Source organism: Scyliorhinus torazame, chromosome 29 (assembly GCF_047496885.1).
Source record: "Scyliorhinus torazame isolate Kashiwa2021f chromosome 29, sScyTor2.1, whole genome shotgun sequence".
In the NCBI taxonomy this organism is placed as follows: Eukaryota; Metazoa; Chordata; class Chondrichthyes; order Carcharhiniformes; family Scyliorhinidae; genus Scyliorhinus; species Scyliorhinus torazame.
In genome coordinates this window covers 25,138,964-25,211,052 of record NC_092735.1, presented here as the reverse complement: position 1 = coordinate 25,211,052, position 72,089 = coordinate 25,138,964, and the positions used below count along the sequence as shown (strand labels likewise).

The following is a 72,089-nucleotide window of genomic DNA, read 5'->3' as shown; positions in this document are numbered from 1 at the left end:
TTGGACGCATACTTGGAGGCCTAATCGCATGGTAGCATAGTGGTTAGCACAGTGGATTCACAGCCCCAGGGTCCCAGGTTCGATTCTCGGCTTGAGTCACTGTCTGTGCGAAGTCTGTACGTTCTCCCCGTGTCTGCGTGGGTTTCCTCCGGATGCTCCAGTTTCCTCCCACAGTCCAAAGATGGATAGGTGGATTGGCCATGATAAATTGCCCTTAGTGTCCAAAAAAGGAAAGGTGGGGTTACGCCGATAGGGTGGAAGTGTGGGGATGGGGTGGAGGTGTGGGCTTAGGCGGGCTGCTCTTTCCAAGAGCCGGTGCAGACTCGATGGGCCGAATGGCCTCCTTCTGCACTGTGTATTCTGCATATTCTGTGAAATACCCACCATTAGCCTCCATTGTGGCTCCAACATGTCAATCATCGTGACACATTGTTGTTCCACACCCCCTTCCCTACCCCTCGTTAAGCCAATAACAATTTGCTTTTAGGCGGGGCATTGAACGCAGATAAATACCCCAAAGAGAAATGGGAAAAAAAGATCTGCCAACCCTGGAGATTTGCTGATGTGATATTTCGTCACAGGATGCCCACGTAATCTGTAAGTGATTGCCTGTATGGACGTACTCCCTGCCAAATACTCTGGAATTTACCTTCTGGACAAGAATATTGGTGATAGAATTATGATGCTATTTGATTCCAAAGTCCAAAGACCTTGGGCTGGATTCTCCGAATTGGCGTTTGGCGCGGCGGCGCAGAATCCACTTTTATGCCCGAATCGCGTGCGATTTACGGGGCGCGTCTGGGAGGGGGGGGGTGAGGGGGCATTGTCAGAGGCCCTCCCAGCGATGCTGCGGTGCTGACCGGCCGAATTCCCCACGGTGTGGTTCTAACCACGTCTGGCCGGTCGGGACACTCGCGCGGCGAATGCGGACTCGGTGGTGGGGGGGGCGGGGGATTCAAGCACGGGGGGGGGGGGGGCTTATGGACGGCCGGGGTGGCGGGTTACACGGAGCGGCGTGGGGCAGATTGTTGGGACCTTCTTTGTTGGTCCGCCAGCTGAGGCCGCCGCCATGCGCGGAAACGGAAGTGCGGGGGCTCGTATCGGCAGCGAAAGCTGCGAGAAGCACCCCGGGGCTCTGCCAGCCCCCTGCAGATAGGTGAATTGCTCTTAATTTTTTTAAGGAAAGTCAGGCGTGAAACGCCCGCGTTTTTATGCCGGCATTTTGTGGGAATCCAGCCCCTCACTTCCCTCCACAAAGTCACTCACAAATATTTAGATCTAAATGTTTCCAAATTATGCAAGCTGAGTTCACCAACCCACTCTTAGAAAAAACTTGCAAAACAGATGAATAACCACAAAGATTAGCTCAATGTTTACAATGATTATGTGAGTCAGTGGATTGGAGCATGTCTCGGAATCTCTGTTAAGGTTACATTTTTTTCAGAAACATTTTTAGACCATGGGACAGAAGGAGGCCATTCGGCCGCTCGAGCCTGTTCCAATCTTCAGTCGATCTCAGCTGATTTGTAACTTGACTCCATTTGTCCGCCTTGGGTTCCACACCCATTAATGCCCATTCCAAACCTGACTCCATAAGACCATAAGACATAGGAGCAGAATTAGTCCATTTGGCCCATCGAATCTGCTCCGCCATTCAATCATGGCTGATACGGGCAGCACGGCGGTAGCACAGTGGTTAGCACAGTTACTTCACAGCGTCAGGGACCCGGGTTCCATTGCCGGCTTAGGTCACTGTCTGTGCGGAGTCTGCACGTTCTCCCCGTGTCTGCGTGGGTTTCCTCCGGGTGCCCCGGTTTCCTCCCACAATTCCCGAAAGACGTGCTTGTTAGGTGAATTGGACATTCTGAATTCTCCCTCTGTGTACCCGAACAGGCGCCGGAATGTGGCGACTAGGGGATTTTCACAGTAACATCATTGCAGTGTTAATGTAAGCCTACTTGTGACAATAAAGATTATTATTATTATAATGGGGCTTTGTCTGAGCTGTACACCAGCTAGCCTGAGAGTTACAATATTGGTACCAGATGGGAGTGAATTGTCCCGTTATAACCAATGTGCACACCTAGTGGAGGGGGCACAGCTGTGCAATAATCGCTTCTATTTTCAACCTAGTCCATATGCAGGTAGGGCATTGGTTTAGCTCAGTGGGCTCGATGGCTGGTTCGTGATGTGGAGCGATGCCAACAGCACGGGTTCAATTCCCGTCCAGGCTGAGGTTATTCATGAAGGCCCCGTCTTCTCAACCTTGCCCCTTGCCTGAGGTGTGGTGATCCTCAGGTTAAATCGCAACCAGTCAGCTCTTCCCCCCCCCCCCCCCCCCGCCTCTGTGAAGGGGGGTCTATAGGTAGTGCGTGCTCCCATTCCAGAGACGTGAGCGTGTAACCTCAGCTCACACTCCCCGTGCAGTACCTAGGGGGTGCTGCACTGCCACAGATCCCACCTTGCGGATGAGATATCAAACTGAGGTTCCTCCTGCCCTCTTGTAAAAGTTCCCATGAGACTGGTGTCCTGGCCAATATTTATCCTTCAATCAACATCACTAAAAACAGATGATTTGGTCGTTATCACATTCCTGTTTATGGGATCTTGCTGTGTGTAAATGGCCTGCTGCGTTTCCAACATTGCAACAGTTTACTATGCTGCAAAAAGTGCTTCACTGGCTGTAAAGCACTTTCGGACACGTTGAGGACATGGCAGGTGCTATATAAATGCAAAGATGCCTATTTTTAGCAGTAAGGCATGTTCGGGCAGCACAAGTGGCTAGCACTGTGGCTTCACAGCGCCAGGGTCCCAGGTTCGATTCCCCGCTGGGTCACTGTCTGTGCGGAGTCTGCACGTTCTCCCCGTCTGTGCGTGGGTTTCCTCTGGGTGCCCCGGTTTCCTCCCACAGTCCAAAGACCTGCAGGTTAGGTGGATTGGCCATGCTAAATTGCCCTTAGTGACCAAAAAGATTAGGCGGAGTTATTGGGGATAGCGTGGTAGTGAGGGCTTAAGTGGGTCGGTGCAGACTCGATGGGCCGAATGGTCTCCTTCTGCACTGTATGTTCTATGTATGTACAGTAACAGATAGCAGGGAACTAAAATAGCTCTTAGCTACTGAATAATATTCACAGACACACTCTCCCAGCAACTGACTGCTCCGTATTATTTCATAGATGAATCCAGATTCGCGGTTCCCAATTTTTGTGGAATATTTTCCCCTGCCGGCTGATCCCCCAGGGAGTGTCCGTTGAAGATAAGAATGACGGCAGCAATGGGCCATTTGGCAGCAGTTCAACGTGGGGCAGTCTGTAATGAGTGCAGGAATGTGGAGAATTTCTCGGAAAGTTCTGGAAAGGCCTTTCACACCGAGGAGGCGACGGGGGTGGCAGGTTTCGAGGCCAGGCGAGAGGTGGGAGCGCATGTTAGCTCTCCAGGTGGTCACAGCTCCACCCGCTCACTTCACCCCCCGACCCCCAAACCCCCCACAAACAAACTCCAAACCTTCCAAATCGTACAGCTATTAAAATAATTTGCAGTTCAGCGTCTAAAACTTCACTGATGGGATAACCAGATCCTCCATGTGGGCTAAACCATCGGTGGCACGGTGGTTAGCACTGTTTCCTCACAGCGCCAGGGTCCCAGGTTCGATTCTGACCTCAGGCGACTGTCAATGAGGAGTTTTGCACTTTCTCCCCGTGTCTGCGTGGGTTCCCTCCGGTTTCCCCCCACAGTCCAACGACGTGCAGGTTAGGTGAATTGGCCGTGCTAAATTGCCCAAAGGTTAGATGGGGTTACGGGGGATTGGGCCTAAGTAGAGTGTTCTATTGGTCAAGGATTGGTGCAGACTCGATATGCCGAAAGGCCTCCTTCTGCACTGTAGGGATTCTATGATTCCATGATTCATACTGCCCTACCAGACGTACGGTTGCCAACTCTGATTCGCTATATCCTTGGGGATTTCTCCTCATAACCTCTGACCCAGCTCCTGCCCCCCCCCCCCCCCCCCCCCCCCCCCCCCCCACCCCGCCATCTCCGATGGTTTTCCAGTTCGATTTCCGAGGAATTGCATGGACTTTTCCCTCACGATTTTGAGGTGAGGTCAATGCTTTAATTCCTGGAGACCCACGGACAATGTGGGATGGCTGACAACCCTGTCCAGACCTCCTGACAAGTTGCAGCTCTCCAACGTGACCAACATGGCTCTTACCGGATGAAGTGCTTTGCAGACATCAGTTTAAGCCATTTCCCTTCCCCAACCCATCCTCCCAACCCCCTCACCCTGCAGGAACCTTCAACCATTCCCCCTCACCTTCCTGCCTCCCTATCTCTACTCCATGTCCTATTCCTATCTCCATAGCGATGGGCGAGGCCGGAGGCCCTAAAGAAGCCTGGGAACATGGTTAAAGAATGGACACGCAATTCTACCGAACCTTTCCTGACCTCAGGACATCCCAAAGAGCTTTACAACCAATGACGTAAGTGTCGTCACTGGTGTAATGTCGGAAACATGGCAGCCAATGTTCACATGGTGTGGGTTTCAATGAGAGATATTTACCCTGGGTCTTAAGTTCAAAACTAGCCTAGAATGATATAATGGAAGAGTATTTTTTCCCCCTGCTGTGTTAGAATTCCACATGAGGGAACATAGCATGCTGCAGTTCCCATTCTGGATCTGGCTGACAGCATTCATGTGGTGCCAATCTAGCACAAAATGCATTTATTGAGATTACGCGTTTAGCACCAAATTATGGCTGCCCCCTCCCACCTCAGAGAGCCTCCCCGATGAAGCTGATGGGGGCTGATCACGGGTAGGAAGAACTCTTGAAGCAGAGAGCCAGGAACTTTCTTCCTCATCAAACCATTCCTTGGAGAAGTGGGATTGTTCTCCTCAGAGCAGAGATGCTGAAGATCACAAAGCTTTTCGACAGAATATAGAACATTACAGCGCAGTACAGGCCCTTCGGCCCTCGATGTTGCGCTGACCTGTGAAACCACTCTAAAGCCCATATACACTATTCCCTTATCGTCCACATGTCTATCCAATGACCATTTGAATGCCCTTAGTGTTGGTGAGTCCACTACTGTTGCAGGCAGGGCATTCCACGCCTTTACTACTCTCTGAGTAAAGAACCTACCTCTGACCTCTGTCTTATAGCTATCTCCCCTCAATTTAAAGTTATGTCCCCTCGTGCTAGACATCACCATCCGAGGAAAAAGGCTCTCACTGTCCACCCTATCCAATCCTCTGATCATCTTGTATGCCTCAATTAAGTCACCTCTTAACCTTCTTCTCTTTAACAAAAACAGCCTCAAGTCCCTCAGCCTTCCCTTATAAGATCTTCCCTCCATACCAGGCAACATTCTGGTAAATCTCCTCTGCACCCTTTCCAATGCTTCCACATCCTTCCTATAATGCAGCGACCAGAATTGCATGCAATATTCCAAATGCGGCCGCACCAGAGTTTTGTACAGCTGCAACATGACCTCATGGCTCCGAAACTCAATCCCTCTACCAATAAAAGCTAACACACCGTACGCCTTCTTAACAACCCTCTCAACCTGAGTGGCAACTTTCAGGGATCTATGTACATGGACACTGAGATCTCTCTGCTCATCCACACTGCCAAGAATCTTACCATTAGCCCAGTACTCTGTCTTCCTGTTATTCCTTCCAAAATGAATCACCTCACACTTTTCTGCATTAAACACCATTTGCCACCACTCAGCCCAGTGCTGCAGCTTATCTATGTCCCTCTGTAACTTGTAACATCCTTCCGCACTGTCCACAACTCCACCGACTTTAGTGTCATCTGCAAATTTACTCACCCATCCTTCTACGCCCTCCTCCAGGTCATTTATAAAAATGACAAACAGCAGTGGCCCCAAAACAGATCCTTGTGGTACACCACTAGTAACTGGACTCGTCTGAACACTTCCCATCAACCACCACCCTTTGTCTTCTTCCAGCTAGCCAATTTCTGATCCAAACTGCTAAATCTCCCTGAATCCCATGCTTCCGTATTTTCTGCAGTAGCCTACCGTGGGGAACCTTGTCAAACGCTTTGCTGAAATCCATATACACCACATCAACTGCTTTACCCTCATCCACCTGTTTGGTCACCTTCTCAAAGAACTCAATAAGGTTTGTGAGGCACGACCTACCCTTCACGAAACCGTGTTGACTATGTCTAATCAAATCATTCCTTTCCAGATGATTATACACCCTATCTCTTATAAACCTTTCCAAGATTTTGCCCACAACAGAAGTAAGGCTCACTGGTCTATAGTTACCGGGGTTGCCTCTACTCCCCTTCTTGAACAAGGGGACAACATTTGCTATCCTCCAGTCTTCTGGCACTATTCCTGTTGACAAAGATGACTTAAAGATCAAAGCCAAAGGCTCAACAATCTCCTCCCTAGCTTCCCAGAGAATCCTAGGATAAATCCCATCCGGTCCTTGGGACTTATCTATTTTCACCCTTTCCAGAATTGTTAACACCTCCTCCTCATGAACCTCAAGCCCTTCTAGTCTAGTAGCCTGAATCTCAGTATTCTCCTCGACAACATTGTCTTTTCCTGTGTGAATACTGACGAAAAATATTCATTTAGCACCTCTCCTACCTCCTCGGACTCCAAGCACAACTTCCCACCACTGTCCTTGACTGGCCCTACTCTTACCCTAGTCATTCTTTTATTCCTGACATATCTATAGAAAGCTTTAGGGTTATCCTTGATCCTACCTGCCAAAGACTTCTCATGTCCCCTCCTGGCTTTTCTTGTACCTCTCGAGCGCCCTTACTGAACCTTCATGCCTCATCTTTACATAAGCCTCCTTCTTCCTCTTGACAAGTGTTTCGACTGCCTTAGTAAACCACGGTTCCCTTGCTCGACCACTTCCTGCCTGCCTGACAGGTACATACTTATCAAGGACACGCAGGAGCTGTACCTTGACCAAGCTCCACATTTCCATTGTGCCCATCCCCTGCAATTTTCCTCTCCATCTGATGCATCCTAAGTCTTGCCTCATCGCATCATAATTGCCTTTCCCCCAGATATAACTCTTGCCCTGTGGTATATACCTATCCCTTTCCATCAGTAAAGTAAACTTAATCGAATTGTGGTCACTATCACCAAAGTGCTCACCTACCTCCAAATCTAACACCTGTCCTGGTTCATTACCCAGTACCAAATCCAATACGGCCTCGCCTCTCATTGGCCTATCTACATACTGTGTCAGGAAACCCTCCTGCACACATTGGACCAAAACGGACCCATCTGACGCACTCGAACTATAGCGTTTCCAGTCAATATTTGGAAAGTTAAAGCCCCCCATAACAAATACCGTGTTGTTTTTCGCTCCTATCCAGAATCATCTTTGCAATTCTTTCCTCTACATCTCTGGAACTTTTTGGAGGCCTATAGAAAACCCCTAACAGGGTGACCTCTCATTTCCTGTTTCTAACCTCAGCCCATACTACCTCAATCGACAAGTCCTCATCAAACGTCCTTTCTGCCACCGTAATACTGTCCTTGACTAACAATACCACCCCTCCCCCTCTTTTACCACCTTCCCTGAGCTTACTGAAATATCTAAACCCCGGCACCTGCAACTACCATTCCTGTCCCTGCTCTATCCATGTCTCCGAAATGGCCACAACATCGAAGTCCCAGGTACCAACCCATGCTGCAAGTTCACCCACCTTATTCCGGATGCTCCTGGCATTGAAGAAGACACACTTTAAACCACCTTCCTGCTTGCCGGTATACTCCTGCAACTTTAAAACATTACTCATGACCTCACTACTCTCAACCTCCTGTATACTGGAGCTACAATTCAGGAATAAATAAGGAGAAAGCTCCTCCCGTTGGTGGTAGGTTTGGGAACTGTTTGGATTTAGAAATGCACTCGGCCTGCATGTCACATAGGGCTTTCCGTAGTCAGGTGATCGCTGCCATGAGGCGGACTCTGTAAGCCGACATCGCAACAGTCAGTTCAATAAAGTCTCTCACTGGGATACACTGATAATAATAATCTTTATTAGTGTCACAAGTAGGCTTACATTAACACTGTAATGAAGTTACTGAGAAAAGCCCCTGGTCGCCACATTCCGGCGCCTGTTCGGGTACACAGAGAGAGAATTCAGAATGTCCAATTCACCCAACAAGCACGTCTTTCGGGACTTGTAGGAGGAAACCGGAGCACCCGGAGGAAACCCACGCAGACACGGGGAGAACGTGCAGACTCCGCACAGTCACCCAAGCCGGGAATCGAACCTGGGACCCTGGCGCTGTGAAGCAACAGTGCTAACCACTGTGCTACCGGGCCGCCCAATTGAAGGTCAATCTCCGTGATAATGAAGCGGTGCTGTCTTTTTAAATGATAGAGTAATTAGAGAACACAGGTTTAAAATAATCGTCCAACGGGGAGATGAGAACTTTGTTTAACACGAGTCGTTATCTGAAACATGCTTCTGAAGAAGTGGTGAAAGCGGATCGACTATGAAATAGAGTCAGCATTCGTGCGTAATATTTGAATGATTAAGAATCGAGGTATATGAAAAATGAAGGTTATTTCTGGCCAACGTTGGGGGTTGTTGACCTTTACCCTCATTCGACTATTACTGCAGCATATACAGTAAATAATCCAGAATTTAACTGACTCGGTCCAACGACATGTGACCGGTGGCCTTCAATACAAAATGCAGACTGTAACAGACCTTTCAGGTTAAACCTGTAAATTAAAAAATTTAGCATTTTGCAACATATTATAATTATTTTTACAGTGAAATATTCATAATTGTTCAATTATTAATACATACTTTATTTTAATGATTTCCGATCAGTGTGTTATGAATGATGGTTCTATTTGTAGCCTCGTCACAGTTTAGTATCTGTTGCCAGGATGAGTTTTCAATTAACCAATTACCTATCTATCAGTATGTCTGTCAGTATGTCTATCTCCCTCATTCACTCATACCACCTTCCTCCCGCCCTCACTCACTCACTCACTCACCCACTGACTCACATTATTTCCCTCACTCCCTCTCACTCACTCAGTCACTCTTTCACTTACTCTCCCTCCCTCCCTCTCTCCCTATCACTCATACACTCTCACTCCCTCCCTCTCTCCCTATCACTCATACACTCTCACTCCCTCCCTCTCACTTACTCATTCACTCACTCTCCCCCTCCCACTCATTCACTCATACTCCCTCTCTCTCTCACTCAGTCCACTCAGTAACACACTCTCCCTCCCACTCACTCACTCTCTCATTCAGTCACTCACTCACATTCCCTCTCTCTCTCACTCACTCAATCCACTCACTCACTCTCCCTCTCACTCACTCACTCATTCACTGACTCCCTCCCTCCCACTCACTCACTCACATTCCCTCTCTCTCTCACTCACTCAGTCCACTCACTCCCTCTCCCTCTCTCTCACTCATTCACTGACTCTCCCACCCACTCACTTACTCACTCACTCACATTCCCTCTCTCTCTCACTCACTCAGTCCACTCACTCACTCTCTCTCCCACTCACTCACTCACACTCCGTCTCTCTCTCTCACTCACTCTCCCTCACTCCCACTCACTCACTCACTCACTCATTCCCTGACTCTCCCTCCCACCCACTCACTTACTCACTCACTCACTCACACTCCCTCTCTCTCTCACTCCCTCCCTCACACTGTCTCTCACTTACTCACTCTCCCTCCGTCCCTCTCACTCACTCTCCCTCCCTCCCTCTCACTCACTCTCCCTCCCTCCCTCTCACTCTCCCTCCCTCCTTCCCACTCACTCACTCACTCCATCTCTCCAACCTACTCACTCACTCGCTCATACTCTCACTCACTCACTCCCTCTCTCCCCCCCCTCTCTCTCTATCTTTCCCTCTCTCCCTCCTGTCTTAGCGGGATGATAAATACTTGAAGGGGACCAATCTGAGGGACAGACAGATACCAGGGAAATCTGGCCAATTAATTCCTCCTCCTCCAGGTACCAGGCCTGAAGAGGGCATTGGCAACCATGAATTTCCATTATTTTGGTCCATGATGATCCTTGGCAAAATACCTCAGAGGTTTCCATTGCCATCTGTGGTGTGGCTGAGCAGGAAACTCTCCCGATCTTACTCCCTGCCGTCAGGCGTATTGGAAGGATTTACAGGCTAATTCTCAACCCATTTGGGCCCCTTTACGAATACACTTTCTGTGGCCATCAAAGCAACCGGGTGGGACTTGAACCTGGAGCCTAGGCCCAGATGCAGGGACGCAGCCCAGGGGACCTCCTGATGAATTGGATAGCTCTTTCAAAGAGATGGGCAAGGTGGGTTGAATGGCCTCCGACATTGCTTCACCATTCGGTGATTCTGCCCTTGATAAGCAAGAGCTTGTTGGTGATACTGAGGACTTGTTGTTGCAAAATGTGACATTCTTCGGTGGCCACAGACCGTGATTAAACATTGAAATTGGCGTTGGAGCGTAGCTAGAACTTTATCCCTTAGCTAGAAGCAGAGATAGCGGGTTGGAGGACGAGATATGTCCTCCGTTTTCACACCTCAGTTACTGTGGATATCGAGATAGAGTGAAGATTAGATCTCCAGTTACCCACCTCTGGACTTTAATGTTGAAACACGGCAGCTCATGTGTTGATTCAGGATCTTGCTCAGGATCAAATGTACGAGGTGAGTTAATAGGCAAACGTACCTTTCATGATGCTGTTTAAAGGCAGGAATCTCAGTGAACACGAGCAGTGAGCGGAACAGAATTGTTAAAACCGGGCTCAGTGTCTGGGGGTTCGGGAGGTGGTTGGGGGGGGGGGGGGGGGGGGGGGGGGTGGGGCGGGGGGTGGGGGGGTGGAATTTCCAATAGTGCCACCCTTTATCCACACAGGGTATTTAAGATTCAAGAAAGTCCACCTCCAGCTTCAAGGGAGAAAAGACAGATGGGCAATAAATGGCAGACTTACCAGTAGCTGTGAGTGGCGCCAGATAAATGTAGGACTTTCTTTTTCTTTCCCAACATATCCGAGGGCAGAGAGTTCTGAAATATTTCATTTTTTGACTTTCAACCAGTCAGATGCTTGATATGTCTACGATTAATCGTTTGCTGCTTCACTGATGACCTGATTATGATCGAGGGGGATCTGGGGCGGCACGGTAGCACAGTGGTTGGCGCTGCCACCTCACAGCGCCAGGGACCCGGGTTCAATTCCGGCCTTGGGTGACTGTGTGGAGTTTGCACTTTCTCCCCGTATCTGCGAGGGTTTCCTCCGGGTGCTCCGGTTTCCTCCCACAGTCCAAAGATGTGCAGCTTAGGTGGATTGGCCGTGCTAAATTGCCCCTTAGTTCCCAAAGGTTAGGTGGGGTTACGGAGATAGGGTGGGGGTGTGGGCCTAGATCGGGTGCTCCTTCAGAGAGTTGGTGCAGACTCAATGGGCCGAATGGCCTCCTTCTGCACTGTGGGGATTCTCTAAACATTTTTAGAAGCACGGATTGAGGCCTGAGACTGAGACGATGAGATGCTGATGATCGCACAGTGTTCAGCACCATTCACCACTCTTCAAATACGGAGTCAGTCTGTGTCGAGCATGCAGATCTGGACAACATTCAGGCCTGGCCTGACAAGTGGCAAGTAACAACGGAAATGCCGTGGGAGTGCCAGGCATTCACCATCTCCAACAAAACAGAATGTAACCATCTTCTCTTGACATTCAATGGCATTACCATCACTGAATCCCCCCCCGTATCAACATCCTGGTGGCTACCATTAATCAGAACTTGAACTGGACCAGTCATGTATATAGAGTGTCATGAGAATGTCACTTTAAGAAATGTTTGTCTGCTCACGTTACTGCAGTGATGTCAGAGTGTGGGTAGAGCTGAGCTCTGGCTCTGCTTTTTAATTTCACTTTGAGAAAAGCTTGGGTGTGTCTGTGTTTTTTTTGGGTTTCGTTTCAGTGTTGGAGCTGAAGCCAGGCAGAGTGGGTGTACTGCTGTTCTCTCTGCCATGAGAAGACTACCTCTTGATCATTTGGTGAATTCAGAATTATAAATGTTCTCAATAGTGAATTTAAACCTGATGTGCTTCTGTTAAAAGGTGCTTATTTTTTCTTCTGGATGGTATTTGGGAAGTTATTAAGGATTACTTAGTGTTGTATTCTTTGGGGGTTGTATTTGAATTGATGGTTGCTAAATGTTCACTGTATGTTTTAAAAAGGTTAACTTGGGTACATTGTTTTGCCTTTAAAAAATACTTTTTCATTTCTGCTGTACCACACCTGTAGAGTGGGCCGTGTGCTCCCCGTACCACAATCTAGTAAAAGTTGTGGGTCAGGTGAACTCCATGATACACTTTGGGGTTCTCTAAACCCTGGCCCATAACAAGATCCATAGATACATAGAAGATAGGAGCAGGATGAGGCCTTTTGGCCCTTCGGGCCTGCTCCGCCATTCATCACGATCATGGCTGATCATCCAACTCAATAGCCTAATCCTGCTTTCTCCCCATAGCCTTTGATCCCATTCTCCCCAAGTGCTATATCCAGCCGCCTCCTGAATATATTCAATGTTTTAGCATGAACTACTTCCTGTGGTAATGAATTCCACAGGCTCACCACTCTTTGTGTGAAGAAATGTCTCCTCATCTCTGTCCGAAATGGTTTACCCTGAATCCTCAGACTGTGACCCCTGGTTCTGGACACACCCACCATCGGGAACATCTTCCCTGCATCTATGCTATCCAGTCCTGTTAGAATTTTATAAGTCTCTATGAGATCTCCCCTCCAGCGAGAAGAATACCAACCTAGTCAATCTCTCCTCATATGACTGTCCCACCATCCCTGGAATCAGTGGCTACTGTGGCTACAAGAACAGGTCAGAGGCTGGGAATCCCATCATGAGAAACTCACCTGATTTTCCAAAGCCTGTCCACCAGCTACAAGGAACAAGTCAGGAGTGTGATGGAATACTTGTCCGGATGAGCGCAGCTCCAACAACACTCAAGAAGCTCAACACCATCCAGGGCAAAGCAACCCCACTTGATCGGCACAACATCCACAAGCATTCATTCCCTCACACAGTAGCAGCCGTGTCCCATCCAGAAGATGCACTGCAGCAACTCACCAAGGTTCATAGATTTACATAGAATTTACAGTGCAGAAGGAGACCATTCGGCCCATCGAGTCTGCACCAGCTCTTGGTAAGAGCACCCTACCCAAGGTCAACACCTCCACCCGATCCCCATAACCCAGTAACACCACCCAACACTAAGGGCAATTTTGGACACTATGGGCAATTTATCATGGCTAATCCACCTAACCTGCACATCTTTGGACTATGGGCAGAAACCGGAGCACCCGGAGGAAACCCACGCACACACGGGGAGGATGTGCAGACTCCGCACAGACAGCGACCCAAGCCGGAATCGAACCTGGGACCCTGGAGCTGTGAAGCAATTGTGCTATCCACAATGCTACCGTGCTGCTCCTTGGCAACCTGCCACCTCTGCCACCCACGAGGACAAGGGCAGCAGAGGCTTAGGAACACCACCACCTGGATGTTCACCTCCAAGCCACTCACCAGCCTGATTTGGAAATATATTGACCGTTCCTTCACTGTCACTGGGTCAAAATCCTGGAACTCCCTCCTTTAAAAAAATAATTTAATTTAATTTTTTTTAAATTTTAGAGTACCCAATTCATTTTTTTTCCAATTAAGGGGCAATTTAGCGTGGCCAATCCACCTACCCTGCACATCTTTGGGTTGTGGGGGCGAAACCCACGCAGACACGGGGAGAATGTGCAAACTCCACACAGACCGTGACCCAGAGCCGGGATCGAACCTGGGACCTCGGCGCCGTGAGGCTGCAGGGTGAACCCACCGCGCCACCGTGCTGCCCCTCTGGAACTCCCTCCTTAACAGCACTGTGGGTGTACCTACACCTCATGAACTGTAACGGTCCACGGCAGCTCACTACTGCTGAGCAGGAAAGATGGCGAACATTGTGCCGTGAGGCATGATGGTAAAAGATGCTCCCCGCAGAATGAATTTCATGTGAACAGACAGAACGACAACTTTTCACTGATAACACTGTTTTGGAACAGGGAAAGCAAGGTTCTCTCAAGGGTGAATGAGACCTACAGGATTGTTCATATAAATGAACTAGAAACTAAGAACTAAAACCTTATAAAAAGGCAGGGACTTCCAGATTCAGCAGCGAGAACCCTGGGAACAATACTGGCGAGGCTTGAGTTTGTAAACTCCCAGTGCACCCTCCAGAGCGAGCCTGGCCGATTTCTCTCTATTGGGTAGTATTTTTAGTTCAAGTTGTGAGTCTTAAAACTTATGTCACTGTCTAAGTAGGTTTAGTGAGTGAAATAAAAAGGTGTATTAAATCAAAGCTTGTTGTGAGGACTGATTTGTCTGTTTCGTCGGTTGTCGCCTGCAGAGGGCAGCAACGCTACCACCTTCTCAAGGGCAATTAGGGATGGGCGATAGGTTCTGGCCAAGCCAGCGACGCCCACAAGCAATGAAAGAGAGAAAAAATAAATCGAGAAGACAAGCGCAGAATTGGGGGAATTTAAACAGTGCCTGGAGACTTGTTCACTCAAATCTCTGCGCATAATCTGCTTTCCAGCTGCCAATGGAGCCGCAATGGATGAGCAAAAGGGTCATCCAGACTCGAAACGTTGGTTCCCTTCCCTCCCCACAGACGCTGTCTGACCTCCTGAGATTGTCCAGCGTTTTCCAAGAAGGACTTTTCTGTGAAATAACGGGATGGAATTTATTCACGTCTTGGATGAATGGGTCGAACCTCAGTTTGACCTTGCAACCAGCAAGTGTGACGTTTCCTGCAGGCCAGTGCTCCCTCAACTCTGACCCTAAACCTCCAGCTAACATTTTTCAGCGCGAGGTGGATTTGAACCCGCAACCTTCTGACTTAAAGCCAGGAGTCCTCGTACGGAGCCACCCCTCAGGGGGATTGGCTCCAGGACTTTTGGGGCAATATTTGCATTTCGACTGAATGACGCAGAGTCTTAATGGGGGACAGCAAACTGTTTTTAATTTACATTTAAATGCAGAAAGCCCTCTTCAAGGCATTATCATCTTATGTTTACAGTTCCCGCTACAGTCACTACAGACAAAAGGATGATGACACCTTCGAATCGTTTCCACCAATGGCAGCACTGCCTGATCCACCATTCGCTGCAATGCCTCGCCTTGCTTCGATCGCTCGTTGATGGATCTGGAATTTAAAGGAAATATGGAGTGTGAGGGGAGCCTGTTACGTCTCAGTGAAGCAAGAGTCTACTGGGGGTGACATCACACAAATTAAAATAGGCCATTCTGCCCAACTGCTCCCTGCTGGCTTGTCCTGGGGGTCAGGAGCTCTAATACCAAACACCCACTCTTGAGTCATTTTAAACTGTTGAGGGTATCTGCATACTGACTGGAAATATCTGTATACTAACTGGAGATAACTGTACACATACTGGGGATATCTGTATACTAACTTGAGATATCTGTACACCCACTGGAGATATCTGTACACCCACTGATATCTCTCAGCCCCTCTGTCAGGGGGATTTCTGTACACTGACTGGAGTCTCTCAGGGGGTATCCGTATACTGACTGGAGACTCTCAGGGGGATATCTGTACACTGACTGGAGTCACTCGGGGGGATATCTGTACACTGACTGGAGACTCTCAGGGGGATATCTGTATACTGACTGGAGACTCTCAGGGGGATATCTGTATACTGACTGGAGTCAATCGAGGGGATATCTGTACACTGACTGGAGTCACTCGGGGGGATATCTGTACACTGACTGGAGTCACTCGGGGGGATATCTGTACACTGACTGGAGTCACTCGGGGGGATATCTGTACACTGACTGGAGTCTCTCAGGGGGATATCTGTATACTGACTGGAGACTCTCAGGGGGATATCTGTATACTGACTGGAGTCAATCGAGGGGATATCTGTACACTGACTGGAGTCACTCGGGGGGATATCTGTACACTGACTGGAGTCACTCGGGGGGATATCTGTACACTGACTGGAGTCACTCGGGGGGATATCTGTACACTGACTGGAGTCTCTCAAGGGGATATCTGTACACTGACTGGAGTCTCTCAGGGGGATATCTGTATACTGACTGGAGTCAATCGAGGGGATATCTGTACACTGATTGGAGTCACTCGGGGGGATATCTGTACACTGACTGGAGTCACTCGGGGGGATATCTGTACACTGACTGGAGTCACTCGGGGGGATATCTGTACACTGACTGGAGTCTCTCAAGGGGATATCTGTACACTGACTGGAGTCTCTCAGGGGGATATCTGTACACTGACTGGAGTCTCTCAGGGGGATATCTGTACACTGACGAGTCTCACAGGGGGTATCCGTATACTGACTGGAGACTCTCAGAGGGATATCTGTACACTGACTGGAGTCTCACAGGGGTATATCTGTACACTGACTGGAGTCACTCGGGGGGATATCTGTACACTGACGAGTTTTACAGGGAGATATCTGTACACTGACTGGAGTCTCTCAGGGGGATATCTGTACACTGACTGGAGTCTCTCAGGGATATATCTGTACACTGACTGGAGTTTCTCAGGGGTATATCTGTACACTGGCTGGAGTCCCTCAGGGGTATATCTGTACACTGACTGGAGTCTCTCAGGGGGTATCCGTATACTGACTGGAGACTCTCAGGGGGATATCTGTATACTGACTGGAGTCACTCGGGGGGATATCTGTACACTGACTGGAGACTCTCAGGGGGATATATGTACACTGACTGGAGTCTCTCAGGGGGATATCTGTATACTGACTGGAGTCAATCGAGGGGATATCTGTACACTGACTGGAGTCACTCGGGGGGATATCTGTACACTGACTGGAGTCACTCGGGGGGATATCTGTACACTGACTGGAGTCACTCGGGGGGATATCTGTACACTGACTGGAGTCTCTCAAGGGGATATCTGTACACTGACTGGAGTCTCTCAGGGGGATATCTGTACACTGACTGGAGTCTCAGGGGGATATCTGTACACTGACTGGAGTCTCTCAGGGATATATCTGTACACTGACTGGAGTTTCTCAGGGGTATATCTGTACACTGGCTGGAGTCCCTCAGGGTTATATCTGTACACTGACTGGAGTCTCTCAGGGGGATATCTGTACACTGACTGGAGTCTCTCAGGGGGTATCTGTACACTGACTGGAGTCTCTCAGGGATATATCTGTACACTGACTGGAGTCTCTCAGGGGGTATCTGTACACTGACTGGAGTCTCCCAGAGGGTATCTGTACACTGACTGGAGTCTCTCAGGGATTTTATCTGTACACTGACTGGAATCTCTCAGGGGATATCTGTACAGTGATTGGAGTCTCTCGGGGGGATATCTGTACGCTGACTGGAGTCTCTCAGGGGTATATCTGTACACTGACTGGAGTATCTCAGGGGTATATCTGTACACTGACTGGAGTCTTGCAGGGGTATATCTGTACACTGACTGGAGTCACTCAGGGGTATATCTGTACACTGACTGGAGTCTCTCAGGGATATATCTGTACACTGACTGGAATCTCTCAGGGGATATCTGTACAGTGATTGGAGTCTCTCGGGGGGATATCTGTACACTGACTGGAGTCTCTCAGGGGTATATCTGTACACTGACTGGAGTATCTCAGGAGTATATCTGTACACTGACTGGAGTCTCTCAGGGGTATATCTGTACACTGGCTGGAGTCCCTCAGGGTTATATCTGTACACTGACTGGAGTCTCTCAGGGGGATATCTGTACACTGACCGGAGTCTCTCAGGGGGTATCTGTACACTGACTGGAGTCTCTCAGGGGGTATCTGTACACTGACTGGAGTCTCTCAGGGATATATCTGTACACTGACTGGAGTCTCTCAGGGGGTATCTGTACACTGACTGGAGTCTCCCAGAGGGTATCTGTACACTGACTGGAGTCTCTCAGGGGGATATCTGTACACTGACTGGAGTCTCTCAGGGGGATATCTGTACACTGACTGGTGTCTCTCAGGGAGATATCTTTACTCTGACTGGAATCTCTCAGGGGATATATGTACATTGATTGGTTTCTCTCGGGGGGATATCTGTACACTGACTGGAGTCACTCGGGGGGATATCTGTACACTGACTGGAGTCTCTCAGGGGGATATCTGTACACTGACCGGAGTCTCTCAGGTGGATATCTGTACAGTGACTGGAGTCTCTCAGGGGATATCTGTACACTGACTGGAGTCTCTCAGGGGTATATCTGTACACTGACTGGAGTCTCTCAGGGGGATATCTGTACACTGACTGGAGTCTCTCAAGGGTATATCTGTACACTGACTGGAGTCTCTCAGGGGGATATCTGTTCACTGACCGGAGTCTCTCAGGTGGATATCTGTACAGTGACTGGAGTCTCTCAGGGGATATCTGTACACTGACTGGAGTCTCTCAGGGGTATATCTGTACACTGACTGGAGTCTCTCAGGGGTATATCTGCACACTGACTGGAGTCTCTCAGGGGGATATCTGTACACTGACTGGAGTCTCTCGGGGGATATCGGTACACTGACTGGAGTCTCTCAGGGGGATATCTGTACACTGACTGGAGTCTCTCAGGGATATATCTGTACACTGACTGGAGTCTCTCAGGGGGATATCTGTACACTGACTGGAGTCTCTCAGGGATATATCTGTACACTGGCTGGAGTCTCTCAGGGGGATATGGGTACACTGACTGGAGTCTCTCAGGGATATATCTGTACACTGACTGGAGTCTCTCAGGGGGATATCTGTACACTGACTGGTGTCTCTCAGGGAGATATCTTTACTCTGACTGGAATCTCTCAGGGGATATATGTACATTGATTGGTTTCTCTCGGGGGGATATCTGTACACTGACTGGAGTCACTCGGGGGGATATCTGTACACTGACTGGAGTCTCTCAGGGGGATATCTGTACACTGACCGGAGTCTCTCAGGTGGATATCTGTACAGTGACTGGAGTCTCTCAGGGGATATCTGTACACTGACTGGAGTCTCTCAGGGGTATATCTGTACACTGACTGGAGTCTCTCAGGGGTATATCTGCACACTGACTGGAGTCTCTCAGGGGGATATCTGTACACTGACTGGAGTCTCTCGGGGGATATCGGTACACTGACTGGAGTCTCTCAGGGGGATATCTGTACACTGACTGGAGTCTCTCAGGGATATATCTGTACACTGACTGGAGTCTCTCAGGGGGATATCTGTACACTGACTGGAGTCTCTCAGGGATATATCAGTACACTGACTGGAGTCTCTCAGGGGGATATCGGTACACTGACTGGAGTCTCTCAGGGATATATCTGTACACTGACTGGAGTCTCTCAGGGGGATATCTGTAGACTGACTGGAGTCTCTCAGGGGGATATCGGTACACTGACTGGAGTCTCTCAGGGGGATATCTGTAGACTGACTGGAGTCACTCGGGGGGGGATATCTGTACACTGACTTGAGTCTCACAGGGGGATATATGTACATTGATTGGTTTCTCTCGGGGGGATATCTGTACACTGACTGGAGTCACTCGGGGGGATATCTGTACACTGACTGGAGTCTCTCAGGGGTATATCAGTACACTGACTGGAGTCTCTCAGGGGTATATCTGTACAGTGACTGGAGTCTCTCAGGGGATATCTGTACACTGACTGGAGTCTCTCAGGGGTATATCTGTACACTGACTGGAGTCTCTTAGGGATATATCTGTACACTGACTGGAGTCTCTCAGGGGGATATCTGTACACTGACTGGAGTCTCTCAGGGATATATCAGTACACTGACTGGAGTCTCTCAGGGGGATATCGGTACACTGACTGGAGTCACTCAGGGATATATCTGTACACTGACTGGAGTCTCTCAGGGGGATATCTGTACACTGACTGGAGTTTCTCAGGGGGATATCAGTACACTGACTGGAGTCACTCAGGGATATATCTGTACACTGACCGGAGTCTCTCAGGGGGATATCTGTACACTGACTGGAGTCTCTCAGGGGTATATCTGTACAGTGACTGGAGTCTCTCTGGGGATATCTGTACACTGACTGGAGTCTCTCAGGGGGATATCTGTACACTGACTGGAGTCTCTCAGGGGGATATCGGTACACTGACTGGAGTCTCTCAGGGGGATATCTGTACACTGACTGGAGTCTCTCAGGGGGATATCTTTACACTGACTGGAGTTTCTCAGGGGATATCGGTACACTGACTGGAGTCTCTCAGGGGGATATCTTTACACTGACTGGAGTCTCTCAGGGGGATATCTGTACACTGACTGGAGTCTCTCAGGGATATATCAGTACACTGACTGGAGTCTCTCAGGGGGATATCGGTACACTGACTGGAGTCACTCAGGGATATATCTGTACACTGACTGGAGTCTCTCAGGGGGATATCTGTACACTGACTGGAGTTTCTCAGGGGGATATCAGTACACTGACTGGAGTCACTCAGGGATATATCTGTACACTGACTGGTGTCTCTCAGTGGGAAATCTGTACACTGACTGGAGTCTCTCAGGGATATATCTGTACACTGACTGGAGTCTCTCAGGGGGATATCTGTCCACTGACTGGAGTCTCTCAGGGATATATCTGTACACTGACTGGAGTCTCTCAGGGGGATATCTGTACACTGTCTGGAGTCTCTCAGGGGGATATCTGTACACTGACTGGAGTCTCTCAGGGGGATATCTGTACACTGACTGGAGTTTCTCAGTGGGATATCTGTACACTGACTGGAGTCACTCAGGGATATATCTGTACACTGACTGGTGTCTCTCAGTGGGAAATCTGTACACTGACTGGAGTCTCTCAGGGATATATCTGTACACTGACTGGAGTCTCTCAGGGGGATATCTGTCCACTGACTGGAGTCTCTCAGGGATATATCTGTACACTGACTGGAGTCTCTCAGGGGGATATCTGTACACTGTCTGGAGTCTCTCAGGGGGATATCTGTACACTGACTGGAGTCTCTCAGGGGGATATCTGTACACTGACTGGAGTCTCTCAGGGGGATATCGGTACACTGACTGGAGTCTCTCAGGGGATATCTGTACACTGACCAGATCCCTTCATTTTCTCTCCCATTCCCACCTGGGGATACCTGTATAACGACTGTAATCGTTATAGTACCCAATCGCTATAGTACCCTTCAAGTACCCAATCCCTTTGATTTCTTCAAGATGTTTTACATGAACTGTTTCCAGGTGCAGGGAGAGAGCTGCATGGTGGAACTTGTTGACAAATGCTTTATTATCTTTTTATTTGCTTTTCATACGTTGGGTGCCAGCTGGCTCCCTGGCGTACAAACGTGACCTTGCCTGTGTCAGCAAATCCTGTTGGTCAGCTTTCAGCCCAGGCCAATCGCAGTTATCAGGTCACAAGAATCTGGGCCGAATTTTCAAATTTCCGATTTTGAGGACCCAAGTCTTTTTTTTTCAATTAAAGGGCAGTTTAGCGTGGCCAATCCACCTACCCTGCGCATCGTTTTGGGTCGTGGGGGGTGAGACCCACGCAGACATGGGGAGAATGTGCAAACTCCACACGGACAGTGACCCGGGGCCGGGATCGAACCCGGGTCCTCGGCACCGTGAGGCAGCAGTGCTAACCACTGCGCCGCCGTGCGGTCCAGGGAAACAGACTGATTGCCCAGTTGGATGGTGCTCCACTGTCAAACTTTTTGCCGCCATTTTAAATATTTTTATAGCTGCTAAAGTGAAATGTTCAAAAAAATCACAAAAAAAAAACCCAATCTGTTTTATCGTCATGACGATTTTTTTGCAGGGTCGCACACGCAGATTGACCTTCAATTGGGCAGCACGGTAGCACAGTGGTTAGCACTGTGGCTTCACAGCACCACGGTCCCGGGTTCGATTCCCGGCTTGGGTCACTGTCTGTGCGGAGTCTGCACGTTCTCCCCCTGTCTCCGTGGGTTTCCTCCGGGTGCTCCGGTTTACTCCCACAAGTCCCGAAAGACGGTGAATTGGACATTCTGAATTCTCCCTCCGTGTCCCCGAACAGGCGCCGGAATGTGGCGACTAGGGGCTTTTCACAGTAACTTCACTGCAGTGTTAATGTAAGCCTACTTGTGACAATAAAGGTTATTATTAATTCCTGGACACTCCAGGCCACTCCTGGAGGGGTTGGCAACCCTAGTTTTAGCCTGCCTATTTAAGGACATTTGTTAAGACGGTGGGACGGGCAGCACGGTGGCCTAGTGGTTAGCACAGCTGCCTCACGGCGCCGAGGTCCCAGGTTCGATCCCGGCTCTGGGTCACTGTCCGTGTGGAGTTTGCACATTCTCCCCGTGTCTGCATGGGTTTCGCCCCCACAACCCAAAAATGTGCAGAGTAGGTGGATTGGCCTCGCTAAATATCCCTTAATTGGAAAAAATAATTGGGTACTCTAAATTTATTTTAAAAAAGACAGTGGGGCCGGCTGAGTGGGAAAGTGTGGATTAAACGTTAATACCACAATGACGCACCCAGCCAACCCCAGCCTCTTAAAATCAAGGTCTGTTGTCGGTTTTAGGATTATTCCCAAGGAACGAGCAGTCTGGTACCAGCCCCTTCCAGTGGAACACGGAGCAAGTTTTTAAACAGAATATTCAGGCATTACGAAGGGCACCAAGTTGATTCGTCAATTGTTCTGCTTGACTGACCTCAAGTACCTTTCCTCGATGCTCTGCTGGTTTTTTCTCCGCTCCAGTAGCCTCTGAATATTCTCAATCAGCGGCTTGATGTGGCCCAGATTGTGGATGTTTTCCTGGATCTGATCAAAGGCCGAAAACATCCGCCTTGAGCTAATGCCAGGGAGAGATGGAAAAGCAAGACAATGCTGAGCTTTGCTGGCCTGATACCACAGTGTAAACCTTTGTAAAATTCATTTACTTTCTCTCCTTGAGGTGTGGGCACAGTTGGCCACTCACTGATATAATATATTATTGGAGACATGACCACACATATGAATTAGGAACAGGAGGAGTCCATTCGGCCCCTCGAGCCGGCTCCGACCCTTGAAAGAGCACCCTACCCAGGCTCCCGCTGTCTCCCTGCAACCTTGTAACCCCACTTAACCCGCACATCCCTGTACACTAAGAGACAATTGATCACGGCCAATCCACCTGACCTGCACATCTTCGGACTGCAGGAGGAAACTGGAGCTCCCGGAGGAAACCCACACAGACACGGGGAGAACGTTCAAACTCCACACAGACAGTCACCCAAGGCCTGAATTGAACCGGGGTTCCTGGCGCGGTACGGCAGCAGTGCTAACCACCGTGGTTCCTGGCGCGGTACGGCAGCAGTGCTAACCAGCAGTGCCGCCCCCTTAGTCGAAGATCTATCTACCACTGCCTCAAAAATATAAATTGTCACGGCGCCGAGGTCCCAGGTTCGATCCCGGCTCTGGGTCACTGTCCGTGTGGAGTTTGCACATTCTCCCCGTGTCTGCGTGGGTTTCGCCCCCACAACCCAAAGATGTGTAGGTAGATTGGCCGCGCTAAATCGCCCCTTAATTGGAAAAAATAAATTGGGTCCTCTAAATTTATAAAAATATTTTTTTTTAAATATATTAATTGTCGCCGTCTCTACTGCTATCTGGGGTAGAAAGTTCCACAGACTGACAGCCCTCAGAGAACAAATTCTCCTTGCCTCCGATTTAAATTGAGGACTGGTTATTTTTAAACTGTGTCCCCTGCTTCTGGTCTCTCCCACAAGGAGAAACACCCTCTCAGCATCCACCCTGTCAAGCCCTCCTCAGGATCTTATATGTTTCAATAAGATCACCTCTCATTCTTCTAACCTCCAATGGATAAGAGACCCAACTTGCTCAAAACCTTTCCTGGTAAGATAAGCCCCTCACCTCGGGAATTAGTCCTGTAAATCTTCTCTGAGCTCCTTCTAATGCAATTATGAGGTCAAAACTTTACCCTGTTCTCTAGATGTGGTCTTACCAATAGCCTGCAGCATTTCCTACTTTTATATTTCAGTCAGTCCAGCACCGCCATAGTCAGGGGAGGGCCGATCCGCAGGCAAGGGGGGGACTTTATTAGGGGCAGGGGGGTGGTCCGGGGCGTGCAAGCCAGCCAAATTGGGGAGCACTATTAAGCGGCCGCTGTTGTGTTATGTACTCTGGGATAACACAGGCTGCAACTCGATGCAGATTTGACCAAAAGATACTCCAGACTTTGAAGTAACTTCAATGTGATTTATTGAACCATCAGCACAGTCCTCTATGAGTTCGACTCTCCTGCTAATCTTGCTATAGTAACTCAGTCCAACTAACCAGTCTGCTCTAAGCCACGTGGTGGGTGTGATGCTACTGATCTGCCCCTGTCCTACTCTCTAAGTGTCGCCTGTGGAAAGAGACAGAGCATGTGTGCCCTGTCCTTATATATGGGTTGTGTAATGCCCCCTTGTGGTAGTGTCACCTCTGGATGTCTTGACTGCCCATTGGTCGTATCCTATTCTATGTGTTCATTAGCTGTATGTCTGCATGTCATGACGTCTCTGGTGCTCCCTCGAGTGTTTACTTAGTCGTAGTGTATTTACATTAACCCCTTGTGTATTTACAGGGATGCCTATCACCACATCCGCCATGTAGCACAGTGCAGGCCACGGACCGGCATTTCTCCGGACCGTATCAGCAGCTAGAGCCGGGTGCTTCACGCTGCCTCCCTGCTAGCCCCCAGCTACACGTGGAAATCAGTGGCCGTTTTCCGCCATTTTATCCTGGTGTAAAACGCCGCCGTTCCCACGCCGGCGTGTGGACATAGCACCAGAATCGGAGAATCCAGCCCCTGGTGTTTTTGATCAGTAAGGGGATCAGGGGTTAAGGGGAGCAGGCAGGAGAATGGGGATGAGGAACAGATCAGCCATGATCGAATGATGGAGCAGAATCGATGGGCCGAATGGCCGAATTCTGCTCCTGTATCTTATGGTGCTACGGTATTCTGATACGTTTAAAGGCCCCAAAGCCACTCCGAGAAACTACAGAGAGCATGTACGGGGGTGAGGGTGGTAGGTAGCTGAGGGGGTAGGGTGCAGGTGGGTAAGTGGGGTGAAAGGGTGGCAGGTAAGTGAGTAAGGGAGTAGGGTGGGTCAGGTCAGGAAGGCGGTTTGGGGATGGTCAGGGGGTTGGTTGGATGGTCAGGAGGTTAATTGGGGCGTCGAGTCGGGAGGCAAGGGTGTTAGTGTATCTGTCCAGGAGTTAGAGCTGGTTTTAATCCTTCCAACCTTTCCCGGGTAACCATTCTGCTAAGTTCGTCAGAACCGCCTGAAATCTCCAATTCTAACTCAGAATTTCTAATGGTGGGGAACTGCTCACCGCGGGGGGGGGGGGGCGGGATTCCCTGATTTCCGAAGCTGAAATTGCGTTCGGCGATTGGCTGGAGAATCCACTTCTTTGCTGGAATCGGGGGGGGGGGGGGCGGCGCCGTTTTTGCGATGCTCCGCCCCCTCAGAAATAGCGCACTCAGGGTGCGCGCCGCACGCCGTATGGGAGGCCTCAGGACGCAGCTGAGGCCCTTCCCCGATGCTTCGCCCCTGATAGGCCGAGTCCCCGACGGCGTGGGACACGTGTCCTCTCAACGTACGGGGACCTCGCGTGCCGGCTGCAGACTGAATCCAGCGCCGCCGCAGCCGGGTGGGGGGTGGAACCGTCCCGCTGGCAGGGGGGGCTCTGGTGGGGGCTGGAAGTGGGGGGGGGGGTGGTTCCGGGCGGGGGGTGGCAAGGAGTGTCACAGAAGGGCGTTTCTTTTGGCAGGCTGGGTTCGTGCGCGGCCGGTGCTATGTTGCACAGACCTGGCCATCCTGCGGTCATATCCCCAGGTAACGTATGCGCCTGACTGCTAGTCCCCCATCGGCCGGAGGATCGGGGTGGGGGCAGGGCGCCGGCTTTCTGGTCGTAATACCAGACGGATCCTGCGGACATAGCCGCAGAATCGGAGATTCCCCGGCATTCTCCGTCCGTTCCCGCCAACGGCATTCTCCGTCCGTTCACGGCAGAGGGATTCTCCAATCCCGCTGCAGTGAATGGGAGATTTAACCGGGCGCCAAATTTTCCGTCCTCGCTGGTGATGCTCGCGGGAATCCCGGACGTGATCTTCAACTGTGTAATACTGCTACCAGTGCCTCACAGCGATGCCCACAATTGAGAAAAGAGGATATCAAGACAGGTGACCAAACACCTGGTCAAAGAGGGAGTCTGAAGGAGTCTCTGAAAAGAGCAGACTCAAAGGGCCGAATGGCCTACTCCTGCTACTATGTCCCGTGTCCTTCTGTTGAGATTTGGTATTCTTGCGATTCCAATCTGATGAGTGCAAGATGAAAAGCTTTGACAGCCTGTCTCCTTTTTCAGCAATGTACGCCCAAACAACTGGAAGGGAGGTTGTTAACTGGAACCCACAGGAACTGGGAAGTATTAGCCCAGCAGAAGTCAATATAACACCACTGGAGGGGGAAGAGAGTGGAAAGCCAGACGTAGAAAGAAAGAAATAACTCACGTGTTGGCGATACTGTCCACCTCTCTTTTCAGCTCGTGGATCATCTGTGTTGTGCGTTGATGCTCCTGCTGTGTACGTTCCCACTGCTGGTTAAAGGCTTCAAATTTGCCATCAAACTGGCTCAGCATCTTCAGCCTGTCTCGCTGATGGGCGGTTTTGCTTTGATACTTGTCAACGACATTGTCCAAACTATCCCTGTGTACAAACAGGGCCACATGATTTATTCTGAAGGAGAGATTTGCTGGGGACTTGCCCCACCAGCAATACAATCTCAGATACAGCGATTCCATTGTCAATAGTCCTCCGATCTTTCGTGACTTTAGGGTTTCACCCTTCTCCACGTGGAGGAATAACAGCGCAGTCCTCTATCGCTGTCAGTCTTTTATGAGGAACCAGGAGACCAGTCAGCTCCTCGAGCTTGCTCAACTGTCAATGAGATCATGACTGATCTGTATCTCAACTCCACTTACAATATCACAATACATAAAATGCCAAACAATCTCAGTCTTGAATGCTCCATCACAGGCCTCCTTCACACACTCAGAGCTCAGGCCTCCCTCACACGTTCCCAGCACAGGCCTCCCTCACACGTTCCCAGCTCAGGCCTCCCTCACGTGTTCCCAGCACAGGCCTCCCTCATACGCTCCCAGCACAGGCCTCCCTCACACGTTCCCAGCACAGGCCTCCCTCACACGTTCCCAGCACAGGCCTCCCTCACACATTCCCAGCACTGGCCTCCCTCACATGTTCCCAGCACAGGCCTCCCTCACACGTTCCCAGCACAGGCCTCCCTCACACGTTCCCAGCACAGGCCTCCCTCACACGTTCCCAGCACAGGCCTCTCTCACACACTCCCAGCATAGGCCTCCCTCACACGGTCCCAGCTCAGGCCACCCTTACACGTTCCCAGCTCAGGCCTCTCTCACACGTTCCCAGCACAGGCCTCCCTCACACGTTCCCAGCACATGCCTCCCTCACACACCCCCAGCTCAGGCCTCCCTCACGCACTGCCAGCTCAGGCCTCCCTCACACACTCCCAGCACAGTCCTCCCTCACACTCCCAGCACAGGCCTCCCTCACACACTCCCAATACAGACCTCCCTCACACTCCCAGCACAGGCCTCCCTCACACTCCCAGCACGGGCCTCCCAAACACACTTCCAGCATACGCCTCCCTCACACATTCCAAGCACAGGCCTCCCTCACACATTCTCAGCACAGGCCTCCCTCACACACTCCCAGCACAGGCCTCCCTCACACACTCCCAGCACAGGTTTCCCTCACACGCTCCCAGCACAGTCCTCCCTCACACTCCCAGCACATGATGTGGAGATGCCGGCGTTGGACTGGGGTGAGCACAGTACGAAGTCTTAACCTGGTGTTGTAAGACTTCGTACTGTACTCCCAGCACAGTCCTCCCTCACACTCCCAGCACAGGCCTCCCTCACACACTCCCAATACAGGCCTCCCTCACACTCCCAGCACAGGCCTCCCTCACACTCCCAGCACAGGCCTCCCTCACACACTCCCAGCACAGGCCTCCCTCACACACTCCCAATACAGGCCTCCCTCACACACTCCCAATACAGGCCTCCCTCACACTCCTAGCACAGGCCTCCCTCACACTCCCAGTTGAGGCCTCCCTTACACATTTACAACACAAGCCTCCTTTGCAGTCCCTCTGACTCTGACCTCCCTTGCAGGCTTTCCACCTCTCTCAGTGTCCCTGCAAATCAAAATTTTATATCTCAGAGTAATGCAGGAATGAAATTTCTAAGTGTGCAACAGGTTTATTTACAGTGCTTTATAATATCTCTGTAAACACAAAATATTTATGCTTATAGCTCACCTTCTTGTAGCTTCTGTGGTACTGGTTTACTTTGCTTTGAGTCCACAACCAGGCTTAACAAATCAGGCACTGTGAGCATAGATCAGTCACCGGGCTCACACAGTCAAACACAGAACAATCAAACCATTGAACAGTACAAGGCCTACCTCACACTCTCCAGCATAATTGGTGAGATGTTTGGCTCTTTCTCCCCGAGATTCGATGAGGTGCCAGGCAAGTTACTCTTTTCCTTTATTTCGTTTAACTGTGATGTGAGCGCCTGTCTCAAGTCACTCATTGAGCGTGTAATCTGTTCTAGTATTTGCAGTGGCGGGTTGCCTGGACCAGGTTGTCTTCCCGCTTTCCTCTCGGATGTTCCAGCGAGCCTCCCCTCCGACTCTTTCCTCAGGATGTCACGCCATTGCGTGTTCTCCTTCCTAACCTTCTGACACAGATTCATCAGTTTCTCCTGAGACAGAGGAAGGCTACTTCACTTTCGGTAATATTCACAGCGTTACATGGTACACGGGATGGCTGTACATCTGTAAAAGGCTATTTAACACCCCTTCTCATAAGACTATAAGAAATAGTAGCTGGAATAGGCCATTTGCCCCCTCGAGCCAGCTCCACCATTCAATAAGATTGCATCTGACTTGATTGTGACCTGAATTCCACTTTCCTGTCTGATTCCCCTTATAGATAAAAACCTGTCTGCATCAGCCTTGAATATCTTCAGACCCAGTCTCCATGGTTCTTTTTGGGGGGGGGGGGAGCTCGATCAATAACTCCTGAAGCGGGATTGGAGACAATTGAAGGCTTTATTGGACTAGATGTTTCCCCCAGCAGCGCAGGTACAGAATGCGGCTGCTGGGGTGACACAGGCTCTTATACTCCGCCTTACTGGGTGGAACCAGCAGGCAGGCTTCACCAATGAAATAGCAGTCTCAGTTACCTCCCACACCAATGGTCTTACAGCATTATTCAGGGTACCGTGCTACCCCTAATACCGACTACCACATTCACCCCCTGTTAAAAAAAGAGTCCGGCGGGGGTGATGGTCTCGCGTTATACAGTGGTGGAGGTTGAGGTTATGGTGTTACCCGGTATACATTAGCACAGTGTTTTGCCTCGTTACATGTCATAACTATTTACAGTAATTATTTACAGTCAGAGTGAAGCAATCAGTCGATCGGGCATCTGTGGCTTCGGCTTCTTCAGCAGCTTCATCACCCCTAGATGGGACCAGTGGAAGGACCGATCCACCTGGGAAGGGGGCGGCTGTAGGGTGCGCCGGTAGGGGGAGGGGGGGGGGAGAGAGGAGGGGGGGGTCGGTGGTGGAGGTGTGGGGGGGATCCAGCGGGCGCCCAGGTCCCGTAGGGAGACCGTATCCTGTCGGCCGTCGGGGTATGCCACGTAGGCGTATTGAGGGTTAGCGTGAAGGAAGTGGACCCTCTTAACCAATGGGTCCGACTTGTGCGCCCGCACGTGTTTGCGGAGCAGGATGGGTCCAGGAGCTGCCAGCCAGGTTGGGAGCGAGGTCCCAGAGGAGGACTTCCTAGGGAAGACCAGGAGACGTTCGTGAGGGGTTTGGTTGGCCGTGGTACACAGCAGTGTACCTTGCTGAGCAGGAATTGATGCAGTTCGTCGCCATTGAAGGAGGACCCCCTATCGCTGTGTATGTAGGCGGGGAAACCAAACAATGTGAAGATGTGGAGGGCTTTTATGATGGTGGCTGCGGTCATGTCGGGGCAGGGGATGGCGAATGGGAACCGGGAGTACTCGTCAATCACGTTCAGGAAGTACATGTTGTGGTCGGTGGAGGGGAGGGGCCCTTTGAAGTCCATACTGAGGCGTTCAAAGGGGCGGGAAGCCTTCACCAGGTGCGCTTTCTCCGGCCTGTAGAAGTGCGGTTTGCACTCCGTGCAGATTTGGCAGTCCCTGGTGACTGTCCTGACCTCCTTGATGGAGTAAGGCAGGTTGCGGGTCTTAATGAAATGGAAGAATCGAGTGACCCCCGAGTGGCAGAGGTCCTCGTGGAGGGCCCGGAGGCGGTCCACTTGTGCGGTGGCACATGTGCTGCGGGACAGGGCATCAGGAGGCTCGTTTAGCTTCCCGGGACGATTCAAGACCTCATAGTTGTAGGTGGCGAGCTCGATCCTCCACCGTAAGGTCTTATCGTTCTTTATCTTGCCCCGCTGTGCATTATCGAACATGAAAGCAACTGACCATTTGTCAGTGAGGAGAGTGAATCTCCTGCCGGCCAGGTGATGCCTCCAGTGCCGCACAGCTTCTACTATGGCCTGGGCTTCCTTCTCCACTGAGGGGTGGCGGATTTCTGAAGCGTGGAGGGTGCGTGAGAAGAAGGCCACGGGTCTGCCCGCTTGGTCGAAGGTGGCCGCCAGAGCTACGTCGGACGCGTCGCTCTCGACTTGAAAGAGGAGGGATTTGTCAATTGTGTGCATCGTGGCCTTTGCGATGTCCGCTTTGATGATGTTGAAGGCCTGGCGGGCCTCTGCCGACAGGGGAAAAACTGTGGATTGAATTAGTGAGCGGGCCTTGTCCGCATAGTTGGGGACCCACTGAGCATAATACGAAAAGAATCCCAGGCAGCGTTTCAGGGTCTTGGAGCAGTGGAGGAGGGGGAACTCCATGAGGGGGTGCATGCGTTCGGGATCTGGGCCTATAACTCCATTATGCACTACGTAGCCGAGGATGGCTAGCCGGTCGGTGCTGAACATGCATTTGTCCTTGTTATATGTTAGATTAAGGATTTTTGCGGTATGGAGAAATTTTCGGAGGTTGGTGATGTGGTCCTGCTGGTCGTGGCCGCAGATGGTGACGTTATTGAGGTACGGAAACGTGGCCTGCAAACCGTACCAGTCAACCATTCGGTCCATCTCGCGCTGGAAGACCGAGACTCCATTTGTGACACCGAAGGGAACCCTTAGGAAGTGGTAGAGCCGCCCATCTGCTTCGAAGGCAGTGTATTTGCGGTCGCTAGGGCGGATGGGGAGCTGGTGGTAGGGGGATTTTAGATCCACCGTGGAAAAGACCTTGTATTGTGCAATCTGATTGACCAGATCAGATATGCGGGGGGGAGGGTACGCGTCGAGCTGCGTATACCTGTTGATGGTCTGACTATAATCGATGACCATCCTATGCTTCTCCCCGGTCTTTACAACCACTACTTGAGCTCTCCAGGGACTGTTGCTAGCCTCAATGATACCTTCCTTCAGTAACCGCTGGACTTCTGACCTAATGAAGGTCCGGTCCTGGGCACTGTATCGTCTGCTCCTGGTGGCGACGGGTTTGCAATCCGGGGTGAGGTTCGCAAACTGGGAAAGCGGATCGACTTTGAGGGTCGCGAGGCTGCAGACAGTGAGGGGGTATAGCGCCGAATTTAAAAGTTAAGCTCTGGAGGTTACATTGGAAGTCTAACCCTAGGAGCGTGGCAGCGCAGAGGTGAGGAAGGACATAGAGACGGTAATTTTTAAACTCCCTCCCCTGGACCGTGAGGTTCGCTATGCAGAACCCTTTGATCTCTGCCGAGTGAGACTCGGAGACCAGGGAGATTTTTTGGTTGACTGGGTGGATGGGAAGAGAACAGCGCCTTACCGTATCGGGGTGTATGAAGCTCTCTGTGCTCCCAGAGTCGATCAGGCAGGATGTTTTATGGCCGTTGATGAGTACGGTTGTCGTCGCAGCCGAGAGTGTTCGGGGCCGAGACTGGTCCAGGGTCACCGAGGCAAGTCGTGGCAAAAGTTGAATGTTTTCCTCGGGCGGTTTGTGGTCATCTGAGTCGGGGTCTTGAGACTCCAGCCAAGATGGCGGCGCCCACTGGTCGCACATGGCTGGAGGTGTACAAGGTGGCGGCACCCATCCGTTGCACGTGGTCCCCGGGGAACAAGATGGCGGCGTCCAGAGGCCGCACGTGGCTCTGGAGAAGGAAGATGGCGGCGCCCGCTGGCCGCACGTGGCTCGTGGAGAGAGTTGTGATGGCGATCCCGGTTCGCCCCCTGAGACTGCGGCGACCGCCCGGGCCTGGCATACTGCCACGAAATGGCCCTTTTTGCTGCACCCTTTGCAGATGGATGAGCGGGCCGGGCAGCGCTGCCGGGGGTGCTTGGCTTGCCCGCAAAAATAGCAGCGGGGCCCCCTGGGGTTTCCTGGCAGTCTTGCAGCACAAGCTTGTGGGGGAATGGGGGATGCATCGGAGTCAGCCGCGGGGGGGGCTCCATGCAGCCCAAGGGGCCGCTGCGCGGTCAGGGACGTAAGCGCGGGCGTTTCAGGAGGCCACATCCAGGGAGCTAGCAAGGGCCCATGTCTCCTTGAAGCCTAGTGTCTCTTTCTCCAGCAATCGCTGGCGGATTTGGGAGGACAGCATAACTGCAACGAAAGCGTCCCGGATCAAAAGGGCAGCACGGTAGCATTGTGGATAGCACAAATGCTTCACAGCTCCAGGGTCCCAGGTTCGATTCCGGCTTGGGTCACTGTCTGTGCGGAGTCTGCACATCCTCCCCGTGTGTGCGTGGGTTTCCTCCGGGTGCTCCGGTTTCCTCCCACAGTCCAAAGATGTGCGGGTTAGGTGGATTGGCCATGCTAAATTGCCCATAGTGTCCAAAATTGCACTTAGTGTTGGGTGGGGTTACTGGGTTATGGGGATAGGGTGGAGGTGTGGACCTTGGGTAGGGTGCTCTTTCCAAGGGCCGGTGCAGACTCGATGGGCCGAATGGCCTCCTTCTGCACTGTAAATTCTATGATTCTATGGAAAGTTCTGTGTGGTTGCGGGCCGAACCTTGCGGGCAGTCACAGTTCCTCCCTAACACCAGGAGCGCACGGTAGAACTCCTCCAGCGATTCCCCGAGGATTTGTCGCCTCGTCGCTAGCAGATGTCGGGCATAGCCCTGGTTTACAGGACGAATGTAGTGTCCTTTCAGCAGGGTCATTGCGGCCTCAAAATCGTCCGCATCCTCGATGAGGGTGTAGATCTCTGGGCTCACCCTCGAGTGAAGAACTTGCCTCTTCTGGTCCTCCGTGGGTGTAGTTGTGGCTGTCCTGAGGTATCCATTGAAACACGCCAGCCAGTGCTTGAAGGTTGCCGCTGAGATTGCCGCTTGGGGGCTGAGTTGCAAACACTCCGGCTTGATTCGGAGCTCCATCCTTTAAAAACTAGTACAATAAATTGATGCTCGAACAATAACTCCTGAAGCGAGATTGGAGACAATTGAAGGCTTTATTGTACCAGATGCTTCCCCCCTCAGCGCAGGTACAGAATGCAGCTGCTGGGGAGACACAGGCTCTTATACTCCGCCTTACTGGGTGGAACCAGCAGGCAGGCTTCACCAATGAAATAGCAGTCTCAGTTACCTCCCACACCAATGGTCTTACAGCATTATTCAGGGTACCGTGCTACCCCTAATACCGACTACCACATTCACCCCCTGTTATTCAGGGTACCGTAATACCCCCTAATACCGACTACCACAGGGGGGAGCAAATTCCAAACATTAAAGAGTACATTCCTCCTCACCTCTGTTTTAAAGAGATTCCCTGACCTTGAGGCTAAGTGTTGACGCCGTCGTAAACGCCGTCGTCTTTCTCGACAGCGTCAACATGCCCTCAGGAGCAGAAATTCTGACCCCTACAGGGGGCCTGCACTGCACTGGAGCGACCCACGCTGCTCGGGGGCGCGGGGGGGGGGTCGCCATCAGCGGAACCTGAAGATCCCGCCAGCGAGAACAACCAGAAAATTACGGCCGCCATTCCTGACAGGCATCTGTCACAACAGGCTCTCTATCTACCTTTATGGACAGAATACATTTACAGATAGGACACAGCGTAGCCCAGCAACTTCCTCTCACGTACTTCAACCGCCAATGGCCTCTGCTGCAAGGTGTCTTTCTCGACTTCCAATGTGGCCTTCTGTTTGCAGTTTTCCTGGTGACAAAATCAGGAACAGGTTAGACAGCCAATCAAACCTTCTAACTAACCGGTCCGTGAGCCAACGAGCTGACCTGTCAACCAAGTAATCAGCTCGGCCAGTTATCTCCGGCGTTGCTGCTCGTTGAATGATGCAACAGCAACGAGCAATCTCTCTCTCGGTCGCATGCTAGCACAGAGTTTGAGTGTCGCTGAAAAGAGGGACATACCGTCAAAGCTTTTAATCTTGCACTCACCAGGGCAAATGCAAGAATGCCAAACTTCAGTGGGTCACGACAATTTATATCACAGAAGAAAAAGGCCGCTGATTGGTTGGCGAGTCGACTTTGATTGCCATGGAGCCATGCAAATACACGTTGTTGTTGTTAACAGAACGTGCCAATTATTTCAGGCGAAGGTGTCACTTGGCCGCCCGGACACATCTGTAAATTCAGCAGGCCGAGGTTTGATACAGGACTACACTCTGAAAGTGTTTCACTGCCGGTAAAGTGTTTTGGGATGCCCGCCAACTGTGACAGATGCTACATAAATGCATGTCTTTTTCTTTAGCTGTATCACCGTACCTCGAGGAATAATGAAGTACACAGGATGGTTCTTCTGTCACACTCCAGCTTGTTCAGTAAGTTCTCCAGCTTCTTGTGTTTCCCCTATGGACAATGATTAGATGGCAAGTTAAGTGAGCACCAATCATTCCCTCCCTTCACTCCTTTCTTTCTATCTCCTGGCTGAACTCCCCCTTCCTTTAGTTCTAAGACAAAGAAACCACATTTGGTTGACGTCAATTATCCCAGGGCAAACCAGGAGCTGTGTAGCCCAATGCCACACTAGGCAGCTCATTTACCGACTGAACCATTGAGGCTACAATGTATATACTTCTCGTTAACTAACTCTATTAACAAAACTTTCTGCTTTGTCTTTCAATCTTTATCATTCCCCTTAACTGACCCTATTGCACTGCCTCTTTTAATTTTTATGAATTTGATATTCTTGAGATGAATGCACAGATGACACTAGGCGTGCAGGAAGTTTATTTACAGAGGTTTGTACAATGCTTTAAAATGTCTGCTCCATGCTCCAGCTCCAATTCTGGTGGCTTCTGGGTGTCGGTTTACTTTTCTCTGAGTTCACACCCAGACTTAATCAATCAAGCACAGTGGGCACAGATCAGTTAGCAGTCTTGCATGGTCGAACACAGAACAATTGAACCATTGAACACTTCACTGACCATCCAGTCATTTGCACCGCCCATCCATCTACTCTCCTGTCTGGAAGGAGATCTTGTAAAGAAAAGACTACTTCATCCAACAAATCCATCCCTCTTTGATTGATTTTGACTGCCAACTCTTCCCATATCCCTCCATCCTCTCTTTCTGTACACTGTGGCTCCCTGTTCTGTTGAACCTACGTCTCATCCCCATTTTCGTGGTCATTCTTTGAGGTTAGATAATGTGATGACCAGTGCCCGCTCCTGAGAGAATTAGCACACAGAGGTCGAGGCCTCTCGTCTTCTAGCCTCTGATAACTTCAGCTCATCCAACGCTCTGCTGCCTCTATCCTGACTGGCACCAAGATCCATTCAACCCCTCACCCTCACCATATGCTTGCTGACCTACAGTGGCTCTCAGTCAACCACACTCTGCTGTCCTCCGATCCTGGCCCGTTACACATCCCCGATCATCATTGTTTCTCTATCGGTCCCCATGCCTTTAGCCTCCGAGGCCCTAGGAGCTCCTGAATTCCCTGCCCTCTCTGACCCTCAACCTTTCTCACTGCCTTTAAGACTCTCCTTCAAACCTACCTCTTTGATTCAGCTTCGTGGCTCTGAATCCTGTTCAATCCCCATGTGACTCAATCTCAAATTCTATTTGATGGTGTTCCCGTGAAGAGCCTTGATGTTGTAAAAATACAAGTTGTTGTTGTACCGGCCCTCGGTGCCCGGCACACCCAGACCAGTTCCACTATCACCATTGTCTCTTTATTCTGCTTTGCAACATCGCGGTACGATCTGAGCACATTGCTCCAAGTGTGGTTGAACCAAGATTCCATAGGAGCTTAAAATAAATTGTCTGATTTTGAATTCTATTCCTCTGGTCCCTACCAGACCTGCCTTTGTATCCCTAATTCGTCACTCCGGGTATTTACTGAAGTGTCCGATTTGGGCCTGTTTAGCTCAGGTTTATTGCTTACCTCTAGTTTTCGAGTGTATTCCTTCAAGGAGTTCGTGGCATTTTTATTCTTCTCAACCGTCTCCAGGAAGATTGCGCACTGCAAATCGCAAGGAAAGAACATAAGAGATAGGGGCGTGAGCAGACCAATCCCTCCTCCAGCTTATTCCGTTATTCAATGTGATCTTGGTTGATCGTAAGCCTCGACCCCACTCTCCTGCCCGCTCCCCATGATTCCCTGAGGGACCAAAACTCTGCCTTCCTCAATCTTATTACAATCCTGGGCCAAACCCCAACAGTTGCTCAGGTGCTGGACAGGAACTCCAATATTTTACTTTATTTATGAGACTACGAGGAAAGTATACTCCGCTCCAAAAGTGATTCCACGCACAAATGGGATGTGGTATATTAAAATAAACTTTATTACTAACACAGGATTAAACTAACTAACATCATACAATAAATAACTTGCAATTAAACAATGTTTAACAGTAAAATGAAGCACTTTAATTCCTAACTGCTAACTTTTTATCTCCACTCAAGCAAAACCCATCTGAGGTCACAACCCCACTTTTAAATACAGTTCGCAAACCCAGGAATACCTGCTGTTTCGAGATGTCTTGGATAAGCAGCTTTGAGAGAGAGAGAGATCCTTCAGAAACCACTCTGCAGATTCTTGCCTGTGTCCAACTACTGTTTAACTTCCCAGCAATTGGCTGAAAGCTCCTGTTTTGTTCATAGCAAGTTCTTTGAAAAATCAACACCTGGCTGCTTCAGCTCTGGCTCCTCCCATTAACTACATCATCTCTATTCCATTAACTGGTTTATGACCATCTTATCAAGGCTAAACACTTTAATTATTTACTCCCCAGGGAATCTTCTTTCTATAAACAAAGTTCCATAAATCTTTTCAGGTAAACAACATACATGGTTGCAATGAATGACGATCTTACTTTTACAACATCTTAATCGCCCGTTCTGCAGCGAAAGTGTCTGCCTTTCTTTTAATCCGGGATTTTTAAAATCATCGCTGCAGAAGTCACATACACACATTAACCCAGGCTCTCAAAACCCATACTGAACCATATACACACAATACAATATATATATGAAATCCCTGCATTCATCGCAATCTTAAATATATTCAGCAATGGCTTCAGAAGAGCAAATTGTTTGCGGACAATCAGATTGACTGATGACGTCGCACAGGGTTAGGGTTGGCAACTTTGGTTGGATGAATCCCTGGAGGTGACACCACATGATCGACCGCCTGCCTCTAATTGCCCCATCCCATGCCCCTGCTATTGGCTGCCGATTGTGCTCATACTTGTGACAAATCACCTTCCTGCGCCCATCAGTAAGGCTTTCCTCATTAGATTGGAGGATTTTTGACCGTGAATCAACAAGCCTTTTATTTCACACCGTGGACATTTTTATTACTTATGTTGAAATTTGGTAACAATTCATGAGCACAACGCTCCTATAACCTTCTCCCTGGGTCCCTGCTTGCAGCAGTGTCCTGAGTATTAATCTTTGATTTGTGGGAGGATGGTGGCTTAGTGATAACATCACTGGACTCCGGTTAATGCCCTGGGTTAGCACTGCTGCCTCACAGCACCAGGGCCCTGGGTTCGATCCCAGCCCCGGGTCACTGTCCGTGTGGAGTTTGCACATTCTCCCCGTGTCTGCGTGGGTCTCACCCCCACATCCCAAAGATGTGCAGGGTAGGTGAATTGGCCACGCTAAATTGTCCCTTAATTGGAGAAAAAGAATTGGGTACTCTAAATTTATTTTTACAAAATCCTGGAGGCTTTCTAAACTGCCTAGAGGCAGTAAATGGAAGATCAACCCCAGAACTCCCCAGATAAAATCCTGTTTATGTGGGATGACAACAGAAAATAACTGTATTTTGCATTCCAAACGCCCTTCACAGACAACATCACAATGAAGCTTTCAGATACAGCCTCACTGTGAGGCCTTCAGGCACAGACTTTACTCTGAGGCCTTCAGGCACTGACCTCACCATGAGGCCTTTAGGCACAGACGCTAATGTGAGGCCTTTAGGCACAGACCTTACTGTGAGGCCTTCAGGCACAGACCTCACTGTGAGGCCTTTAGGCACAGACGCTAATGTGAGGCCTTCAGGCACAGACCCCATCGCGAGGCCTTCAGACACAGACCTCACCGTGAGGCCTTCAAGCATAAACCTCACTGTGAGACCTACAGACACAGACCTCACTGTGAGGCCTTCAGGCACAGACGTCACTGTTAAGCCTTCAGGCACAGACTTCAACATGAGGCCTTCAGGTACAGACCTCACAGCAAAGTCTTCAGGCACAGACCTCACTGTGAGGCCTTCAGGCACAGACCTCACTGTGAGGCCTTCAAGCACAGACCTCACTGTGAGGCCTTCAGGCACAGACCTCACTGTGAGGCCTTCAAGCACAGACCTCACCGTGAGGCCTTCAGGCACAGACCTCATCGTGAGGCCTTCAAGCACAGACCTCACTGTGAGGCCTTCAGACACAGACCTCACCGTGAGGCCTTCAGGCACAGACCTCACTGTGAGGCCTTCAGGCACAGACCTTATCGCGAGGCCTTCAAGCACAGACCTCACTGTGAGGCCTTCAGACACAGACCACACTGCGAGGCCTTCAGGCACAGACCTCACCGCGTGGCCTTCAGGCACAGACCTCACTGTGAGGCCTTTAGACACAGACCTCACTGTGAGGCCTTCGGGCACAGACCTCATCGCGAGGCCTTCAGACACAGAGCTCACTGTGAGGCCTTCAGACCCAGACCTCATTGCGAGGCCTTCAAGCACAGACCTCACTGTGAGGCCTTCAGGCACAGAGCTCACTGTGAGGCCTTGAGACACAGACCTCACTGTTAAGCCTTCAGGCACAGACCTCACTGTGAGGCCTTCAGGCACAGACCTCATCGTGAGGCCTTCAGACACAGAGCTCACTGTGAGGCCTTCAGACCCAGACCTCATCGCGAGGCCTTCAAGCACAGACCTCACTGTGAGGCCTTCAGGCACAGACCTCACTGTGAGGCCTTCAGACACAGACCTCACTGTGAGGCCTTCAGGCACAGACCTCATCGCGAGGCCTTCAGACACAGAACTCACTGTGAGGCCTTCAGACCCAGACCTCATCGTGAGGCCTTCAAGCACAGACCTCACTGTGAGGCCTTCAGGCACAGAGCTCACTGTGAGGCCTTGAGACACAGACCTCACTGTTAAGCCTTCAGGCACAGACCTCACTGTTAAGCCTTCAGGCACAGACTTCAACATGAGGCCTTCAGGCACAGCCCTCACTGTGAGGCCTTCAGGTACAGACCTCATCGCGAGGCCTTCAAGCACAGACCTCACTGTGAGGCCTTCAGACACAGACCACACCGCGAGGCCTTCAGGCACAGACCTCACCGCGAGGCTTTCAGGCACAGACCTCACTGTGAGGCCTTCAGGCACAGACCTCACTGTGAGGCCTTCAGGCACAGACCTCATCGTGAGGCCTTCAAGCACAGACCTCACTGTGAGGCCTTCAGACACAGACCTCACCGTGAGGCCTTCAGGCACAGACCTCACTGTGAGGCCTTCAGGCACAGACCTTATCGCGAGGCCTTGAGACACAGACCTCACTGTTAAGCCTTCAGGCACAGACCTCACTGTTAAGCCTTCAGGCACAGACTTTAACGTGAGGCCTTCAGGCACAGACCTCACCGTGAGGCCTTCAGGCACAGACCTCACTGTGAGGCCTTCAGGCACAGACCTCACTGTGAGGCCTTCAGGCACAGACCTCACTGTGAGGCCTTGAGACACAGACCTCACTGTTAAGCCTTCAGGCACAGACCTCACTTTGAGGCCTTCAGGCACAGACCTCACTGTGTGGCCTTCACTATCGACACATCCCTCACTCTGAGGCATTCACGAGGTCAGGACTCAGTTTGAGGTCTTCACAGTTCAGATCTCAGGTCTTCAGATACATGCCTGAGACCTTACTTACATGTACAGATTTTATTGTGAGACCCTCACAAGCACATGGTGAGGTCTGCAGCTATGGGACTGACTGTGAGGCCCTCAAAGGCCCAATCTAAAGCTTGTACCTCATGCTAAATTTTTCATTTCACCCTGCCTTTCCCTGGCTCCATTTCTCGGTCTTCCTATTTGTTTCTGTGAGGTTAAAACACCTACCGGACTGACATTGAGCTGCTTGCTGGCCAAATGCACCTTCACACCTTCCGCTCCCACAACTGGAGACTGGCATTTCCTGGAGTCTAAACTCTCCGCACTATCGGTAGATTCTTTGTCGCAGGATAAGTTGAGGGCGGACACATTGGTGGATGCAGCCGATCGCCTCAGCTCTGGGCAGGACAGCTGAGCATCATCAATTATCTTATTGCGCTCGGTCCTAGGGAAAAATACATTAAGCAGCAAGCTAATAGTTTGGGGAACGTTACCGCCTTCAAATTTGGCCCTAGCCCCCTTATCAGTCGTGAGAGAATGGGCAAGAGATCAAGATTCTACCAGATGTAAGGGTGTAGCTATGGCTCAGTGAGGGTAACATGCTTACCTCTAAGAGTCAGAAGGTTATGAGGTTGAATCCTTCTTCAGGAACTTGAACCTAAATTCTAGGCTAACATTCTAATGCAGTCTTGGTTGAGACATTAGAAGCCCCGTTTGCCTGTTCATGTGGGTCCCATGAGATTATTTTTAAAATGAGCAAGCGAGTTCTTCCCAGTGTCCCGGCCAATAGTTATCCCTCAGCCAACATCCCTAAAACATGGTTGGGGCCAGGTCTTCCAGTCTCCATACGGGCTCCAGAAGTCTATCCCCCTAACTCCCGTCCCCAGCAAACTCTCCGACCTCCCCTTGAGACCCCAGGACCATACAATTCCCCCTGACCCTTTGATCTCCCCCAACACCTCCGACCCTCTTATTCCCCCTGTAACCTCCTGACTCTCCAATTACCCCCAGACCTCCAAATCCACCCCCCTAACCTTTCTGACTCCCCAGAGCTTTCAATTCCCCATGAACCTCCAACTCCCCATCCAATCATCCGACTCTTCCTCCCCGCCACAACCCTTTGGTTCCCCAAACGACCCTCTGACACTCCCCTCTCCCCTGACTTTCGGACTGACTCAATCCTCCAACTCCCCCCCCCCCCCCCCTGCGTCCCAACTTGACCTAACCTCACCACCCTAGAGAGCTGGCGCCCTAGCCTCCCTGCCACCCATCACCCCCCCCTCCCACCCCACCTACCTCATACACTCATTGGCCCAAAAGGCCGTATTCTGCCCGGCAAGAGGTGGTGATTGGTTCCTGCCTGAGTGGGATGATGGCCAGAGACCTCAGGAAAGCAGAGTTGAGGCCTGGACACACAGGGACAAGGACCTGCTCCATCTCCTCTCTCTCTGTCTCTCTCCAGAAAGGCTGTGAGCTGCAGTATTTCTGAAACCGTGGAGACCTGAATGAATGTACATTGAAAACCACTGAAATCTCAACGTGGGAGCCTGGTTTGTGGGACAGTGTGCTAAAGACAACCATTCAAAACAAAGACTTTTATCCCTTTCAATATTTTTATTATACCCCTCCCCTCTCTGTTTGTCTGTCTTATGTACGGGTGTATGTGTGCAGAAGGTGGGGTAAAGTTAAAGTAGGGGATTAGGAATTAGGTGATAGTTCACCAGTTGTGTTTGCTCCATATTTCATTCGAGTTCTTGTTATAAATGAAAAGTAATTTGTCTTTACATTTACAAACCTGGTGACTATAATTATTGGGCAGCCAAGGACCAAGGATTTCGGGTATTTTTCTAAGAATTATTTGTTAATCCACTCCTGTTGCGACTCTGGGCCCAGTAGGGCTGGAATTGACGGTGCCCGAGTCCAGGGTCTCCTGACAAGATGTGTTTGAAGAGCTAGTGGAACATACACTGGCTCCCACTCAGAAAGAAGACGTGCATTCCTCCAGCGCCTTACATTGAGGCTGTGGGGCAGGTGTGCATTATACCCGCTATTTGAACACATTGAGGAAACTGCAAAGATTTAATAATAAGGGGTGGGATTCTATGGTTCTCTGACAGCCGTGTGTTTCCAGCCAGCAGGCGGCGGCATGCCGTTTTCTGGTGGTGGGCTTCTCTGCTCCCGCCGCTGTCAATGGGAATTTCCATTGAAGCCCCCCTCACACCGCGGGGAAACCACTGGGCACGGGTGTGCTGCTGGCAGGGACAGATAATCCGCCACCAGCAGACGGCCAGAGAATTCCGGCTGCCATTTTGACATATTGACAGCTAGGTGGCGGTATAGCTCCACTGTTAAACCCGCACAGCAGTTGGAAAGGTAGAACAGAGGCGTTAAGTGAGCAGAATTTAAACTTTAGTGAAAGGGTTAACACCAGCGAAAGCGCTAGTTCTCCCCAGAGCGGTCAAAAGGATAGGTCCGAGTCAAAAAGATTGACTTGTTTTCATTGTCAAAAAGTTGGACAGCCAAAGGCAAATTGTTGGAAATTAAAAAGAAAACCAGTGGCAATATCAAATTGTATGAATTGATATTAAAAGACAGACTCATTCAGAGGATGCAGGGGTGGATGTTCGAATGTCACGCTTAAGCATTATGGGATTTGGTTCTGAGGTTGGAGCTAAGCTACATTTGCCTGCATTTTTGGTTATTAGATAGTTAGAAAATAGATTTTGCATAAAGGAGGTGTTATTCAGACAGGTGACGGCAAACTTGGTCAAAGGGCTTTAAGGAGGGGCTTAGATGGAGTAGATGGACCAAATAGCCTCCTTCTACACCATAAGGACACTATGTGGAAAGGTTAGGGAGAGGAATCCCACAACTTCCAGCTTGAGGCACAGATACCAAGAGACAGACTTGAAAGGAAGCTGAGAGCCAGGGATTGAAATCAATCAAAGAGGGATGGATCCATTGGCTAAATTCGGAGAAACCCCAGAGAAACCATTGAGAAATCTCCAGCCGGGTTTCCCTGCAGCCAGGTTTGGGGAGACTGTGTTGTGGTGGAAATGTCAGTTGAGACATGGGTTCAAATCCCACCACGGCGGATGGTGGAATTTAAATTCGATGAATAAATCTGGAACTGAAAGCTACTCTCTGTCATGGCGATCATGAAACTATCATCGATTGTCGGAAAAACCCATCTGGTTCACGAATGTCCCTTTGTGGGAGGGGGGAAATCTGCCGTCTTTACCCGGTCCGACCAACTCCAGACCCACAGCAATGTGGTTGGCTCTGAGCTGCCCCTCTGAAATGGCCGAGCGAGACACTCAAGGGCAATTAGGGATGGGTAATAAATGCCGGCCTTACCAGTGATGCCCATATCCTATGAAAGTAATTGAAAGTGGGCCCTTTCATAAGAACATAAGAGCTAGGAGCAGGAGGAGGCCATCTGGCCCCTCGAGCCTGCTCCGCCATTCAATGAGATCATGGCTGATCTTTTGTGGACTCAGCTCCACTTTCCGGCCCAAATGCCATAACCCTTAATCCCTTTATTCTTCAAAAAACTATCTACCTTTATCTTAAAAACATTTAATGAAGGAGCCTCAACTGCTTCACTGGGCAGTGAATTCCATAGATTCACAACCCTTTGGGTGAAGAAGTTCCTCCTAAGCTCAGTCCTAAATCTACTTCCCCCTATTTTGAGGCTATGCCCTCAAATGTCATATTTACGGCATATTTACGCCACAGAAACGGGTGGAAATTTGCTGTACGTGACCTTTGCCTGATGGTGTGACCCAATTTGGGGAATTCAATTTGATCTGCAGAATTCCTGCTCTGCCGATTGAAATTTGATGGCAGGAACTTCATCTGGATATGTCTGCTGGGTGTAATGGTGAAACGAGTCCTTTATTCGCCCTGCACAAACGTCCTTTAGATTAACGCACAGCAAAAAAACAGAGCAAGTCGATAAACTGCTTAATACCCATGGAAGGAGACAGACTTTTTCTTCTTGGTGAAGAGCCACTTTTTTTCTTTCTTTGTGTGCTCGAGGTTGACCCCTGACATGTCCCCCTTGCACCTGATCTGCTCCTGACTGGTATTCCGGACCTGGCTCAGCTCGTCGGATTGCCAGATTGTTTTGAAGACAATGTCCGTCATTCTTCAATGCCTCGCGGGCTCGATGCAGGAAGCAGATGCGCGTGGAGGTGGCCGGCGCGTCAAGGCTGTGCGTTGGGATGGCTGTGGCCCAGGAAGAGATCCGCTTGATTTAACCAGGGGATGAACTTGCCTCACATCTTCTGCACTTGCTCTGGTAAAGGATGCCTCCATCAACAGCGCAGGAAGATCCCTTTCTCACAGGAAGGCAAGCAACACGGAGAGCGATGGCTCACTGTAGCAGAAGCAAGTCTGATAAGAATAGAAAGATACTCAAGTACCATAATGGCTGAGAGAACTCAGGAAGTGATGTGTCACAATAGCGTATAGAACACAGGAAGTGATGTGTCACAATAGCGTATAGAACACAGGAAGTGATGTGTCACAATAGCGTATAGAACACAGGAAGTGATGTGTCACAATAGCGTATAGAACACAGGAAGTGATGTGTCACAATAGCGTATAGAACACAGGAAGTGATGTGTCACAATAGCGTATAGAACACAGGAAGTGATGTGTCACAATAGCGTATAGAACACAGGAAGTGATGTCACAATAACGTATAGAACACAGGAGGTGATGTGTCACAATAGCGTATAGAACACAGGAAGTGATGTATCACAATAGCATATAGAACACAGGAAGTGATGTGTCACAAAAGCATAGAACACAGGAAGTAGTGTCACAATAGCGTAAAGAACACAGCAAGTGATGTGTCACAATAGCACATGGAACACAGGAAGTGGTGCCACAATAGTGTAAAGAATACGGGAAGTGATGTGTCATATAGAACACGGAAAGTGATATGTCCCAATAGCGTGTAGAATACAGAAAGTGGTGTCGCAATAGTGTAAAAACACAGGAAGTGAAATGTCACAATAGCACATAGAACACAGGAAGTGACGTGTCACAATAGCACATAGAACACAGGAAGTGACGTGTCACAATAGCACATAGAACACAGGAAGTGACGTGTCACAATAGCACATAGAACACAGGAAGTGACGTGTCACAATAGCATACTGAACACAGAAAATGGGGTGTCTAGGGTGGCCCGACCTCTGGTTTTATAGTGGACAGTCCAATTTTAACCTGTCTGGCCACGGCCTCTTACCAAATGGCTCCACATCTGATGTTTTGACCCTTAGCCCTCTTACCTTAGTCTGTGTTTTTTCCTTTCTCTGCCTGCAGCAGCTGCGCTAGATTGGGACCCAAAAACAGGGCGTGATGATGTCACTGCACACGTGACTGAACCACCACATACGCATGATGAATGGAGGAAATTTTTATATAGGTTGTATTTTATATATATCCGTTGAAGTAATGTTATTAAACGCCTGCTTTAAGGTGTATATATCTGTTGCAGTAATATGTTTAAAAATCCTGGCTTAACGTAGAGATAGGCGGTGTGCCATGGGATCAATGGATTTCGGGATTTAAATTACTAACTCTAACCCTAACCCTAATTCATATTAGCTTGCTCGCGGACGGATAGTCCACAAGAATTAACAACCCACTAGAAGGTGATACTTGTACATTGCCTTTGAACTGAAGGCCACTGAGTATTGGAACAGCTCACAGGTGGCATATCGACATTCGATACAGCAACAAATACTCTCGGAAAATGCTTGGGCCGGAAATGAATGTGACGATCCAATGACCTTGATTCCATCAGAGATGCCGGAGAGCCCATCCTGGTCAGGTAGGCACAGAAATGTGCCCCAATTTAGGAGGTACCCTTTTGGTTCACTGCACCCCGCCCAGCTCGAGGAACAAAATGTAACTCGTCCTTAATCACTTCGCAAAGGTGTGCGGGCCATCAAAGAAGAGGACTTCATCACCTCGACATGTGGAGGAGTCCCTTCATGAGAGAGAGGTGTGGCATCTATAAACCATCGCAGATGGTAAAACATCAGGGGCGGGATTCTCCGTCAGCGGGATTCTCCGCTTCTCCGGCAGCGCACTCATGCCCGCGGATTCCCCCACGGCGTGGGGAGGGGGGGGGGGGGGCAGGGGGGTTGGGGGGGAGGGGGGGGCAAGAATCCCGCCCCAGGTTATTCTACGAAACGTGCCGTTGGGATTGTGGGCATCGCTGTGTCACTCCTCGTGGAGGTTAGTGCGAAAGTATCTACATTGAGCGACAATCTCTACCACGGGTATCTTTTACAAATGTGTCTCACTCCTGCGGGAGACTCTCGTCAAACTCAGCAATTCCGGATTTAGACAGGTTCATATTCCACATGGCCACAGGCAGAAGCCTCGTCGACAGAAACGTTTTTGAGAAGATGGGTTTTAAACTTGAAGACCTCACCAGTACACACCATCTAAGGCATACAGGCCAGGATTCCACAGTCCCCCAGCCAAGGGTTTCTTGCCACCACACTGTTCGCTGCAGGCGGGATTCTCTCCTCCCGTCGTTTTGTCATCGGGATTTCCCATTGAAGCCCCCCACACGTGCGTTCCAATTTGGCTACAAAGGACATCTGGGCATTCTTAGGATGAAACAAGAATCCCGTCAATCAGTCTGCTGGCCGGCAATAGACCCAATTGAAGAGTTCACTGGAAAGTGAGTTTGTTGGCTCAGTGAGAAATCTGTTAGGCTGTGTCCCCTACCTCTACAATTGACCTCATGGCCAACAAAACCAAGTTCCCATCTGTGGAGAAATGCAATCGGCCCCTTGGGAATCTTTTGCTTCACCATCTCCATGGCAAACGGCCAGAAGTTGTCACAACACATTCCATAACCATGACTTCACTCAATGACATTCTGGACTAGGTCGATTATGAAATGGGATTTGCCGGAGGCGATTGCTACAGACGATGGACTGGCATCGGCCGGTGCAATAGGGCGTTCACGGACAGTCTGGGAGTTGGTGTTTGAGGACATTGAAGATAAGGTTTGCATCAAACAGCAAAATGTACACCCGTGAATTCACATCATCCCTAGGCAGGGCAGCCTAGACCCAGGGCAGCACAAGTGGATAGCACTGTGGCTTCACAGCGCCAGGGTGCCAGGTTCGATTCCCGGCTTGGGTCACTGTCTGTGCGGAGTCTGCACGTTCTCCCCGTGTCTGCGTGGGTTTCCTCCGGGTGCTCCGGTTTCCTCCCACAGTCCAAAGATGTGCAGGTTAGGTGGATTGGCCACGATAAATTGCCCTTAGTGACCAAAAAGGTTAGGAGGGGTTATTGGGTTTCGGGGATAGGGTGGAGGTGAGGGTTTAAGTGGGTCGGTGCAGACTCGATGGGCCGAATGGTTGATCACTACCAATGCCTGTCTGTTGGATGACAGCACAATGGTTGGAATTTACTTGCCCCTCCTGCTGGTGGGATGTTGAACGTCTGCCGCGGGGGAACCTACTGCGACGGGTCCGAGAAACTATTACCAACGCGGAACACGGGGCGCAATTCTCTGTTCCAGCGGCTAAGTGCCGGCGGCAACGGAGAATCCGCGGGTGGTTCATGACGGGAAAAATCAGCGTGGACCCCTCACCAATTCTGGTAACGGTGAGGGGCTAGCACCGGCGCCACGTGAACCACCCGCGGATCGTGCGGAAAACGGACGGAGATTCGCCGGGTCCCGGGCCACGCAGGCTGATGGTCTGCACCGGAAAACATGGCGCTGCCCATGCTAGAACCCTAACCATAACTCGCCCACCCCGACCCCACAGCTCACCCCCACCCCATTCCCCCCAGCCCGAGCAGAAGCCCCCCCACGCCAGCGGCACGGATCCTGGACGAGTGTTGTGACGCAGCCAGCACACCGGGTTCCTGACGGCTGGGACCACACATGGCGCACGCCGTCGGGAACGCGGCCCATCGGTGGAGGAGCATCGCGGGAGGGCCGGCTGATGACGCGCCAACGGGCTTGCGACTGCGCACGGGGCGCGTCCTGCTGATGCCGACATGGAGGAGGTGGAGCATCACAAACTGGGATCAAACTGGCGCTTACCCGAATCCGGCGCTGGGAACCATTCTCCGCCCGAATTCCGCCAGGAGAGAGAACAGGGATTGTTACTCACTACAACACAGAGAACACAAGGATTGTTACTCACTACAGCACAGAGAACACAGGGATTGTTACTCACTACAGCACAGAGAACTCAAGGATTGCTACTCACTACAGCACAGAGAACATAGGGATTGTTACTCACTACAGCACAGAGGACCCAGGGATTGTTACTCACTACAGCACAGAGGACACAGGGATTGTTACTCACTACAGCACAGAGGACACAGGGATTGTAACTCACTACAGCACAGTGAACACAGGGATTGTTACTCACTACAGCACAGAGGACACAGGGATTGTTACTCACTACTGCACAGAGAACACAGGGATTGTTACTCACTACAGCACAGAGGACACAGGGATTGTTACTCACTACAGCACAGAGGACACAGGGATTGTTACTCACTACAGCACAGAGAACACAGGGATTGTTACTCACTACAGCACAGTGAACACAGGGATTGTTACTCACTACAGCACAGAGAACACAGGGATTGTTACTCACTACAGCACAGAGGACACAGGGATTGTTACTCACTACAGCACAGAGGACACAGGGATTGTTACTCACCACAGCACAGTGAACACAGGGATTGTTACTCACTACAGCACAGTGAACACAGGGATTGTTACTCACTACAGCACAGTGAACACAGGGATTGTTACACACTACAGCACAGAGGACACAGGGATTGTTACTCACTACAGCACAGTGAACAAAGGGATTGTTACTCACTGCAGCACAGTGAACACAGGGATTGTTACTCACTACAGCACAGTGAACACAGGGATTGTTACTCACTACAGCACAGTGAACACAGGGATTGTTACACACTACAGCACAGTGAACACAGGGATTGTTACTCACTACAGCACAGTGAACACAGGGATTGTTACTCACTACAGCACAGTGAACACAGGGATTGTTACTCACTACAGCACAGTGAACACAGGAATTTTTACTCACTACAGCACAGTGAACACAGGGATTGTTACTCACTACAGCACAGTGAACACAGGGATTGTTACTCACTACAGCACAGTGAACACAGGGATTGTTACACTACAGCACAGAGGACACAGGGATTGTTACTCACTACAGCACAGTGAACAAAGGGAGTGTTACTCACTACAGCACAGAGGACACGGGGATTGTTACTCACTACAGCATAGAGGACACAGGGACTGTTACTCACTACAGCACTTAGGACACAGGGATTGTTACTCACTACAGCACTGTGAACACAGGCATTGTTACTCACTACAGCACAGAGGACACAGGGATTGTTACTCACTACAGCACAGAGGACACAGGGATTGTTACTCACTACAGAACAGAGGATACAGGGATTGTTACTCACCACAGCACAGTGAACACAGGGATTGTTACACTACAGCACAGTGAACACAGGGATTGTTACTCACTACAGCACAGTGAACACTGGGATTGTTACTCACTACAGCACGGAGGACACGGGGAGTGTTACTACTGCACAGAGGACACAGGGATTGTTACTCACTACAGCACAGAGGACACAGGGATTGTTACTCACTACAGCACAGAGGACACAGGGATTGTTACTCACTACATCACAGAGGACACAGGGATTGTTACTCACTACAGCACAGAGGACACAGGGATTGTTACTCACTACAGCACAGAGGACACAGGGATTGTTACTCACTGCAGCACAGAGGACACAGGGATTGTTACTCACTACAGAACAGAGGATACAGGGATTGTTACTCACCACAGCACAGTGAACACAGTGATTGTTACTCACTACAGCACAGTGAACACAGGGATTGTTACTCACTACAGCACAGTGAACACAGGGATTGTTACTCACTACAGCACAGTGAACACAGGGATTGTTACTCACTACAGCACGGAGGACACCGGGATTGTTACTCACTACAGCACTGAGGACACGGGGATTGTTACTACTGCACAGAGGACACAGGGATTGTTACTCACTACAGCACAGAGGACACAGGGATTGTTACTCACTACAGCACAGAGGACACAGGGATTGTTACTCACTACATCACAGAGGACACAGGGATTGTTACTCACTACAGCACAGAGGACACAGGGATTGTTACTCACTACAGCACAGAGGACACAGGGATTGTTACTGCAGCACAGAGGACACAGGGATTGTTACTCACTACAGAACAGAGGATACAGGGATTGTTACTCACCACAGCACAGTGAACACAGTGATTGTTACTCACTACAGCACAGTGAACACAGGGATTGTTACTCACTACAGCACAGTGAACACAGGGATTGTTACTCACTACAGCACAGTGAACACAGGGATTGTTACTCACTACAGCACAGTGAACACAGGGATTGTTACTTACTACAGCACAGAGGACACAGGGATTGTTACTCACTACAGCACTGAGGACACAGGGATTGTCACTCACTACATCACAGAGGACACAGGGATTGTTACTCACTACAGCATAGAGAACACAGGGATTGTTACTCACTACAGCACAGAGGACACAGGGATTGTTACTCACTACAGCACAGAGGACACAGGGATTGTTACTCACTACAGCACAGAGGATACAGGGATTGTTACTCACCACAGCACAGTGAACACAGGGATTGTTACTCACTACAGCAGAGAACACAGGAAATGAAGTGACTCGCATTCAATATCACGTGTCCAATGAATACCACTCATCCGTTGCCACTCACCGTGTATAGACAACAACCTTGGACTTCACTTACTAAATATCCCTCATTAACCATTTCTGATATATCATCCAGCGATTAATCGCCTGTTAAATATCAACTGTTCTAACTTTTTCCAGCTCTGACGAAAGGTCATTGAGCTGAATTGTAAACTCTGTTTCTGTCTCCATGGATGCTGCCATGCCTCTTGAGTATTTACAGCATTTTCTGTTTGTATTTCAGATCTCCAGAATTCACGGAATTTTGCCGTGGCAACTCCTGTTCAGCATCACCTTGCGATGTCACCTATTCAACATCATCCACTGAATACCAGTGGCTAACTCACTCATTCAATAACACACACTCAATATCACACTGGCAGTGTCCTCTGTTGACTATCATCTATTCAACTCTCCAAGGGTGGCACAGTAGCACAGTGGTTAGCCCTGTTGCTTCACAGCGCCAGGGTCCCGGGTTCGATTCCCGGCTTGGGTGCACTGTCTGTGCGGAGTCTGTATGTTCTCCCTGTGTCTGCGTGGGTTTCCTCCGGGTGCTCCGGTTTCCTCCCACAAGTCCCGAAAGACGTGCTGTTAGGTGAATTGGATATTCTGAATTCTCCCTCAGTGTACCCGAACAGGCGCTGGAGTGTGGCGACTAGGGGCTTGTCACAGTAGCTTCATACAGTGTTATTGTATGCCTACTTGTGACAATAAAGATTATTATTATTATTATTAAGTGGTAAACACAGTTCAGTATTACATTACGAATATCTGCATTCAATCGCCTCGATGACAACAGGTATTTGCACAATTAGTACAACAAATACATTGCAAAACATGCTAAGAAAGTTGCTGGGTGTGATAATCCTCTCGAGGATCATGAGGGATCACTCATTGATCTCCCTGTGGGGCTCGTGGAGTATGGGTTCCCATGGTGATGGGTGGAGGAGGCCCGTACAGCTGGGATTTGTTATTGAGCATCTTAAATACCGTCCCAGACCCAGACTGGAGCTCCTGTTAGTCCCGAGCTGAGGCACTAATGCTGTTAGCCCCAGCTGCGGCTTTACTGTAGAGTTAAAATACATTTGGTTTAACCTTTACTTTGTGTCTCTCAGATTATTACATTGGGGGAATACTTAGCTGGTATACCTGTGAAGTTCTTGAGACAGAAACAGTTATATATTCAGCCAGACACATTTAGAGTTAGCTGTTAGACATGGATTCTTTATTTTCTCTTCCTAGCAGACTCTCTCTGCTGGTACATGTGCGTACAGTGGACAAAATGCACAATGCAATTTTCAGTACCTGACAATATCCTCAGCTGATATCCACACACAAACACACATCAGCTTTCCAGAAGTCGGTACACCACAATAAGGGGATGAGACCCCTGACCAATGTATTTTGCTTCATGCTAGTCCAGGGCTACTGAGGCCAATGGAATTCTCCCAACAACATCCCACCTGATATCAGTTGATCCAGAATGAAACATGAGTCAAATGAGGATCTTGTTCTCTGGGTTCAACTTCTGCTGGGAAACTGAAATGAATATGCTGCATATCTGAATTGAACATTGATGAGAACAACTGGACAACACAGAAACAGGCCATTTGGCCCAAAGGCCCATTGCTGGTGTTTCTGCTCCTTCTATTCTACTTCACCTCACCCTATCAGCATAAGCTTCTATTCCTCTCTCCCTCGTGTCTTTATCTAGTTTTCCATTAACTGTGTCAGTACTATTCACCTCAACCAGTCCTGCAGTCACGGAGGTCCACATTTACACCATTCCCTGGGTAAAGAGGTTGTTCCTGAATTCTCCATAATTATGGCCGTAATTTTGGTCTCCTCCACATTTGAAAATATCTTCTCTACTCAAACCTTATCAAACCTTTCATAATTATCTAGACATCTAGGACACCCCTTAACATTCTCTTTTCTGGAGATAAGAGCCTCGGTCTGGTCACTTTCATGACTTTCTTTGGTAGGTTTTCCAATTAGCGATTTGTTTTTATTTAAGTTATGTTTTATTGCTTTATCTGGCTGACATTTCAGGCATGTTTCTGTTGTTTGAGTGCCTTTATTAGAGTAATGTGAGTGCAATGTTAGTTTATGACTGTAATGTTAGTGTAATATTAATGAATGACTGTAATGTTAGTGCAATGTTAGTATATGACTACAATGTTAGTGTAATATTAATGAATGATTGTAATGTTAGTGTAATGTTAATTAATGACTGTAATGTTAGTGTAATAGTTTAGGACTGTAATGTCAGTGTAATGTTAGTTTATGATTGTAATGTTAGTGCAATGTTAATGAATGACTGTAATGTTAGTTTAGAACATAGAACATTACAGCGCAGTACAGGCCCTTCGGCCTGTGAAACCACTCAAAAGCCCATCTACACTATTGATTGTAATGTTAGTGTAAGACTGTAATGTTAGCTATGACTGTAATGTTAATTAATGATTAATGTTAGTGTAAAGTTAATGAATGACTTTAATGTTAGTGTAATGGTAGTTTATGATTGTAATGTTAGTGTAAGACTGTAATGTTAGCTTATGACTGTAATGTTAATTAATGACTGTAATGCTAGTGTGAAGTTAATGAATGACTGTAATGTTAGTGTAATGGTAGTTTAGGACTGTAATGTTAGTGTAATGGTAGTTTAGGACTGTAATGTTAGTTTATGACTAATGTTAGTGTAATGTTAATGAATGACTGTAAGGTTAGTGTAATGTTAATGTAATGTTAATTAATGGCTGTAATGTTAATTAATGACTGTAATGTTAGTGGAATGTTAATTAATGATTGTAATGTTCATTTATGACTGTAATGTTAGTGTAATGTTAATTAATGACTGTAATGTAGTTTATGACTATAATGTTAGTGTAATGTTAGTGTAATGTTAATTAATGGCTGTAATGTTAATGTAATGTTAATTAATGACTGTAATGTTAGTGGAATGTTAATTAATGATTGTAATGTTCATTTATGACTGTAATGTTAGTGTAATGTTAATTAATGACTGTAATGTAGTTTATGACTATAATGTTAGTGTAATGTTAATGAATGACTGTAAGGTTAGTGTAATGTTAATGAATGACTGTAATGTTAATGTAATGTTAATTAATGATTGTAATGTTCATTTATGACTGTAATGTTAGTGTAATGTTAATTAATGACTGTAATGTTAGTGTAATGTTAATGAATGACTGTAATGTTAATGTAATGTTAATTAATGACTGTAATGTTAGTGTAATGTTAATTAATGATTGTAATGTTTGTTTATGACTGTAATGTTAGTGAATCACTTGCAGATTTGTGTATAAATTGTTATGATTTGATAACAGGTTAAAAAGAAATTCAAACTTCCAGTTCTTAGCTGAAAAATGACAAACCAAGATTTCATGATAAAAATAGCTTTTGCTGTTTCCATGACGAAAGGGGGAACACTACTAATTAAACACATCCTTTTTATAGGCAACTTAAACTTTAAACTACTGAACAGTTTACCCTTTTCTGCTTTTAATGACAACCAAAAACCCCAATTATGTTATGTTAGTCAGTATCTTAAGTGGATATTTAATCTCCTGGAATAAATTCAAAGTGTTCCACAGATTCTGTTATTTTTCTTTCCTCATAGTGTCTTCCACAGTGAGAGTTTTCTGGGGAATTCTCCCTCAAGCTTCAGCTCGGCAAATCCTCCAGCCTTGTTTTAACTCCTCATAAGAGCTGCTCGGCAAACTGAGTCCGAGCTCCCACCCGCATTCCGTGTGTTGAATGGTAGAGTCAGCATTTCCTCTGCCTAATGTACAAGCCTGGCTAACATCCAATTGTTTTTGTTCCCCGTCTCCCGGTGTACAGAAGATCCCCCAAGACCAAATTGCACCTTCCACTTTGTCTGTAATATCTGTGTTTTTAGGGAAGCCTGTAACCTGATCTCAAAATGGCTTCCAATTGGCCTGTAACCTGATCTCAAATTGACAGGGTGGATGTGGAGAGGATGTTTCCTCTTCTGCGAGAATCTGGAAATAGGGGTCACTGTTTAAAAATAAGGGGCTGCCCATTGAAGACCGAGACGAGGAGAGTTTTTTCTCTCAGAGTGGTAGCATAGTCTTTGAATAATTTTAAGGTAGAGCTCGAACGATTCTTGATTAACAAGGGGAGGGTGAAGCTTATTGGGGGGCCGGGGGGGGCGGTTAGGCAGGAATGTGGGGCTGAGGTTGCAATCAGATCAGCCAGGATCTTATTGAATGGGGGAGCAGGCTCGAGGGACCGAGTGGCCCTACTCGGGCTCCCAATTCTTTTACTCGCTTTTACAGATACAGTGCAAAACTATGATCATCTGATAAACCACATTATGTAATATAAAACATAACAATCCTATAAAACTCACACATGTAACAAAAAGGTGGGATCCTCCCCCGCCACCCACCCCATGACAGCCGAGGTGGCTGCAAGTGAGGATCTCCTGGTCCTGCAGATGTCTATGGGGTGCCCCAAACCCTCTACTGCCTGGGAACCCGCCACAGGAGCGGGGAGTGGGGGGGGTCACCATCGATGGGGCTGGTGGGCCCGAACATTTTGGCCAAAAATAAAAGACAAACAAAACTAGACGTCACGGGGATTCTGCAAATTTCCTAAACACGACCGTCTTCACTCTGAGGAGAAAATTGGTGAGGACCTTAAATATTAATCATTCTATTTGTTCAAATGAAAATACCAAGACTTAGCACCGTTACACAGAGTCTGCAGTTTATAAAGCAGGCAGAGGAACATTCGCAGCCCAGTGTCTCTTCACCCGAACATCCAGGACTGTAGCTACACTGCCCGCACCAGCCCTGTACACACACACGTACACACACACACATGCACGCACACATGCACACACGTACACACACACACATACACACGTACACACACACACACGTACACGCACGTACACACACACATGTACACACACACGCACTCACACACGTACACACACACACGTACACACACACGTACACACACACGCACACACACACGCACACATACACACACGTACACACACACCCACGTACACGCACGCACACACGTACACACACACACATACCTGTACATGCACATATGTACACACACACGTACACACGCACACGTACACACACGCACACGCACGTACACACACACACACGTGCGCACACACACAGCACACACAGAAATCTTTGCAACTGCTGTGGACTTCAGTTTCCAACTCGGGAAAGAAAAGTATCATATTCGGATTGTGAATTCCAAACTCGGTCCCATGGTTTTCAAACCTAGCCTTAGTTTGTTGCGTGTGATCGGAGGACAAATTTGAGGACCCCGGTGTTCACAGTGCAACGTTGGCAGGGTGGTTTGCATGATCGAATCGTCACGGCTTACTGTCCTTCGCAGATGAAGGACCTGTCATGAAAAAAAGATCATTAAATCAGTGAATGAATGATTCAAAAACATCGTCAACTCCGCTTGATGCGGTCATGTGGGCGTCGAAGGTGACCAAACCAACTAAGGTCGATGGAATTGTAAAGATATACAAGATGCGGGCCAGGCTGACGGAACAGACTTGAGGGGTCGAATCGCCTCCTCTGCGTCCCATGGGTGCATCGCAGGCTGTTCCACGGCAGCGGGATTGGGGAGGCAATACTGCCTGTGCCCAGTGGCATGGGCATGGCCAAAGCATTTCTGCTCGTCCGTGTGGGCAGCACGACTCCCACTCTGGAACGTCTACTCCCTCAGTGGGTCGAAGCTTTGCCGCATGACCTCTGCCGGTGACTCACCCACTTCCCAATCGGAAAGGGGAAGGACACTTGCCGATCCAATTGGATTGATCGTGACTGTTTCACATTTCCAATTTTGTTTCTAAGAAATTTGCGCATGGGATAATTTTCATGCCGTTCTTCTGGATGTTGCTCGTAGCAGTGACGTGGGCATTAAACTTTCATTCCTGGACACGCACCGGCAAAATCATTACAAAACAGACACAACAAAGTCCCACCGGATCTATTTGGCAAGGTGCCGTTTCTGATGATATTTATGGTACCTGCAAACGTGGGCGGGGCTCTGCTGTTCCTGATGACGTCACTTTGCAGCAAGGATTCCGCCAGCCATGTCAAGGCTTCGGTGCAATAATCCACCTACAACAACAACTCGCATTGACACAGCGCCTTTAACAGAGCAAAACATTCAGAGGCGATTATCAAAGTGTGGGCACTGAGCCGGGTAGAGAAGTGAGGTATTCGCTGGTCCCACTGGGGTCTCCACTACATTGGGGGGAATAAACGCAGATTGGGTGACCACTTTGCGGAACGCCTCCGCTAAGCCTGAAAGCAGATACCCGTCCGTGAGAAGGGCGGCAAGGTGATTAGCACTGCTGCCCCACAGCGCCAGGGACCTGGGTTCGATTCCGATCTCGGGTGACTGTGCGGAGTCTGCACATTCTCCCCATGTCTGCAGTTTCCTCCGGGTGCTCCAGTTTCCTCCGGCAGTCCAAAGATGTGCAGGTTAGGTGGATTGGCCACGCTAACGCTAAATTGGCAGGTTACAGGCACTGGGATGTGGGCCTAGGTAGGGTCCTCTTTCGAAGGATTGATGTAGGCTTTATGGGCCGAAGGGTCTCCTTCTGCACTGTAGGGATTCTCTGACTCCTGTCGCTTGCCATTTAAGCTCAGCTCTCATGGCTACATGTCCTTGGCCTGCTGCAATGTCCCAGTGAAGCCCAACGTAGACTGGAGGAGCAGCATCTTAACTTCCGAATAGGCCCTCACAACTCAACATGGAGTTCAGCTTTTAGACAGTGGTCTTCCACCTCCATCTTAACCTTTTAAAAAAATATATCCCAAACATTTGTTGTCCCCATGCAAAAGCCCTCATTGCCCCTCCCCCACTGGGCCATCTCTCACTTGTTCTTGCGTGTTTCTACATCTTTGTTGCAATCTCGCCCAGCTCCCACTAACCATGCACCTTCTACTCTGCTCCAGCTGTTTCACCCTGTCATATACAAAGAACAAAGAAAAGTACAGCCCTTCGGCCCTCCAAGCCTGCGCCGACCATGCTGCCCGACTAAACTACAATCCTCTACACTTCCGGGGTCCGTATCCCTCTATTCCCATCCTATTCATGTATTTGTCAAGATGCTCCTTAAATGTCACTATCGTCCCTGCTTCCACCACCTCCTCCGGCAGTGAGTTCCAGGCACCCACTACCCTCTGTGCAAAAAATCTGCCTCGTACATCTACTCTAAACCTTGCACCTCTCACCTTAAACCTATGCCCCCTAGTAATTGACCCCTCTACCCTGGGAAAAAATCTCTGCCTATCCACTCTGTCTATGCCCCTCATAATTTTGTAGACCTCTATCAGGTCGCCCCTCAACCTCCGTCGTCCCAGTGAGAACAAACCGAGTTTACTCAACTTCCCCTCATAGCTAATGCCCTCCATACCAGGCAACATCCTGGTAAATCTCTTCTGCGCCCTCTCTAAAGCCTCCACATCTTTCTGGTAGTCTGGAGACCAGAATTGAACACTATACTCCAAGTGTGGCCTAACTAAGGTTCTATACAGCTGCAACATGACTTGCCAATTCTTATACTCAATGCCCCGGCTAGTGAAGGCAAGCATGCCGTATGCCTTCTTGACTACCTTCTCCACCTGTGTTGCCCCTTTCAGTGACCTGTGGACCTGTACACCTAGATCTCTCTGACTGTCAATACTCTTGAGGGTTCTACCATTCACTGTATATTCCCTAGCTGTATTAGACCTTCCAAAATGCATTACCTCACATCTGTACGATAAATAACGTACGGTAAATAATCAGGAATATGGTAAATAATACAACACGTCACTCCCTCTCTTAATTCTGAAGATGACTCATACGGACTCAAAACATTAACTCCGTTTTCTCTCCCTGCAGATGCTGCCAGGTCTGCTGTGTTTTTTAGCAGTCTCTGTTTTTGCCAAGTGAGATATTGGGACAGGTGACAAAGCTTTTAGGAACCTCCTAAAGAAGGCGGGAGAGTCAGAGTGGGTTAGGGAAAGAAGAGAGAGATTTGCATTTATATAGCGTCTTTCACGACCACCAGGCATCCCTGCTTCCTTTATAGCCTATGACGTACGTTTGAAGTGTAGTCAACTGCTGCTATGTAGGAAATGCAGCAGGAAATTTGTGCATAGCAAGCTCCCACAAACAGCAACACAGTCATAACTAAATAATCTATTTAGTGATGTTGCTTGTGGAATGAATATTGGCCAGAATACAAGGGGAGTCTACTGCTTCTATTCATAGGGTCTTATACATCTGCCTTCATCTGAGTCCATCTCATTTCAATCAAAAACAACACATATCCATTAGGGTGTTGCTGAAAAAAAAAAAAGAGACATGCAATCAAAGTTTTTCATCTTACACTCATCAGGGCAGTTCCCAAGAAATTACCGAGAGGGGGAAACAACAATTTATAGCGCATGAGAAGAGAGTGGTGATTGGTTGGGAAGTGGACTCTGATTGGTGGAGGCATTGCCATGGAGAATGAAGCATGGAACAGTTAACTGCCCAGCTTTGTTCAACGTCAAGTTGGGCAGGTCAACTCTGATTGGTCAAATCATTGCCTTGGGGAATGAACCAGGGAATGACTGTTCCCGATGCTTTTGTTTATGTACCTCCCAGCAAAGATATACTGGGACTGAGGGCCTGGATAGCTGACAGCAGAAATGCCAATGGTGTCGCCAATGGAAATCGATATGCAAGAGGTGATCTATCAGGAACCAATCGCAAAGAGAGCATTAGCCCAATCACAGGCAGCCAAGGCAGAACTATATGTCTGCAGCCATATTAATTAATTATGGCTATATTAATATGGCTAAGATTAATTGTAACCAAGTGATGTTCACAGATATGGCACTTTCCTGCATTTTGTTAAAAGATTAGCTTCGGATGCGAATACTTGCCACCAGATTTGGTGCAATAGATCTTACCTGTTTTTCGAGTAGCTTCAATCGCCGGTCATGCTCTCTGATGTCAGTTATGTAACTTAAAACACTGTCAACCCTAAAAAAACAAATCGAACCATCAGGTGGCAAGAACTGAAAGTGGGCCCCAGTCTCTCAAGGGAGCTCTCACGCTGAGGCCTTCCCATTCAGGCTCTCGCTCTCTCTCACTTCCAGCTCTGGGAATTCTGTCTCTCCGAACCTTCAAGCACTGGGAGTTCTGTTTTTCCCTCGGCTGCTCGACCTCCCTTCCCAGTGAGTTGGCGTTTTTTCGTCTGCTGACTGCGATGCCTGAGTGAATCTGAGTCAGAGGCAATTGAGTAAACGAGCGTTATTGGGGTGTGAATCCAGTGGAGTGAGTAGAAAGCTGAGAAGCACTTCTAATTACCTGTGCCTATTCATTACGGAATAATTGTTGAATGAGTTGATATTCGTGGCTGAGTTGGACAGATTTTTCATTGACAAGGGAGTCAAAGGTTATGTGGGGGGGCAGTCAGGAACATGGAGCTAAGGCCACAACCAGATCGGGCATCAGCTTATTGAATGGCAGAGCAGACTCGAGGGGCTGAATGGCCTACTCCTAGCTCTCATGATCTTATGCTTTTAGGACCATTTTTTAGGCTATCCGAATGCCCACCTAAAACAGACATTAAGGGTGGGATTCTCCGGTCCCCCAGTCGCGTGGTTCTCGGCGGGACGCCGTTCCCTGGCAACGGGATTCTCTAGTCTGGCCTAAATCTCTTACTCAGTTAAATCAGGGGCCTAACTCCTAGACCCCACCCCAGCCGCTCAGCCCATGGCAACCTGGGTTCCCCTGAACTCCGACTTCCGCTGCAGCCAGACAAGAATTCCGCTTCCAAAACTCTACTTACACTTTGTGGTTAGCTCCCCTTCTGCTGTCCTTAACCCACCGGGATTTCTGTAGGAGCCGCTGCCTGAAATTGAATCCTCCACCCTGACGGGTTACCTCGGGAAGGCTGAAAGAGGCCAACAGCTCCTCCCAAATAGGCAGATGAGATCCTCATTGGGCCTCCACCTTTGGGATGCACTCTGACCTCAAAGCGACGACGCTGGGCACAACATTCAGGCCTGACAGATTTCCACCCCTGAGATCGACATAAATCCTGAACGTTTGGAATTGTATTTGTCTTGTGAAGAGGGCCGCAAAGATACTGATAACGAATTTCTCAAAGTTACTACTAAGGCCATGGTTGGAATGCTTGAGGCAGCCTATAATAGGAAGGGTATTTATTAAAGCCGTACTGGGGCTGGTTTAGCACACTGGGCTAAATCGCTGGCTTTTAAAGCAGACCAAGGCAGGCCAGCAGCACGGTTCGATCCCCGTACCAGCCTCCCCGAACAGGCGCCAGAATGTGGCGACTAGGGGCTTTTCACAGTAACTTCATTGAAGCCTACTCGTGACAATAAGCGATTTTCATTTCATTTCATTTCATGTAGCACAGATTCACTAGGGTGATATCAGGAATGAGAGCTTCTGGTCATGGTGAAAGGTTTGAAGAATTGGGTCTTTTCCACTAGGTTGCAGAGGGTTAGGGTTAAGGTGGAGTTGTGGTTAGAGTTGGAGTTGGGTTGGGGTTGAGGTTAGGTTGGGGTTGGGTTGGGTTGGGTTGAGGTTAGGGTGGAGTTGGGTTGGGTTGAGGTTAGGTTGGGGTTAGGGTTGGGGTTGGGTTAGAGTTGGGGTTGGGATTAGAGTTAGGGTGGAGTTGTGTTGGGGTTAGGGTTAGGGTTGGGGCTAGATTGTGGTTTGGGGAGGGGTTAGGATTAGAGTTAGGGTGGAGTTGGGTTAGGATTAGGTTGGGGTTAGAGTTAGGGTGGAGTTTGGGTTGGCGTTAGAGTTAGGTTGGAGTTGGGTTTTGGGTTGGGGTTAGGGTTAGAGTTAGCATGGAGTTGGGGTTGGGTTTCGGTCTGGGTTAGAGATAGAGTTACAGTTAGGGCGGAGTTGGGGTTAAAGTTAGGGTTAGGGTTAGGGATAGGGTTGGGGCTAGATTGTGGTTTGGAGTGGGGTTAGGGTTGGGGTTAGCGTTGAGGTTGAGGTTGGGGTTGGGGCTAGATTGTGGTTTGGGGTTGGGTTGGGGTTAGGGTTGGGGTTAGGGTTGGGGTTGGGGCTAGATTGTGGTTTGGGGTTGGGTTGCGGTTGGGGTTGGGGTTGGGGTTGGGGTTAGGGTTGGGGTTGGGGTTGGGGCTAGATTGTGGTTTGGGGTTGGGTTGGGGTTAGGGTTGGGGTTAGGGTTGGGGTTGGGGTTGGGGTTGGGGCTAGATTGTGGTTTGGGGTTGGGTTGGGGTTAGGGTTAGGGTTAAGGTTGGGGTTGGGGTTAGGGTTAGGGTTGGGGTTGGGGTTAGGGTTGGGGTTGTGGTTGGGGTTAGGGTTGGGGTTGGGGTTGGGGTTGGGGCTAGATTGTGGTTTGGGTTTGGGTTGCGGTTAGGGTTGGGGTTAGGATTGGGGCTAGATTGTGGTTTGGGGTTGGGTTGGGGTTAGGGTTAGGGTTTAGGTTGGGGTTGGGGTTAGGGTTGGGGTTGGGGTTAGGGTTGGGGTTGTGGTTGGGGTTAGGGTTGGGGTTGGGGTTTGGGCTAGATTGTGATTTGGGGTTGGGTTGGGTTAGGGTTAGGGTTGGGGTTAGGGTTGGGGTTGGGGTTAGGGTTGGGGTTGTGGTTGGGGTTAGGGTTGGGGTTGGGTTTGAGGTTAGGGTTGGGGTTGTGGTTGGGGTTAGGGTTGGGGTTGGGTTTGGGCTAGATTGTGATTTGGGGTTGGGTTGGGTTAGGGTTAGGGTTGGGGTTAGGGTTGGGGTTGGGGTTAGGGTTGGGGTTGTGGTTGGGGTTAGGGTTGGGGTTAGGGTTGGGGCTAGATTGTGGTTTGGGGTTGGGTTGGGGTTAGGGTTAGGGTTTAGGTTGGGGTTGGGGTTAGGGTTGGGGTTGGGGTTAGGGTTGGGGTTGGGTTTGGGCTAGATTGTGATTTGGGGTTGGGTTGCGGTTAGGGTTGGGGTTAGGATTGGGGCTAAATTGTGGTTTGGGGTTGGGTTGGGGTTAGGGTTAGGGTTCATAGAATTTACAGTGCAGAAGGAGGCCATTCAGCCCATCGAGACTGCACCGGCTCCTGGAACGAACACCCCACCCAAGGTCAACACCTCCACCCCATCCCCACAACCCAGCAACCCCACCCAACACTAAGGGCAATTTTGGACACTAAGGGTAATTTATCATGGCCAATCCACCTAACCTGCACATCTTTGGACTGTGGGAGGATACCGGAGCACCCGGAGGAAACCCACGCACACACGGGGAGGATGTGCAGACTCCGCACAGACAGTGACCCAAGCCGGAATTGAACCTGGGACCCTGGAGCTGTGAAGCAATTGTGCTAACCACAATGCTACCATGCTGCCAACCCCAGGGTTCGGGATCGTGTTCGTTTGGGGTTGGGGTTGGGGTTAGAGTTAAAGTTAGGGTGAAGTTGGGGTTAGATTAGGGTTGCGGTTAGGGTTGGGGTTGGGGTTGGGGTTAGGGTTGCGGTTAGGTTTAGGGTTAGGGTTAGGGTTGGGGTTGGGGTTAGGGTTAGGGTTGGGGTTAGGGTTAGGGTTAGGGTTAGGGTTAGGGTTAGGGTTGGGGTTGGGGTTGGATGGACGAAGCTGTAGCAGTTTTCCAAATTCTGACACATTTTGTAAAGCTAAATGTACTTCTTTCACTGATTAGGGTTAGGGTTAGGGTTAGGGTTGGGGTTGGATGGGCGAAGCTGTAGCAGTTAGGGTTAGGGTTAGGGTTGGGGTTGGATGGGTTAGGGTTAGGGTTGGGGTTGGATGGGCGAAGCTGTAGCAGTTAGGGTTAGGGTTGGGGTTGGATGGGTTAGGGTTAGGGTTAGGGTTGGGGTTGGATGGGCGAAGCTGTAGCAGTTAGGGTTAGGGTTAGGGTTAGGGTAGCAGTTTTCCAAATTCTGACACAATTTGTAAAGCTAGATGTACTTCTTTCACTGATTAACAAATTGGTAATCAGCTTCAGCTGATATATAACCCCTCGGGAATGAAAGGAAATGTTAGAAGAGATAATTTCACACAGAGGGTTGTATGTGTTGTGATGCGATGTACTTGTATCTTAAGGATGTGTATCTAAAGCTGTTGTCTATCATTGTACACCATGAGACAGGATGTGATGTGTAACCCCATGGCTCCGTCAACAGCACTCCTACAGGTCAGACCTGTCTACATGGCCTCTCAGTTTCCACCATCTTATTGTTTCAATCAAGGGATGTGGGTGTCGCTGACTAACCCAGCATTCATTGCCCATTCCTAATTTCCCCTTGTGAAAGTGGTGGTGAGCTGACTTCTTGAGTCATTGCAGTCCGTGTGGTGTAGGTACACCCACAGTGCGGTTGGGGAAGGAATTCCTGGATTTTGACCCAGCGACAGTGAGGGAATGATCGATATATTTCCAAGTCAGGATGGTGAGTGACTTGGAGGGGAACTTCCAGGTGGTGGTGTTCGCAGGTATCTGCTGCTCTTGTCCTAGATGGAAGTGGTCGTGGATTTGGAAGGTTAGGGTTAGGGTTAGGGTTAGGATTCTGGGTTAGGGTTAGGGTTAGGGTTCGGGTTGGGGTTGGGGTTGGATGGACGAAGCTGTAGCAGTTTTCCAAATTCTGACACATTTTGTAAAGCTAAATTAGGGTTAGGGTTAGGGTTAGGGTTTGGAAGGTGCTGTCAAAGGTGTGTGTGTACCTTTAAAAAAAAGAATTCACATTATTGGTTTAGCAATCCTTGTTGTATGATAATGTGCCAATTTCAGTTCCTCGACTATGATCGAATGAGGAACTGAACTTGAAAATCGCTGAAAAGAGACATGTTGTCAAAGTTTTTCATCTTGCACTCATCAGAACAAATGCAAGAGTGCCAAATTTCAAACTATCACAACAATTGGTGCTACAGGTAATTGTTGTGATCATTTGACATTTAGTATTCTCTTCATAGTAACTTCATGGCAGTGTTAATGTAAGCCTACTTGTGACAATAAAAGATTATTATTATTGCGTTTGTCGTGATGGTGTGCGAGACGGAAAACGTCAGCAACATGTCTCTCTTTTTGGCGATAATCACGAACTTGAGACTTTCTAATCTATTTTCTCATTTTTTGTTTTTGTTTTAGTGTTTCTGACATCTTGGACCACCCTGTAATGAGGACATCTGGGCCGGGATTCTGCCTTCCGGGGAATAAGTCCCCATGCCGGCGGGAAAACCGGCGGCAACGACTCCGGCGTCAACGGGCCCCCAAAGTGAGGAACTCTCACCTGTCTCGGGGGCTAGGTGGACGGCGGAGGGGTTGGCCCCGCTCCAGCCGGCGACGAAGGGATTGCGCGGAACGGCAGTCGTGATCTCGGCATGCGCAGAACCATTGGCATGATTCCGCGCATGCGCAGACCGGCTGTCAAATTTTGGCGCATGCGCAAGGGGTTCTCTTCTCCGCGCCGGCCATGGCAGAGCCCTACAGGGAAGTGTGGGGCCATACGTAACCCATGCCGGTGGGACTGGCCAAAAACGGACGACCGCTCGGCCCATCGGAGCCCGGAGAATCGCCGGGGGGCCGCTGCCAACGGCCCCCGACCGGCGTGGCAGGAATCCCGCCCCTGCCCGAAAACCAGCGCCGGAGAATACGGCAGCTGGCGTTGGGACGTCGGGGCAGGATTCGTGCCGCCCCCCAGGGATTCTCCGACCCGGCGGGGGGGGGAACGGAGAATCCCGCCCCAGATATCTGCGCCCTTACTTTTGTGCGGTCCTCTTCAGCCTCTCCATGTTGCTTTCTCGTTTGATCTTGTTGCGGGATACGAGGTAGTTCTCTTTCTGCACCGCCTCCCAGGTCATCAGCCGACTGGCGACGGCCTCCGACAGGTCTGCCCCTGGAGGGAGAATGAGTCCATTATTCCCTTCCCTCTGAGCTGTGGGTGGTCAGCAGTTGGAAAACGGGCCTGTGAGGAGGCTCCTGATCAAGCAGGCCGGGCCTAGATTTGTCAACCTTGTTAGGACTGCCCTGATGTCTCCAACTGTTAAAGATTAATCTTCAGGCCACTACTGGGGGAAATCTAGGGCAAATATTACCACAGCCTTAAAAAATAAATTTCACATCCTTTGAACATTTGTGTTTAATAGTTATTGAAATATTAGGAATGGGAAAACAAAGGATGTTTGGCAAGGGAATTCCAGCCCCTCCGGTAGATGGGATCTTCCAGACCCATCAAAGGTTCTCCACAGATGCATTACTCAATTCCCCTTTGAAGGCCACAGTCGAATCGTACGCTGCGTTAAAAAATTTTTTTTTCCCCCAGGTCACAGTGAACAAAACAGCACAGGAACAGGCCATTCGGCCCTTCAAGCCTGTACCCGTCATGATACCAACCTTTGGCCAAAACCCTCAGCACTTTTTAGTGCCGTATCCCTCTCTACCCATCCTATCCCCGCATTTGGTGAGATGCCTTTTGAACGCCGTTTATGTCTCTGCTTCCACAACCGCCCCGGCAACGCGTTCCAGGCACTCAAAGCAAAGAAAAATTGCTTCGCACATCTCCTCTAAACTTTGCCCCATCTATGTTCTTTTGGCAATCACCTTTAATCTGTGCCCGCTGGCTTTCAATCCTTCTGCCAATGGGGGCACAGCCTTTGCCCATCTCCAACAACTCCTCCGAGCAGTCGGGGCATCCTAATCTCACACTGCTGAGAGAGACACTCCCTCGGAGCGCCCGTTCCCAAGGGCAGCTCAAACCCCCTCCTGCAAAAGGAAACAGCCACAAACAATCCTTTCGAGCCTATAATTCCCGAGCCACACTAGTCGTAAACTCAGCTGCAAACACCGTTCACTTTCCATGCTACACCCGGGTCCCGGCTAAGAAACACGTTCAGCTTTTGTCTGAGATAATAAAAGACCCCTCCTGATTTGGAACACCTCAATCAAACCTCCCCCCCACCCCCACCCCGCCCCCGACCTCTTTTCACTTGACAGAATCCACTTTTCCTTGGGTGGGAGTTGGAGAGAGGGGTGGGTAGTCATTGACGAGGAGCTGGGCATGATTTGAGAACTCCTTAAGGAGCTCCTGACTTAAGCCGGGGAAACCAGCTCAGCACAGACCAGACCAGGGACTGAACCCGCGCCGTTCCAAGCCCGCCATGTCTCGCGGCGGGCGCACTGCACACATCCGGGGCTTGCTGCCCCCAATGTTGACCCTCCCGGATCACGGTTACTGCCGCGCTCATACAATCTGCTGTGAGGATGTGCCTTACTGAAGAGCGTGCCCTTCACGGTGGGCACCTTCCGGATGTTCCGTTTGATGAAGATGTGGATGTGGCTCAGGATGATGAAGGGGGGAGCGAGTGCCGGGCGCTGGTGATACTCCACGATCAAGTTGTAGCGCTGAAACTTCCAATAGATGTCACTTTTCTCCTGAACTTTATTAAAGGTGTAACTGGGGAAAGCAAGACGAAGTAATGGTTACATTTAGTCTACAGCACAGAACCAGGCCATTCGGTCCATCTACTCCTTTGCTGGTGGGTTAATGCCCTCCTCATCCCTCCCTCTTTGCCTAACTCTATCATCAGATTCTTCCTTTACCTTCTATCATATTCACCTCAACTTTTGTTTTCTAAATTTAGGGAATCCAATTCTTTTTTTCCAATTAAGAGGCAATTTAGCGTGGCCAGTCCACCTACCCTGCACATCTTTGGGTTGTGGGAGCGAATCCCAGGCAGGCACGGGGAGAATGTGTAAACTCCACACGGACAGTGACCCGGGGCTGGGATCGAACCTGGTTCCTCAGCGCCGTGAGGCAGCAGTGCTAACCACTGCGCCACCGTGCCGCCCATATTGTCACCTCAACTAGTTCACCATCAACATCCTGGGCCTTAACCATCAACCAGAAACTGAACTGGGCCCAGTCCCAGCCATATAAATACTGTGACTACAAGAGCAGATCTGAGGTGGGAATTCTGCGGCGCGTAATTCGCCTCCTGACCCGCCCAAAATCTGTCCATCATCGACAAGGCACAAGTCAGGAGTGAGATGGCGTAAACTCCATTTGTCTGGATGAGTGCGGCCCCAACAGCACTCAAGAAGCTCGACGCAATCCACGTATGCGGGGCCTGGTCAGGGGAGTGCCTTCACTCCTCTGAAGGGCATTGGTGAACTGTTAAGTCACTGTCACTTTTATTGAGGCCCACTTTTTTGTTTTAAGTCTCCAGATTTTTTTTAAACTGGAATCCAAATTCGCAAATTGCCCAAGTCAGATCTAAAAAGCCATTTCCTGAATTATTAGTCCAGTAACATAATCACTGCTCCTTCTTGGAGAACGGCACTGAGTTTTGGTGCCAGCATGTGGTTGGCAAGGGATAGGAGGAGGCCATTCAGCCCTTCCAGCCTGTCCTGTCCACCATTCCATTAGATCATGGCCTACCTTATCGGCTGGCCCCGTCAAAAATGAAATATTCTCAGCCGGTGCCAGCGACCTCGGCCCCGGTTTTGGGCAGCAGATCCGCGGGGAATTTCCGTCTTGGCTGAACATGTTACCTGAACATGGCGATGAGCAGGTTGACCAGCAGGATGTTGGCGACCAGGAGGAAGATGGTCAGGAGCAGGATGACCAACCAGTTGGCGTAGGCGTTGGTGCAGGGAGACAGCTCTCCATCTGGGCTGGTGGTGAGATTGTCCGTGCACTTGGAGTTAAAATGAGCGGCTGGAACAAGCAGAGGAATAAATAATGGTTAAAGGATTGAGAGATGGGGAGAGGGAAACGTTTAGTAAAAAAGGAACGTGGGCTCAAGAAGGAGGCCGTTCAGTCCCTCAGTGCCGTCTCGCATTCCAATTAGTTAATGGCCAATCAGTATCTGAACTCCATTGAGAGTTCCAGAATCCCAACATCCTTTGTGTGAAGAATTACTTCCGGACCTCACCCCCCCAATGACCTGGTTCTAATTTTAAGGTTGTTCTCCCATGTTCCAGACTCCCTCCCGCCAGAGGCAAAGGTTTCTCGCTATCGACATTCTCAAATCCTTAAGTCATCTCAAGCCCCTCCATAAGATTACCCATTGACCTTCGAGACTTGGGGGAAAGAGGATTTATTTAGCAAACTGTCCTCCTAATTTTACCTTTTTAGTGGCGGTGTTGTCCTGGTGAATCAATATTGCAGCGTCTCCATGGTCAATATACTCTTCCTGAGGTGTGGTACCCGGAACACTTGTTGGCACAGTGGTTAGCACTGCTGCCTCTCAGCGTAGGGAGCCGGGTTCAATTACGGCCTCGGGTCACTGTCTGTGTGGAGTCTGCAAGTTCTCCCAGTCTCTGTGTGGGTTTCCTCCGGGAGCTCCGGTTTCCTCCCACAGTCCAAAGATTTGGTGGGGGTTAAAGGGATCGGGTGGGGGTGTGGGCCTAGACAGGGTGCTCTTTCAGAGGGTCGGTACAGACTCAATGGGCCAAATGGCCTCCTTCTGCACTGTAGGGATTCTATGATTCTTTTCATTCCTCTAAATGGGGATTGATCAGAGCTTTATTTAACTTTAACCCAGACTGAGATGAGGAGGAATTTCTTCAGCCAGAGGGCGGTGAATCTGTGGAACTCTGCCACAGAAGGCTGTGGAGGCCAAATCACTGAGTGTCTTTGAGACAGAGATAGATAGGTTCTTGATTAATAAGGGGATCAGGGGTTATGGGGAGAAGGCAGGAGAATGGGGATGAGAAAATATCAGCCATGATTGAATGGAGGAGGAAACTCGATGGTCCGTGCTGCCTAATTCTGCTCCTAGTGGTCTTATGGTCTTAACCATTTTCTATAGCTGTTTCCCTGCACACGGACTCAAGCATCAACATGTGTGATGGGCTGACTTCCCTCTCGTTGTGCTTTGGTTTACAGACATGTTCGTAAACACGGTGCACATGGAGGCAACTTATGGAAAGGTGTACACACATCTGCATGTACATTTACACATACACAGTCATGTGTACGTACACACAGGTGCAGGTACACACAAGCACAGGTACAAACAGAGCAGCACACACAAATACACAGGCAGAAACGCACAGATGTTAACATGTCCACACACATACATGTAAATATGCACACATGCACATACACAAAGCACATGTGCACACATATACATGCATGTGCGAGCATAGGAACAAAAACACACACATGCACACACGTACACACACTTGCATCTGCACTCATACACACACATGCGTCCGCACATGCCCACACACAGCACACACACATGTGCACATACACATGCATGCACAAGCGCTCAAACGCACGCACACACAAATCACGAGCACACACACACACAGTGCACACACACATGCACACACAAACACACACAGAAGGGGCATTTATTTTTTTCATATGTATAGTCCCTAGTTCTGGTCTCCCACAACATTCTGATGGGTACATACACCAAAACAATAACAATCTCGTACCATCAAGTTCACCGAGTGGGATCTGCCCAAAGATCTGGAGGTAGGGTCGGTAGAAAACTCGGCGAAATATCCAGCTGACTCGTGTTTCAGTATGGTACAGGATTCCTTGAGTGGCCACTCCATACGCCATGAGCCAGACGCCCAGGAAGAACAGAAAGAAGAAGACATCTTTTATCTGGAAGAATCATTAAATACCTTAAAACTGTTGGATGCCTGGCACATAGATAAACATGACACATCAGAATCCAGAATCAACACAGGTCAGATCAAAAACTGAGCACCCCTCACTGTAACACTCTGATATAACCCACACCCCTCACTGTAACACTCTGATATACCCCTCACCCCTCACTGTAACACTCTGATATAACCCACACCCCTCACTGTAACACTCTGATATAACCCACACCCCTCACTGTAACACTCTGATATAACCCCACACCCCTCATTGTAACACTCTGATATACCCCACACCCCTCACTGTAACACTCTGATATAACCCACACCCCTCACTGTAACACTCTGATATACCCCACACCCCTCACTGTAACACTCTGATATAACCACACCCCTCATTGTAACACTCTGATATCCCCCACACCCCTCACTGTAACACTCTGATATAAACCACACCCCTCACTGTAACACTCTGATATACCCCACACCCCTCACTGTAACACTCTGATATACACCACACCCCTCACTGTAACACTCTGATATAAACCACACCCCTCACTGTAACACTGATATACCCCACGCCCTCACTGTAACACTCTGATATAAAACACACCCCTCACTGTAACACTCTGATATACCCCACACCCCTCACTGTAACACTCTGATATACCCCACACCCCTCACTGTAACACTCTGATATAAACCACACCCCTCACTGTAACACTCTGATATAAACCACACCCCTCACTGTAACACTGATATACCCCACACCCCTCACTGTAACACTCTGATATACCCCACACCCCTCACTGTAACACTCTGATATACCCCACACCCCTCACTGTAACACTGATATACCCCACACCCCTCACTGTAACACTCTGATATACCCCACACCCCTCACTGTAACACTCTGATATACCCCACACCCCTCACTGTAACACTGATATACCCCACACCCCTCACTGTAACACTCTGATATACCCCACACCCCTCACTGTAACACTCTGATATAACCACACCCCTCATTGTAACACTCTGATATCCCCCACACCCCTCACTGTAACACTCTGATATAAACCACACCCCTCACTGTAACACTCTGATATACCCCACACCCCTCACT

General features: G+C 49.4%; 2 protein-coding genes across 3 annotated transcripts in view; both read right to left on the bottom strand.

The window, feature by feature from the left end:
• Positions 1–15,048: 15,048 nt before the first annotated feature.
• Positions 15,049–44,854, bottom strand: LOC140403756 (testis-specific serine kinase substrate-like). Of its 2 annotated transcripts, none has more exons than XM_072491920.1 (9): positions 44,466–44,854; positions 40,721–40,937; positions 36,548–36,625; positions 34,924–35,007; positions 34,286–34,357; positions 28,588–28,889; positions 26,593–26,787; positions 22,750–22,890; positions 15,049–15,245 (listed from the first exon to the last, which is right to left on the bottom strand). In XM_072491920.1, the coding sequence occupies exons 1-9, from the start codon at positions 44,639–44,641 to the stop codon at positions 15,092–15,094; spliced, it is 1,419 nt and encodes a 472-aa protein (XP_072348021.1). In that variant the 5' UTR covers positions 44,642–44,854; the 3' UTR covers positions 15,049–15,091. The 2 variants fall into 2 exon arrangements, with proteins under 2 accessions (XP_072348021.1, XP_072348022.1); XM_072491921.1 differs by having other exon boundaries at positions 22,759–22,890.
• Positions 44,855–52,546: 7,692 nt separating this feature from the next.
• LOC140403945 (transient receptor potential cation channel subfamily M member 4-like) overlaps positions 52,547–72,089 on the bottom strand; it is an 88,033-nt gene continuing 68,490 nt past the window's right edge. The window contains exons 20-26 of the mRNA XM_072492227.1: positions 70,787–70,961; positions 68,888–69,053; positions 67,609–67,790; positions 66,101–66,233; positions 60,326–60,398; positions 57,400–57,493; positions 52,547–56,762 (exon numbers count right to left, since the gene is read on the bottom strand). Coding sequence (XP_072348328.1) covers positions 56,731–56,762; positions 57,400–57,493; positions 60,326–60,398; positions 66,101–66,233; positions 67,609–67,790; positions 68,888–69,053; positions 70,787–70,961 — 855 coding nt within the window. The 3' untranslated portion in view covers positions 52,547–56,730. The remainder of the gene's footprint in view (positions 56,763–57,399; positions 57,494–60,325; positions 60,399–66,100; positions 66,234–67,608; positions 67,791–68,887; positions 69,054–70,786; positions 70,962–72,089) is intronic.

Coding starts and splice junctions, on each gene's coding strand:
- LOC140403756 (XM_072491920.1), bottom strand. CDS start 44,641: ATGACGGACATTGTCTTCAAAACAATCTGGCAATCCGACGAGCTGAGC. Junction 40,938..44,465: donor AAGTCTGTCTCCTTCCATGG/GTATTAAGCAGT, acceptor ATTTTTCCCTAG/GACCGAGCGCAATAAGATAA. Junction 28,890..34,285: donor AGAGGCCATTGGCGGTTGAA/GTACGTGAGAGG, acceptor CCTCTGTCTCAG/GAGAAACTGATGAATCTGTG.